Source organism: Lissotriton helveticus, chromosome 3_1 (assembly GCF_964261635.1).
Source record: "Lissotriton helveticus chromosome 3_1, aLisHel1.1, whole genome shotgun sequence".
In the NCBI taxonomy this organism is placed as follows: Eukaryota; Metazoa; Chordata; class Amphibia; order Caudata; family Salamandridae; genus Lissotriton; species Lissotriton helveticus.
The window spans coordinates 487,212,863-487,284,951 of record NC_136061.1 but is presented as its reverse complement, the minus strand read 5'-3'; positions in this window follow the sequence as shown (position 1 = coordinate 487,284,951).

Here is a 72,089-nt window from a genome sequence, read left to right as displayed (position 1 = left end):
CAAAACCCCCGACCTCAAGACCCACTAGAACAGAAGCAGCCATGTCCGACAACAAAGCAGCCATTCTAGCTTCTTTGTACGACCCCCCCCCCTTTGAATTCCCCCAAATCCAAAATTCAAGTGATCACAGGCTTCCGGAAAGGCCTTCCCTGCACGAAACCCCCAAGACCGCCCGTCCTTACCGCCATACCTAGGACGCCCAATGAAAAGACCGCCAACAACAAAGAGCTTTTCGCCAACTGCTTACTGATCAACTGGAGGTTGGCCTCACTACATGCAACTGAACTAGCAGAGTCTATCCTCTTGAATTACATCGACATTGTGTTCCTCACAGAGACCTGGCTCAATGAGATATCCCCACCATGCTTAGACATGCTTGTACCCCCGGGCCTTTACCTCATAAATAAAGACAGGAAAGACCAGAGAGGAGGAGGGGTTGCTATTATTCATAAGGACAACATGGTCTTCACGGAAACTAACTCTTATGATTACAATGCATTTGAATGTCTCTCATCCAACATCAAGACCAAAGATAGTGGTTCTCTACTTTGTCACCTGCTCCATCACACCCCAGGTAAAAACGCCGCATTTGGAGAACAACTATCCGACCTAATAGCTCAGGGTGCACTCGGTGATACTAATAATCTCTTTCTTGGCGACCTGAACCTATGGTGGAATGAGACCAACAACCCTCTAATCCAATCGCTAGCCAGTCTCCTCAGTGATAACAATTTAATCCAGTACTGCACAGAGGAGACGCACTACATAGGTGCCACATTGGATGCCATCATTGTTCAAAGAAACACAATCATTATCAACCACATACTCCCCGTTGACTGGTCAGACCACCACATGATCCTATTTCATATCAACCAACCCACTCTCTCCCAATCACCTGCACAAGACTCCCCCAAAATGGCTGAGAAACTTCTCTCAAGTTCCCTTGGGAATCCTGCAAGAACAGATAAGCTCACTTCTCCCCGACCCCAATGACCACCTCTCCACTAACGACCTCACCGATTGTTACAATGCTAAGCTAATGTCCTTGGTTGACAAAATAGCTACTTTAAAGCTCAAAAAGAGCAGAGCCATCCCATCCAGATCATGGTTCAACTCTGACCTCAACTCCGAAAGGAGGAATCTAAGAGCCAAAAAAAGAAAGTGGAGAAACAACTCTACCTCTCTGTGATCAACTCAAATCAGCCTGTAGGAAATACAACAACCACATCAAAAACAAAGAAATCAAGCTCCTTCCACGCGGCACTGGATAGTGCCAAAAACATACCTAAGGAGCTCTATAGCATCATTAGACAACAAACCTCCAAGCCCGTGTCCTCATCGGTACAGGCGTCCAAAGAACTCTGTGACAACTTCACCCATTTCTTCAACGAAAAGATCTCAAAAATCAAACTATCATTGGACATCAACAGCTCGCCCCTCACGAATAGTCTCACGGCTAGGCCGCATAATCTTTCTCCTGGCTCCTCTCCCAATTCCTGGTTCAGCGTCCATCCAGTTCAAGAAAATGAGATAATCATGCTGATCTCCACCTTCAAACGCGCTGCTCATGTCCTAAACCCCATTGAACAAAAAAATTAAGCACGCCTTTGCACCACACTGGAGCACAATCATAAATAGCTCCCTAAAAAATAGAGTGGTTCCTGACTGCCTTAAAATGGGGCAAGTCACCCCCCTGTTGAAAAAACCCGGCCTAGATTTGACAGATGTCAAAATGTTTAGACCTTTGTCAAACCTCCCCTTGCTCTCAAAAACACTAGAAAGATGCATACTACATCAACTAACACACAATGCTGGCTCCTCATTCTCCTTGACCTCTCGGTAGCATTTGATACTGTTGATCACAAACTTCTCATAAGGGCTCTCCAAGAACGAGCTGGTCTTGGTGAGGTAGTCCTCAAATGGTTCTCCTCCTTTATTCACACTCGCATGCAAAAAATAAAAATCAAAAACTTCACTTCCGAACTTCAGCAAGTCAACAAGGGCATCCCTCAAGGCTCGGTGCTCTCACAGCAACTCTTTAACATCCACATGGAACCTCTCTCCAAATTACTCAGAAAAGTCTACATTCGCTTCCACCTCTATCCTGATGATACTCAGATCTATCTGGAAACTACCTCTCTCAAAGACATTCAAAGACTAAATGATGACCTGAGAGATGTCCAACACTGGTTGACGAGCAACCAATTGAAACTAAATCCTGACAAGACTGAGACACTCCTCATCTCGAACAAGGAAGATAACCCCCAAATCACCAAACGGTTAAAGGCTATCGATGCGCTCAATGGGAATCTCACTCTAGCAGACTCTGTCAAATCTCTAGGCATCACCCTAGACCCAAAACTGAACATGATGAGACACATTAAGAATTTGGCTAAAAGTGCATTCCTTAACCTCAGACTACTGAACAAAATAAAAACCCTACATTCCAACCAATGATCTCAAACAGGCCACCCAATCTCTGGTACTGTCAAGACTGGACTATGGGAGCGCAGTCCTAACAGGAATTCAAAAATCAAATTTGGCTCCCATCATAACAATCTTACATGCGGCCGCCAGAATGATCACCGGCATCAAGAAATTTGATCATAACTCCCCTGCACTCAAGGAACTCAAATGGCTTCCAGTCGAAATGCGAATTAGCTTCAAAGCCTGCCTAACCCATAAAGCCCTTCACACCAGCAAACCAGAGTACCTGGCGAAAAAAACTCACAAAAGCCAGCCAATCCAGGAACCTGAGAAGCTCAAACTCCCTCCTACTCATCCCACCCAAAACCAGAAGGAAAAGAACTGCGGACCGATCTTTCAGTGGAAGCACCCCAAAATTTGGAATTTCATTACCCCGCACATTAGAACCATAACCTCCTTTGCAGAATTCGAAAGACAACTCAAAACCCTGTTCCTCAACCGCTCCCTAGGAAGTCGATAGCTTGGGACAGACAGCAAACATCGAGCTCTGCTCCAACCTGAAGAATCTCGAAGCCAAAAAATGTCCTGCACTACAATGTGTTGCTCTTTATTTTTGATGCTCGTTGGTTTATATGTCACTTCTCTATCTCATATCTGATGATTATATGCTATGCACCTACTGTAAAATGCTCCGATACCCCTGGGTCTGGACAGCGCTATAGAAAACTTCTTAAATAAATAAATCTGTAATGTATGCAACACCTTCAAATTATTGTAATGAATGAATGAATAAACAACCTTTATTAAGTTAATTAAAACAATAAAATGGTCCTAGGAGACCAATTGTAGACCTCCGAGACAGTAGTGCCAAACATACAAGAGCAGATGGCAGCAATACAATAAAGTTACAATCTCGGAATAAGAATCACCCTGAAAATGACTGTTAAAATGCTCTCTAGTATTGGTTTATACTTCAGTATAGCAATAAAGCCTCTGTATTCATTCTCAGATCAGCAGCAGCTCCTCGGCTATGACAGAGGAGCACCGCCGCCCTGCTGAGAGAAATGGGAAAAATAAAATTATAATAAATTGGTTTTAATAACATTTTATTTTTCCTGTTTCTCTCTAGAGCCAGCCACGTCTGTGAGGGGCAGGGCTTGTGGTCATCACAGCCATCAGGGAAGGAGTAGTGCATACTGTAAGTGCACATGACGGGTTGGCCAGTCGTCTTCGGCCGACCAAAGTGTCATGCATACTTAGGTTTCTCCAAACCAGCTGTGTGGCACAGCACAGACTACCAGTCACTGTCCGAGCGAGAAAACAGAGTCACTCAGACCAATCCCGGTGCTGCTCTCATGCTATTGAGAGCAGCGCCAGAATTGGGTGGGGAGCCTCTTCTGGTGTCCCAGGGACTGCTGGGACACCAGCATGAGAGAAGAGGAGCACTGAGCCAGGCAGCAGGCTGGAACAGGTAATTTAAAACTAAATGATAACTATTTCCCTTATCGCCTGTCCCGTCCCCACTCCCCAGGCCGCCACATGAGTTTTGCAGCAGCCACCACTGCCTCAGATAGTAATTGATTTATGACTGGGCTAACTGTCCAATGGCTAGCCGCTAACCAACTAAAACTCAATGCAAAGAAAACCGAATTCCTCCTGACCTCCCCCTCTAAAACCAACTCGGAGATCGAGACTTGGATCAAAGCCATCACAGCCTTAAACTGCCCACCGACCATCGTGAACTCTGCCAAATTCTTGGGCATACTCCTCGACAGTAACTTGAACATGCGTGACCACAGTAACTCAATGGCTAAATCAGCCAGATTCCATCTGAGCTACTTGTGGAAGCTAAACCCTTCATCGATGCTCCAGACTTAGAAATGGCAGTCCAAGCACTAGTCCTATCGATACTGAAATATGGGTGTTCCACCCTCACTGGTTTACCCAAAATTTCTCTGGCACCTCTTAAAACCTGCCTCAATGCGGCCGCGAGATTACTCACAGGCACAAGGAAATTTGACCACATCTCTCCACATTTGAAACCACTAAACTGGCTCTCTATGGAGGCTAGAATACAGCTGATAATTGCATGCATTACTCACAAGGCCCTCTACACAAACTCCCCTGCCTATCTGGCGCAGAAACTGGTGATGTCTGGAGGAACTAGGAACTCCCGGTCCGCTAGAAACCTCTTACTCCAACCTGCTCGCTTTCAGAAAAATAGAACCTACAATAGGGCATTCTCCGTAGCAGCACCAATAATTTGGAACTCTCTCCCTCCTGACATCCGAAAAATCCCTTCTCTAATACCCTTCAAGAGACCAAAACTTTCCTCATGGGTAAATTCCTAGGCTAATGACATGCTTGCATCTACCACAGTGTGTCTGTCGAAACCATAACTATTGCCTCTTATGCAGTTTACCAACTTGCCCTGATAAGTAATCGTGGGGCTTCTGTTCTGTTTTTACTGGTCCCACTATGACTGTATTCATTTATTTGTGCCCTCTTTTTCTCTATGCTCCTCAGCTACCCTACCCCTCCCCAAACTTTGTATATTTCTGCACTTGAGACTATTTTGCTTGTTTACCGTGTAACTGTGTAAAGCGCTCTGATACCCTCACGGGTCAAGTTTGTGTTCTAAAAAACATTAAAATAAAATAAAATAAAATAAAATAAACTAAGTGTGGAAACTTTCTGCTGAAAGGATGAGGCTCTAGTTTGAGTAGGAACTGGTTGTAATTCATTTTCTTCCTCCTTTGCAGTTACCAGCTTGATTGCCTGATGCATGAATTTAACTAGGGCATATGATATTTGCAAGTTATCCCCATTTAGGGCATACTGCACTGCCTCTCCCTCCGGCAGCCACCTTTAAAGAAGCCCCGTCTCAACCATTTTATTCTTTCATCTAGCAATTGGGGAGGTAGACATACAAGGTGTGGTGCGTAAAAGACTCTGGGGTATATTCACAAGAACGTGTGCTAAACATCACCAGAAAACGCAAATGCACCTTTACACATCACAGCCCATCAAGAGAAAACAACTCTGTGTTGATGTAGAATTCACAACACAGCGATACCATGCGATAGACCGCCGAAACCGAGGCCAATGTCAGCGATACAAACACAGCGACGGAGATAACAAAACAAACCCCAATGCGGAAAAAGATGTGACGTGCCCAAACGCGATAAGAAAACAGTGACGACCAGCGCGAGGCCAGCAATCCCCACGCGTAATGCCGGGAAAAAGCACAAGAACGGCAGATGGAAATTGCCACCAAAAAGGACATCGCCTGCGTAGTACCATAGATGCACCCTGAGCCACTGCAGAGGACAACATGTACCTCCCAATCCCCACGGATGAACACCCAAGAATACACCGACCAGGGAGTGGGTGGACGGGGAAGACAGGCACAATGGCACACACACAAACACCAAGTAGTCCCACGTACCCCATGTGCCCAAAGGGGCACCCACACAACACATCAACAAGCACACAACCAACGCATGCACATGTGCAAAACACAGCAAACATGCACATACGTCAGCCACACTGACAATGCAAGAGATACAACATGACCAGTAGCATGGCTGCAGTGCAATCACCATGACAACGTACACAGCACGACACTGAGGTGGCTGAGTGCAGACCACAACTGGAAAGGAGCAGGTCACACTAAGACAGAACCACCTGCACAAACAACCCCTGACGTCATCGGCACATCTGTGGACCGACAATGCCCAAGAGGCACAACCCGACAAAGAGCACAAGTCACCCAAGTCTGCAACATCTCATTACCGTGGAAGCACAGAACTGACGGGCACACCGCCTGAAAGGGACCAGTGGCAAACAAATCAGAGTCGCACGAGCAAATCAACCACCGTGCAGAATATGCACATAAGTAGAAGTGCACCTCGACATTGACAACATCCCGATACAAACAGCAACACCTCCACAACAGAACACAGGACACAACTGCCGCCGTAAATGTTCACGACATGGTAAATCACATCTGGCACAGCAGGAAACTGTGAAATGACAATGTACAAGTACAACCTGCAACTTGCAAATATGGTTTAATCACACATGCTGTGTGAGTGGGCAACTCGTACTGTCCCATGATTGCCAGGGACTGCCACAATGTCACGGGCTAATGAGTAGTACTTGTCAATGATGGTGTTCCTATGGGCCATTCCTGCCGCAGCTGCAGTGGGATGTGGGCCACCTGCCCCATCTCCCCCACCATGGGGCCTTGGTGCGTACACAGATGTTGTGCAATACACAACATGCAACGATCATCTTGCACACGATGTCCGGGTTGTACAGGAGCTTTCCACCTGTGCCGTTCAGGCACCTGAAACGTCACTTCAACACACCAAATGTGCATTCAATGATGCCCCTGGTGAGTATGTAGGCCGCATTGTACTGCCTCTTGGCGGGTGTGTTCAGGTCTCAGAGGGGTGTCATCATCCAAGGGCAGAGTTCATATCCTTGATCACCTGTGACAATGCAGGGAGAAAATAGTCAATACTTGGTTCGGCAGGATGTGATGGCAGGACCAATAATCCAGTGACGCCTGTGCTGGCTGTGTGTGGGGTGAATGTGAGCCAGCCCTCAGGGAGTAGCTGGTGCTGGCAACAACTCCAACAGTCATCAGGCATTCAGAATTGCAATTTCAGAACAACAAGGGGGGATGACTTGAGTCGCACAGGGTTAGTGGCTGCACAGTGACCCACACGGGCCCACCGCCATGGGAAGCTGACTTGCGGGAGACTGGGGTAGGGTCACGAGTAAAGAGCAGGTTTCCGTAGATGTAAAAGGAGCTTGTCACAGAGTGTCTCGGCGGACAGTGGAAGGTGTACCCCCAGGGCATGATGCAGAGGGCACATGCCAGCTGTGTCCGGCAACATGAAGGATATGAATGACACAGACTCATGCCAGACACCAAGTCCGTACTTACACATTGCTGATGACAACCCCCAGGCCACCGGCTCAGACACCACTAATTTTCCACCGGAGGCTGACGGTCACTCATGGCGCACAGGGTTAGTGGCACCACGTGTTGCCGGACTGCCATATGGAAATATGCCACACTGAGGTTTGGCTCTGTGCCCGCCACCACGTACAAGGGATTACTGCCATTCAGGACTCAAGACACAGTTCCACATGTGGGACCTACTGTGATGAAGGTGACGCCGGTGGAGTATGTCAATGAGGAAGGAGTAATGTGGGGCAGCGACGTGGGGGTCAACGATGGTCTGCGTAGGCTTCAGAGATTGCGGGACTGGGTCTTGGCGCTAGACCCGGCATGTGGTGGGCCCTCTTTGACACACAACGGTGTCGGCAGGTGAGCAGATCGGCCTTGGGGCGCTTGGGCGAGCAGGCCTGGTCTGGGTGTCAGCGTCCTGGGCCGCAGCAGGCTCACAGGGTCGCAGGCCCACTGCTCACAGCGTCGGCCTCGTGGTGGACTGTGAGGCGCCGCCCTGTCAGTGACGTTGGCCTTTCCAGAAGACAACCGCGCTCTGCCCCACTGGGTTTTTGTCCACACCCCTGCACAGCCCTGGCATCGTCAGGGACCACCCACTACGCTCAAGCACACAGGGGGGGAACCAGCAAGCGACATTTTCGCTATCGGGCCATGGCCTGGTGTGACATGGTTACGTCAACTGTTCACTACTCTCCGGTCACCTGCAGTTGTGGCATGCATGGACATATTTGTGGTTTGCCTACCCATGTCTGTCCTGCACAACCACGCCTCACTTGTTGTTGTGTACATTCCCATTCACGGGTCACTTGCATCCTTCGCACATGGCTGCACTCTGCATCTACACACGTTCAGCTGTTGGGTGGCTGTGGTGCCATGATATAGCTGTATGGTGTGCAGGGGTAGGTCAGGATCACCATGGAGTATTGTTGTCATGTGTGATAGGTGGGCATGTTGATTGACATGTTGTATGTGGTTTGGTCACGTGTGCATTCCCACAGTTGTGGCTTGTGAAATGGTGGCTTTGAGGTGTGTGGTGTGTTGATTTGGCACTTACCAACAAGCAGTCCAGTTCCATATGTGCCATTCTGGAAGCGCTGGTTTATGATGGACTGTCGGAAGATGTAGGAATCATGCACACTTCTTGGGTAGTTTGGGACGACATTGGTGAAGAGTCCCCTAGTGGTCCCCTAAGCCTCTGCTTTCTGTTGTGGTAGTGGTGTGCAGTATCCACAAGGGGCACAAGTGGGACATGTGTGCAGTCTATTGCCCCCAACACGGACAGGAATCCAGCTATAGCGTAGAAGCCTTGCTTGGACTCCTGCTGTTCCTGCGCAGTGTGGGAGAAATGAAGGCACTGGGCTATGAAGCTGAGGATGGCATCCAGGACAGGTGTGATGAACTTTGATGAACTTTGATAGGGTTGGCTGTGAGACCCCACCGACTCTGGCAGTTGTTGGTTGGAAGGTACCAGAGGCCAACAGGTGCAGCACAACCAGCCGCTTTGTCTGCTGAGGGATGTTGGTTCTCCGCTGTGTTGGGACTGTCAACCTGTGGGAGATGTGGGTCATGATGCGGTTGATGGTTGCTCTTTTGAGGCTGTAGTGGACAATGACTTCCTCGGGCTTTAGGTCTGTGAGACTGGTGCGTTTTCGGTAGGTCCGCTGTCTTACTCTGCGCTGCCTCTGTGGTAGTCCGGGAGGGCAGGGGGGCGGGTCCGGGTCCTGGGGATGTAAATGTAAATGTAAATGTAAATGTAGTTGAGCTTATATAGCGCACAGCTACCCGCAGTGGGTTTCCCGGCGCTTGCTTAGGGAACCCTTCCTGATATTCCCCTGTGAGATAGCAGGGTATCCACAAGGTGAAAGTCAGGCATCCCGCCGCGAGGGGCCGTTGTGGAGATTAAGCAAGCTGTTGCCCAGAGTCGCAGAGTGTGAACCCGTGAGTCGAGGAGGCACCGGGGCGAGAATTATCGAGTCCGTGGAATTTTTAGCCCAAGACCCGCCGGGGCGGGGAATTGAACCCTGGTCCAGGACCGATCTCAGATTCCGGGTCTGCCACCTCTAACCCCTGAGCCACACTTCTCCATGGTGGCGGTTGGTGTTGTGGCCCTGTTGGGGCTCCGAGCTTCATGATGGTTTGCTCCATGGCGTCTTTTGTTCTTCGGTTGTGGCTGTCTGCGGGGCTCCGTTGCCTGCTGCAGGTAGCCGTCCGGCTTCAGACCTGCTGGAGGCAGGTGTTTAATACCTGCTGCTACCGCGGCTTATTGCGTAGTTTTGACTCGCATTGCGGATCTGGTATTTTGTAGTGAAAGTGGTGTTGTGTTTTTTTTGTGTGTTTTTGCACAGGAACGCCTACTCTGAATCTCGTTAGGGTTAGTTGGTGGTGTCCACCGTGGAGGTAAATTTTGGGGCCATTATCGCAGGAATACTGGTGATGTCCGCAGTTTGCACCAGCTTGTGAATGGGGTGTTAAATCTATCTCTGCTTTTGATGCGGTAAGGTGGGGATAAATCGGAGAGACGTCCTTGTGAATAATCCCCCCGACTTATATCTGCAGAGGCATCAGCTAATGTTGGAATGAATGTATGTAGAACACGCTTGAAGGAATCTAATAACATTGCAGACCAAATTGCAGTCTTCAACGAGGGAACTCTACAGGTTTGCAGCTTGGGACAGGTAACAAGAAATGGTGCCATTAGAGTTATTGATGGCTGTGTTTGGTTAAATTCTAGCCTGATGTGGCAGGGGTTGGTAGAACTAACTCAGTCCTGTATTAAGTAGGATCTTTGTTAATATGAATATCGATGCGTTTATCAATAAAAATGAACTATTGTCCTTATTATTAGCATCACCTGTTCTGAACCCCAAATCTACCTCGACATGCAACTATGTAGTCAGACAGGCCCTGCAACCTAGGCCCAGGATTACTGATTGAAGGGTCACAGGAGGAAGGGTGCATAGCTGACAGGCAAACATGCGAGCAAGAAACTCTTTATCAATGCCACAGATAGACACAGCAACATCACAATGGTTAAGGGGGATTGCCCTGATAAAGCACACATGGGGGTGCACGCTTTTAAAAACACAATAAAGTTGAATGTCACACAGGTTAGGAACACATAGCCGATCAGGACCTAGCACATGTAATGTTCACACGCTCCCCATGCCATACATCTGGACACATTTGCCACTTAGCACACTGTGTCCACTCAAGGTCGTGACCCACCTGTAGTAACTATTTAACCATTAATGTAAGACTCTAAGGCAGCAACCAACATTCCTCACTATATACGGTATGCTGGAAACATTTATTGCTTGATGTAATATTGTATATAAGACTAACGCGAGCCCAATGTAAACTGAGACAGTCCTCAGATCTCGTGCCTGTAACTGTTCTTCGGTTAGGTTGTTTAATTAAACAAACTGTTCCTGTTTTACCAAACACCTCTTGTCTTCTGTTCTTAATAAGGAAATCGAACCCGAGCAATACCTTTGCCACGGGGGCTATGGCTAATCAGGTATGCAGCAGTAGAAGGCTCTTCGGGGACAAGATTTGGTGCAGAAGGCTTACTTACAAGAGGTTTCTTAACATTAGACTGAGGTTTGGAAGTGTTCGTTTAGGACGCAGAGTTTTTATTAATTACCCATTTCAGTTAATCAAGTAGTGAGCAACATGTTGGGCGTAAGAAACTCCAAACTATTTTATGACCTTGCCTCTGTAGCCATTGTGCCTCAAAGGTATACGGTAACAATAAAAACTGAAAAAGTAATGCCCTAACTGGCAATGAAGAAAGCTGAGACAGTACTAGTACCAGCCAAGGTAGTTTTTTCTGCTAATTGAATTCATAAACTGTCACTGAGACGCCAAATGGGGATCCACCAAGTTCATGTGAAGTCTCCGTAGCAGATACACTGGTATGACATCACTGGTGTTTCCGGAAGACTTCGGGTCATGGCCTGTATAGGCTGATATCAGAGGGGTAGCACAGAGGAATGTGCAGAACGATAGTGAAGACGAAAATTCAATGATTTGGATAGTCTGAATTTCTTCCTAGAGTTTTTACTGATACTTGTATGTCCTGAGACTCAGAGCTGCTGATAGGGGTATTATGAAAGAGAAAATTCCTGATGTTGGTAGTACTGGATGTTATTTTGATATTTTTTTGGGGTGGTATCAATAAAGTGGCTGCTGAAAATGGCATATCTGAAGCCTCCAAGATGATCTTTTGGGGTTCCACAGGTCCCTAGCTCAAGTTGTTTTGGCTTTCAGGCTTTTTCAATCAGCATGGCAGAAGATCTGTTTGGTAAAGGTGTTCTGGATACGGTGCAAACACAAGGAGATGATGGACGGAGCACTGAAACTTTTAAGAAGCTCATCCCCAGTCACAGATCTGTGTTGAATCCATCATCGTTCTTTAGCTCACTTCGTCACCTCAGTTCAGACCCAGCTATGTGCAAATCAGTCTTGACCCTGTGCCTCATTCGAATAGTACAGCCCAAATTACCAAGCTAGGTCTTATCTAAACCGGAAACAAGCATCCTGGGACCCGTTTCGGGGTAGAACCCTCATCAGCCAGGCTAGCTTGATTCCAGTGGCAAAGTGAGCAAAGGACCCATGTCTGGGCATACCCTGCCAACTTAGGGTGAACAAAGCAAACACAGGGAGATGGTGGACGGAGTGCTGAAACGTTTCAGACACTCACCCCGTCACAGATCTTGGTTGAACCCATTATCATTCTTTAGCTCACTTTGCCACCTCAGTTCAGACCCAGCTATATGCAAATCAGTCTTGACCCTGTGCCTCATGGGAACAGTCCAGCCCGAATTGCCAAGCCAGGTTTTCCCTGAACCGGAAACAAGCATCCTTGGCCAGTTTCGGCGGAACACACCTCCTCAGCCAGGCTAGCTTGAATCCAGTGGCAACCTGAGCAAGGGCCCCTCGTCTGGGCAAACCCTTCCAAATTCGGGCGAACAAAGCAAACACGAGGAGACAATGAACGGAGCACTGAAACTTTTCAGACACTCACCCCCAGTCAGAGATCTGGGTTGAATCCATCATCAAGCCTGAGTAAAATGGACAAGATAGACACATTTAAAAAAACGGTTAGATGGGTAGATAGAACAGTGAAGGAGGAGGGTTAGATTGTAAGGGGGAAAAAGGTTGGAATGGTAGTAGAACCAACGCTGGATGGATGGAAGGTGAAAGGATATATTGATAGGTGAAAAAAGGTTGAAAATGAAACAGTGGCAGAGTGAATGGAAAAGTAAGAGTGTGAAAAGATGGATGGGTTAAAGTCTCAATGATGATTAGATGTTTTCATTGATGGATGGTTATGTCAAAGGGTGGATGGATGTTTGCATGGAAGCATGCATAGATGATGGATGTGTGAACAGATGGTTGTATGGAATTGCCCAGTTATTGATGGAATGGTAAACAATGAAATGATGGTTGAAAGAATGAATGAATGACAAAACAGAAAGGTGAAAAGGTGGGTATTGTTAGCTCAATGAACAGGTGAAAGGATTAATGGTTAGATGCTTGGATTGCAGAGTCAAGGGAACTCGTTTAGGGAAATACCAGTTCACTAGCTTTGCTTGCATGGTGGCAACAGTATTTTTATTCAAAGTGGGGGAATATTTAAATTTTCTGGCTACTCCTTTGCTCGTAGGCAAAGGATCAGGTGATTTTCCCAGAATCACATAATAATGAGCCAAGCCTGGGATTAAAACCTGATGCCCCATTTCATAAATCAGCATCTTTAGCCATTAGGCCACATCTCCTCCCCCATGAGTCTTTGCACAAGTCAAACAAGTGCAGACTTCAGATAATCACTTATGCACATACGGGAGAAGGAATTTTGTGGTGGTACATCCGTGCTCTTCATATTGGCTAACCAAGTGACTTTTATTTACAATTGTAATTTAATGCTAGAATTTCAAAGTATAGTATTTGTAATATACCTTTTTCCACACAACATCACTTACTGGCATTCTTTTGTGCTATTTATGAGTCTTGGCTGTACTCTGCAAATAGTTTAGCAATTATGCAATATATGATAGATCAATTCATTTGCCCTACCTGTATATTTCCTATAGTAATTAGACAATCATGTTTACCTATGAATCAACTCTAAATAACATTGGGGTTACTGCCTGTATCCTGCGATGGTCGTCACTCTTTACAATAACCACTTGACTGTTAGGGTTTGCCCCCAAACCCCTGGTGCGAAGGACTTTTTTAATGTTTGGGGTAGTTTTTTTAACACATTTTTTTTTCCACAGCCAAACATCTGGAATGCTGCATAGTCAGATCACATCACCATTCAGCATCAGTATTTTGGGCCATAACCATTACATCACCATTACATTGAGTAATCTCTCATGCCAGACTGCCCAATCCTTAGTCTATAGTAAATTCCCATATGTTGCATCAACCATAGCATCTAACCCTGTTGCTAACTATTGGTTGCAACAAGGTGTTGATGAGCATTTTGAGATCCGATGAGCTGCACGTAAAGCAAAAACAAATTACTATTTTTCTGTGGCCAATGGGCCAAGGTTCACGCCCTCGCTACTTCAGTCTTTCTAATCCCACACTGCACCTTTTGATGGAGGGAGGCACTCTCACATTGGATGTTTGGGGAAGTTCATGCCTAAACCTTCATAACGTTTTCACACGAAAGGTAACCACTTCAAATGTTCACCGTTTTTCCCCAGCACCCTCTCGATTCTAAAGGTTTCCAGGATTTGTGGATTCCCTAGAGCAAAATGAGAAAATGGCCAAAATGTAGCTAATGTTAGAGTGTTTTGGGGAAAATTGGATAAAAGAGCTGTGCAACAAAGCGTATGTTTTTTCCTCCTAGCAATGGCATCAAGGAAAGGATTGCCATACTAGAATCCCATCTTCCTAACTATCAGGTACAAACGAAGTTGTATCAAAAAACTTTTTTTACCACAGTTTTTACGTTTTCTATGAAGTAGTCTATTGTTTCTAATGTTTGTGGTTTCAACTACTTGCAGTTTGTGGTAGGAAAAGATGCAAAACCAATGGGTGATCCTGGAAGGCAGTATATTTCTAAAACATGGACACAATTCTAAACTCAACAAAGAGATATTTGTATAGACCCTTCAATGTTTACTTAAAGGAACTCATCATTGACATATAAAAATAATGAAAATAAGTAGTAAAAAATAGCCACATGTGACAACTTTTTCATCTGTAGTTTTTTTTCACATTGACCATTTACAAAACCAATATGCATAGGGTTTGTAGGTTCTCAAAAACACACAATACCCAGAGCAAAAAACTGAGCTTCAGATAATAATGATTTTTCTTTGTGTATTGACCATGCAGCAATTCATATGGTAAAATATATTTCATGAAATATGGGAATGAAGGAAAGCAATGTAATTATGAAATATGCACAAGATACTGACAGTGGTTATTTGTACATCTGTGAATTAGGGGTTATCTGAATCTGCCATCTGATTCAGAGAGCATTTTGCAAACTGTGTTCTTTCTTGCACACTGGCTTACATTTTGAAACCAAACATGTAGCAAAATACAATAGGTAAACCTCCCAATCTGCCTATCTGGTGGGGCAGAAAGACTGTATTGCCTCTTTTGGGCTGGGGGCATGGCCCTAAGCCTGGGTAGGCAACCTTAACCCTTTTTTTAACTAGAAGCTGTGCCTGATTCTCCCCTCTATGCCTTTACCGACTCCCAGTCATGTGCTGCCCTTCCCTCTCTAATTCAGTGCCATTGAGCCATTTAACGAGTGGGTTGTAGAAAAAGGACTCGGAAGGCATGGAAGTCGTTGCGAAATGGATGAAAAACAGCTGCCTACAACTAAACACCAACAAAACAGAAGTACTCATCATGGGCCCAAACCCCGACTCATGGACTGACACCTGGTGGCCCCCTGCCCTCGGAAGCCTGCCCACCCCCATGGACCACGCCCGCAACCTGGGAATCATCCTGGACTCCGAGCTCAAACTGGACCGCTAGATCAACTCCGTCTCATCCTCCTGCTTCCACATCCTCTGCCTCCTACATAAGAACTTCAAATGGATCACACTCGAACACAGAAAGACCGTCACTCATGCCCTGGTCACCAGCAGACCCGACTACGGCAACGCTGGAATAAACAAAAACCTCACCCGCAAGGTACAGAACATCCAGTACGCTGCTCCAAGACTGGTCCTCAACCTGCCAAGACACTGCCACATCTCCCAGCACCTGCGCACACTCCCCTGGCTCCCCATCGAAGCTAGAGTCACCGTCAAGATGCTCACCTACGCCCACAAGGCCCTAAATGACACCGGACCAGCATACCTGAACAGCCGACTCAAATTCCACGCAGCCCAGAGGACCCTACGATCTGCCCAGCTCTCCTACGCTGTGGTCCCCCGCACCATAAAGACCAGATCATGAGGCCGCTCCTTCTTCCTCGCAGCCCGAACCTGGAACGCCTGCCGCTCCACCTCAGACAGACATCGCTCCCCATCTTCGCAAGAAACCTCAAAACCTGGCTCTTCGACAGACTCCCCCTTGATGGACTAGAACCTGCTAACTGCCCCCCCCCTGCCCCTCCAGCGCCTTGAGACCCTTATGGGTGAGTAGTCGCGCTTAACAAACGCCTCATTGATTGATTTGAATAGTATTGGTTTTCTTATTTTAAGAGTAAATAAAATGTAATTTGTCTTTTCTTCTATCACTACTTTGTTGCCGAGGTGTTAACTGCTTGGGTGAGCATTTCACCTTACTATATGGTCTTCTAATGTGAGAGCCTAATGTGTTTACCTAGCATCTGCACTGCACCGGGAACCTCGGGCTACAGCTTTGGGGTCACTTCAGCTCCACTTACTGCACGCTGTTTGAAATACAGAAATGTTTCAATCCTGCCAAGCTTTAGTCTTGCCTCTGATTAAACTTGTGTTTCCATCATTAAAGCCACATTGTGATATGTTGCTTGTTATTTTCAGGGCAACCTCAGGAAGCTTATCCTAAAACTGTTTCCTGGAACAAGTGTAAGTGCACTTAGGAGTTCCTTCTGGGATGCCTAAGAAATTGAATTATAGGTAAAGGCGGGTTCAGTGAGAAGCAGTGTTCTTTCAGAAGCATGGCTACCTTTATATATTTCACTCAACATGAGCAGAGTTTGAAAAGCATGCAAGAGTACATTTGTGAAACAACAGCCACTATGTTCCTATGTGTGTGTCTGCATGTCTGCATGTACCACACAAATGTCAAACCCTGGGCTTTGTCAATGCCTGTGCTTCTTGTTTCTGCAAGCTAGCTATGAACACAGTTCTGGTGTTGCTAAGGAGGTGGGTTGATATATGTAAAAGAAATTTGTAATGTATACAAATTCTTAGAGAAGTGATTAGTTTTCGCCAGTGGTTTTCGGTGCTCGGCACCAGCACTTCCTTAATTCTCAACACCGTTACTAACGACAGTCCACCACATAGTGTGCTGTCCGTCTAATTTTGATATGAGCACAAGAACAGTTTTCAATAAGTGAATATACATTATAATGAATAATACCTGCGACCTACGCCATTCTTATAGCTTTGGGCTTCCCGGAAAAGTCTGAATTGTTACACTTGAGGGAGTAGAATGGTTAGTAGCCGTGCTGTCCTGTGTTGGGTGGAGCTGGCAGGGCCAATAGGTGGAGCAGGCTGCAGTGGCCACCCAAGAAAGGCCTTGCATTGTCCAAATTAGGGGTATACACAGCTGATATAAAGTGGTGACATGGATGGTTCTGTGCTTTCAGAAATCCTGAAAGTGCAATTTGTCCCTCTTCTTGATGCAAATAGATGATGAAGTGAAACCGATGTTGCAGTCTTCTGTCTGGATATGTACGTAATATTAGGTGGCCACAAACCCTACTCAGCAAAAACATATCAGCAGGCCTTCAGAGGCTGAAAACAAGAGGAGAGCAATGAATCCAGCAATGCTCGCAGTTCCATAAAATGATGACTCCGCTCCTATTTCTGTTTTCCTTGCATCCGATTTGACGAAATATACAAAACAGCTTTCCTCGGCTTTTAGGCATTATTTTTTGATCCGACGAGTTACACCTGAGCCCTGAAAGGGAGGAACTCCTGCGATTCGCAGAATGACTAAAAAACCTTAATCTGTGGAAACATTGTTGCTTCTAATTGGGGTGTTATGACATCACCATTTTACTAGGTCCTTACTAACAAACACTACAGAAATGCAAATAATTTTACTAAAGAACTATCAGAATACGGTTTATTGTGTGGCTGAGTGGGGGGGGGTGATGTGCGGGTGGTTTGGTGCTCGGTAGCGAGAAGAAAGGAGAGGTAGAAAAGGACGGGAGAGGAAAAGGGGGGCTGGTAAGTGAGGGGTTAAGGAGGGAGAAAAAGGAGGAACGGAAGTGAACGGAAGAGAAAATGAATGAGGAGGCAGACGCGTGTCTCAGACAGGCCTTCTACCTGACCCGGCCTCCAAGTGATGCGCAGTCTCCAGCAGGACCAGCTACCATGGATGTACACCAGAGTTGTAAGCTGGCCGCATCATGGCTATTCACAGCCACTTTTGTCAGAGATCAGGCATAGGCAAAGGTCTGCTCCCTTTCATAGGAGCCCTTCATCCCTGGCACCAGACCTGCAGTCCTCAACTTCACCCCAAATTACAGGAGAAGTAAGGGGGAACTAATAAATAGCCATCAGAACCAGAAAGGACCCGTGCAACTTTTAAGAGAAGCCTAGATCCTGTTTCCTCGCTTCAATGGATGGTTATCCCCCCTTCTGTCTCAGGAATGTCAGCAATACACTTCTGCCAACTGAGGCGAGCAACCCCACCTCCGTCTTGTACACATGCCCAGTCCAGGGGCTTTCAAAATGGAACCCACTGGCCTGTATCACTCCGGCTCAATCAGAGACGCATATAATACGTACTAGCACATGCCCATGCTCAGTGCTCAGGCTCTTCCAGCTCAGATTCCGAGTAAACTATGAGCAGCGGAACTTTCAGACCAATGGGCCGGTAGGCTGACGTTCACACGACTCACCTAAAGAAGGCCTGGTCACTATAATCACTTAGAAAACACAGCACGCTGCATGAACCCCATGACAGAAACAATAGTTCTTGGTCACTATGCTTTGCTTACTCTTGCACGGTTAGGACAAGTCTAGACAGTAGCGTCTGCTACCGAATGGGGTGGTGGGGCAGGGAGGGGAAAATAAAAAAAATAAAAAATACTTACCTGAATACCGCCAGCCTCCGCCTCTCCTCCACCTCCACACCGCCTCACAGAATCCCCTGCCCAATCATAATGTTGCCTTACAGCTGCCTTGTTATTAGTCTGAGTGCCTTGGTAAGGTGCTCTGCGAGGGACTGGGAGGCTGGGCATGTTCTCCACCCAGGCTGTACAATACAGACTATGGAGAACATGGAAAGTGTGCATGATGGATTGGCCGGCCCCAGACAGCCGGCCAAACCGCCATGTGCACTTAAAGTGCAGCCACCACTCCTCCTCCCTGTGACGCGGGGAGCCAGGGCCCACCCGCCTTAATAACCTGGCTTCAACTGCAAGCTCAATCCAAAAAATAATAACGGAAAGTTATTATCATTTTATTTTTTTGTATTCAGCTTGCAGTTGAAGCAGTGGGGTGACACTCCTCCACCTTAGCCACTGCTGATGTCTAGAACCAGTGGTAATCAATGACAGGCGTAGGTTTTCAAACACAGGCTAGATTACTGCGTGACAAGTCCAAAATCCCACATCACAGGTTCTTACAGTTTGAGAATGCAATACAGGCGACATAGCTGCACATCATGCAGGAGGCCCTTGCCCTCCAGCAAGAGCATTTAAAGGTGAATAAGAAGGTGTGTGAAGGAAAAAAGTGAGAGGGGCTACAAGGGAGGAGAGCACATAGGGATGCAGAAAGGGGGCCGGAAAATAAAAATATGCGTCAGGCAGAACGTACACTGTCCTAGTAGGTGAAGAACAGGGAAGAGGAAAGGGGAATGAGGGGTGGAGTAAGATACAGTAAGTTGTGCTGCGATGCGTTCTAGTGTGATGTGTTTTGGGGGTCCGCAGACTGTTACATGGGTCCCTGCTCTATGTCTTCACGTCCTATATGTGTACCATCTTTACAATGATGAATTTCATGGTACAGCCCATGGTCAGTGCTAGGAAACATGGCTGCTGGGATAGACTCGCAGGGCAGGGTTTCGCACAACCTGCGCTAAGATTGCATCTCTAAACTGTGGGGGCAATAAGAGGGCAGAGGTGAAGGATTTCATGTTGTGGGCCTATCAGGGTCCCAGGAGTATTAATCAGAAGTAGCTTAGGCGGTTGTCCTCATCTTGTTTAGTCTTTTGCAAGGAACCGATGGCTTGCCTTCTGTGGTGAGGATGGTTTTAAATTGACGATTTGTCAAAATATGAAAAAGGTCACATGATCTTGTCTTAACGTGACTGAGCTAATTTGGCACACACACACACACTCTCTCTCTCTCTCTCTCTCTCTTTATCTCTCTCTCTCAGACTGCCTCCGACAATAACAGACAGCAAGCCACCTCCGTACCTTAGCGGGACTCCCAGGAAAATACTTACAATGGACAAAACATGGAGAACAAACAAAGGAGGGGAGAATAATTAAGAGGAAGACAGCGGGAAGGGGCACGACTAGGTTCCTATTTAAAGACCACAATATAGCGAAATGTGCTTTGCTATAACTTCAAAATGTAACATCTGAAGCAAAAACTAGCCACAAACCACCAGGATAAATGGAGGCCGTTTCACCAATATTTTATCTTATCTATTGACTATCGAGATTTTACCTTGGATTATTTGTTCTATTAAATGTACTGCTTGTTTAATTTGTTATTCATTGTAACCCCCAGCACTTCCTTCAGCGTACGTTTCAAGCTTGGCTTATACCACCCAAGGATGTGACACAAATACTTTCTTTGTATAAACTCTGTGGAACCTTCTGTCCTTGTTGTTAGTGATGTTCAACTAGAGAATATGTCTAGGTACCAAGGTGGACATCCATTTTCCCTTCCATGGCTTGATATACACGATCACCCGACCACCAACAAAGTGCACATGAAGAAAATCCGCTGCCTTCAATACACGCAGGCAGATAGTCCTACAAGAAAGGGTACACCGTACATGAGGAGTGAGACTGAGAGGGGACAGACAACAGCAAGATCAGGATTTGGAGTGGAGTATAAAGGAGGAATAAAGGGATGGAAAAGAGGGGCATACCATTTCGGCTAAGGACCTGACTCACAAACCTTTTTTGCCCCTAGAGGCAACTCAGGTGTGCCAACAAAAACATTTGTGATAGCAAATTCTTCATCCTGGTCCACAAAATCAAGATTGGTGAAATGTCAACTGTTACAATGCTAAATTGTACTAACAGCAGTGGAAACTCTGCCAATAGGACAGGAGGATGTTATGAGGTGGAGAGACCCTTAAACACACTGTAAACTTTGTGAGTATCCACAAACGTTTTGCAGGTAAGTTCACCATCTGACAATACACACAAATGTACCCCTCTGAAAGTCGGAAGTATGTGCCACTTCACAGTGGGAAGGGAACGGCTACACATTTAATGGAGGTGTAATGTAGTGGTCTTCACCATATGGGAACTCCTGACCAATAGGTACACTTTGCACAGTTAGAATACATATGAATAGGTATGGTTGTCACAGATTTACAGAACTAGTCCAATATTCTTTGGGAATTTGTGAAAAATTGGAAACTTTCTCAAGGTGGAGGAAACTTACTGTAGTAGATTTCTGACTTTCTATAGCCTAGCTTTGTGAACTAGATCAAAAGAGACAGACTTATGAGTATAAGAAATCTGAAAGTACAGGGATGGATAAGTGAAAAGAGAGAGAAGTGTGAATGGGTTGTAATAAATGCGACAAGATAGGTAACAGAGACACAAGACATACATGAAACAAATGGGAAATTAGGAGAGAGGCTACGATTTAAGAAGAGAAAGGAAAGATAAATTAAAGTTAATAGAGTGAAAAAGTGTGGGACAACAAAGTGATGTGAGGCATGTACGCAGCCATGCAAGATCTTCTTACAGCTATCTGGCCCTTTAAATGCAAATATCCCTCGTTGGGGCAGAGGGCCTTATTTCGAGTTTATTTTGATGAGTAGCCTGTCTGCCAAACTCTAAATAAGGCCTAACGTTGGGAAACTTTACTTCATGGTTATTCTTCAGCATCGTATGTTAGTCTAACACGTGGTCTGCACAACTAAGAGACATGTCATTCAGCACTTAAGAGATACTCAAAACACTGGTCTGCAGTTAGATCCTCTGTAGCAATTTGTCTGGAGTTAGTAAGATGTTGCAACAGTTGTTTTTGTTATTTTTTATTGCAAGCATAAGCCATAAAATGGAAAAAAAGACTAAATGAAGCAGCTATGTGTAGCTTCAATAACAAATATTTATCTATATATTTAAAAGAAATATAGCCATTATATATATTTTAATAGCACAGTACAACTACTTCTAAGCAGGCAGGTGAACTTAGAACAGTCATTGAAACCCTTTTTAGTTGTAATGGAATTTACAGGAAAATGTGATTCTTAATGCCCCACAGAAAATGCACTATTGGATTTGAATAAATGCCACCAGAAGACTTGGTTTAAACATACTGATAGAGCGCGCGGGTCACCCGACCAATAATTTTGCCACTTCTGGCTTCGGGCCCATATATTTCAAATCACCATATACATTGATCAGATGACCTCACGCTCTGCTATCAGATATTAGTGAGTTCCCTTCGTTATTCTTCAGCGTACCCGACTTACCATCCACCGACACGGGTACCTATGACCACCATGGATCAGGGAGCTAGCTGTAAAAGGAAAGGCAGCAAAATACAAACCCAATAAATAATATTCAATACCTTTTGTAAATGACCACGGACAACTGGAAGTTTTAAAGTCTTTATCTAATTTAGTAAATTTCAGAAATAATCAAATTCACAGTAATTAAGCAATCGATAATCAGAATAACAGAAAGTACATTGCTGAATAGCAAATAAGTCAGAGCAACCATTTATAGACTAATGGAATCCGGACACACTTAAATGAAGGATCAGGAATTAGAACGTTTCAGATGAATTACTAAAGATGGGATAGGCTTTGATTAGGACTGGTATTCTAGATTTATTTCAAGGGAATAAGACAGGAGTTCGGGACATTTACATCTATAGGAGAGTCTATGAAGAGAGACACGCTATGCTTTAAGGCAAAAGTTCTTTAGACAGTTTAAGTAAGGAGGTTCTAGACCATATCAGGAAATGACAAACTGCAATGCAAAATATAATTTCTAACAGGTAAGGCAACATAGGAACACGTTTTGAAATAAAATGCAAATGACTTTATGATTCAATGGTTGCGGGAAAAGCATGGAAATTTAACATATGCAAAGGTATGTCTTTATTAAAGCAAAAAGACAGAAACATAGAAAGGTGCAAGATTCAGAGTGATATTTACCTAGACTGGTGTGAAAACCAAACCCTGGCCACGGGTCAGTTAAGGACAGGAAACCCTCAAGGAAGGATACCCCTCAATGGACAGCAGGTGCAGAATGGACACCCAGGACAGGACAGGAAACCCTCAGATTAGGAATCAGGACAGGACCTCTCGGACAGGACCCTCAGGACAGGACCAGCACCCGCAGTTCGGAAGCAACGCCTGCGCTCCACCCTCACTGCAGCTATCGATCAAGACCCCGATTGGGTCAGCGAACTCCCAGCAAAGTGCTCCGCCAGCACTTTAAGGTTTAGTAAAACCTTAGTCTATGGTCAATTTCGGACAGAGTGCTCCGCAGTACTCTGTATCTTCAGTCACCTATTGAGTGCGTTGGGTCAGTGACAGGTCAGCTAAACCAGACAAGTCGGACAACTTCCCTAGGTGAACCCAGGGTAGTTATACTGTTTGGGGACGGTGTACCACCCCCCAATGTTGCAAAGTGTCAGAATCCCTCAATTTGGATTGGTCCTAAGGTAGGCTTTGGGTAACACACCAATCAGAATAGACTATTTGGAGGCCTAATTTACATCTCTGGGTACCGCCTAGCAAGATTGGGGTTCCCATGAGAAACTGCACGGCAAATAGTAGCGCAACACACAATGTATCATATAAGGAACAACTTTCTCCGTTCTCGTAGGGCAGAGGTGGCTTTCCCATGAGCATCTTGACGGTGGCTGCCAGCTGGCTGAGTTCCACTGTCCAATGTTGCCACCTTTCAGTGCACCACGAGTCTGCGCAGAAGAGACCCTCAATATGGCTCCCAACCGGTTCGGACCCCCATTTCCCGCAGTACATGAAAAGTAAGCGAGAACAAATTAATACATAGAAATAAATGTATGTAAACACATCATTGGTCTTGTACTTCAAACTTATCATTATAAAAATATACTATGCAGTTTAAATGTTAGCAACATATACACACTCACAAGAGCATTACCACGTTATTCACGAAAGCTGTGTATTACGCATGCGCACCCTTTCCCTCCAAAACTTATAACTACGTCAGGTCACGTGAGTGTGACTGACGCATGCGCAGAAGCACTTTTCAAGCGGCGGCCATGTTTTTAAAGACATGGATTAGTTGTATTAGAAATACACGTATGCAAGCTTCCTCTACCTTGTTCGAATATGAAAATAAAAGATTAGTAAGACGAACAATTTATTAATTGATTACACACGGCCGAGGTTCTTGACTCGAGCAAGTCGCGATGCGATGCTTGCTCTATCAATCCTCTCTTTGATGATATTTACTATCATCACAAAAATAATGGAACCAGATGCCAACTTCTTCACACTTTATACAGCTCTATCTCTTCCAACAAACGATCCAGCTTCTCTTTTTCATTTTTAGTAGGGTGAGAATTTTTCACCTTTTTGTATATCTGATTATTCATTTCCTCTAATTCAAGCTCATCCACACTTCGTTTCACTCCTCTGGCATTCACTTGATGCTTTCCGGTGTGTTTACGACACTTGCAACAGACAAATATGAAAAATAGGAAAAGACCTATAATTCCAATTGGCATCAGTACCTTGAACAATAAGCTTTTACCTAAGCTAGCAAACCAATGACCTACATTTGAGAGACCATCTACCAGTCTCTTCCAGGCACTGTCAACCTCGAGTGGTTTGAGTTCCCTTTCCAAATTAGTAATGTTTTTCACGTATCTTTTGAGCTGCACACTTTTGTCCGGAATATAAGTGCAACAATGTTGCGCCTTCAACATCCGGCAGACTCCGCCCTCTTTTGCTAATAAGGTATCAAGAGCAAGTCTGTTCTGCAAACCCATCGATCTGATCGCAACCATTTCGGTATTGACCAGCAGAAATCCATGAGCTGTGTCAGTAGACAACACATCCACTATAGTGGACAATTTGCAAATTCTGTGAGTGTTCAGAACCACTCCCACTCCAGGTATCAGTGCACTGAAAATACTACCCATTATTTCACCTATGCTTTCTCTTTTACTACGCACTAAGCCATTAGTATTTTCACTGCTTCCAGCAACTTTGTTCCCATGGTATATTTTCGGGAAGACAATGCCAAAGTAGCAGCTTCCATACCAGTGATCCGGCAATTTGAAATAAGCCTTGTCTCCACATATATAATAGATTCCAGGAAACACAGGCTCTGACCCATTTTTGAAACCCCAACCTCCAATTACCTTATAATTATGTTCACATTCACTGGAACCAATGAAAATGTTATTATAGTAGCTAGTCTTCTCGCGGTGAAGACATAGCTTTCCTTTCTTTTCAAAATCCAGCAACAGAGCAGGACCCGCTCCACCATTTGAGGTGCCTTCCATGTTCTCAGCCCATTTTGGCCTTTTCTGTGTTTCGTCATCTGCCTTTCTTTTTATTTTTATTCTCCTCTTCTCTGCCATGTTCAGGAACATCTTTTCCTGCTCACGCAAAGAACAGGTCAAGTTATCTCTGTGTGCGTCACCTATGTCTATATTACCTATAGTCAGAAAGTATTCGCCCATATAGCGAGTAACGTCACTTTTAGTATGTACAGGATTCAAGTTCCCACGCATAGGAAGTTCAGAAAAGATCACGTCATTGTTAGAGTAATAGTACTGTAACGGTCCTCTTTTGTAAAATAAGCTTGCTAAAATGCTACAGGATATTCCATAGGTCAGGGGCAGGTGATGGTATGTCACACCTTCAGCCACAGAGGTAGGTAGCTTCATGCAGACATAGCAATCTTCAATTTCCATAGTCTCTACATAGTGTATTAACAAGTTTGCGAAAACATTTAAATGCGTTTTATTCTTAACTCCATGATAATGTAGTCCTCCCTCATCTGATGCTTCTAGGTGTTGTTTTGTTTGTCTGAGTGCTCTCTCATGTCTTGCTACACTCTGTGTTGTCAGTTCTTCATTGTCAGTATTTACAATCTCAGTAGGGTCAACATTAGTATTTTTGCTCACCGCAAAAGGAATGAACACTGTTAGTCCTATCCAGAGTAATATCACTATTACTATACTACATACACATACCTTGCAGCATGTTTTGCAACGACTGCAACTAGGTCTACCATTCACGTTTGAATAAGACATTTTGGCTCAGAAGAAGTTTCTCGACCCCTCTTTGTGTCTTTACACCAGTAGCTTACTTTGTGCAAATTCACGGTGGCTCGTCTTCTTCTTCGGCAGAGTACTCAGCGACTGGTTCTCCGTCGCTCTCGTCAGTTATATCAAGGTCCTCAAATTCCTCCAAAACGAGCGTCCATTCAGGAGACTTGTACTTTTTGTTTTGTCTTTTTATTCGATCACTCCTTCTTTTGGAAGTGTCTTCTGGTTGTCCTGCTATGCGAGCACTTCTCCTTTCTTCTGCACGTTTTTCTTCTACTGTTTTTATTCTCAGTCTCAATTTCTTTATGTATCCAGGCTCAATGTGCTTTCTTTTCTTAAGTCTTTTAGTTGGCACTGAGACCTCGTTCTCTTCTCTTGCCCTTTTATTTTCATTAGTTTGTGGCAATTCTGCTTCTTCTATTTCCCTTCCTGTCTCACTAGTTCCAGGACTTGCATCTTTTTCTTCTGCCTGGTTACTAATCTGGCCTTGTTCAGTAGAATTTTGTTTTTGCTTTTCAAATGTCTCTGTTTCTGTTTCCTGAACACTTTCTCCTAATCCTATCTGATCCTGTTCGAGCACTTCGTTCTCTTGAGTTTCTTCCGCTCGAATGTCTTTACTAGGTCTAATCTGTCCCTTTTCGATATCAGGAGTCAGTGGAGGAGTATCGATCACTTGTTCTGTCCCTGTCTGACCTTCTCCTTCCTCAGTTTTGATGTGAATCTCAATACCCTGAGGTTCTTCGCCTGTGCCTTGCTTTTCCTCTCTATTCCACTCTCTACCTTTCCAAATTCGTTCGCTTGTTCTGATGGGGTCTTCGGTAAGGTCAATCAATGGTATCCACTCGTCTGGCCATATGCTTGACAGCTCGTCATCAGCTACTTCTGGACCAACCTTTGGGAACCCTTCAGCAGGCTGGACTCTTGGTAGCTCGTCATCAACTACTCCTGGACCAACGTCTGCGGACCCCTCAGCTTGACTGGTACTGGGCTGTACGTCGTCAGTTACTTCTGGTCTTGCTTCTGCAGGCCCCTCTGCTGGACCGTCTTCTTCTCCAGGCTCTTTGTCGGGTTGTACCTTCTGAGTGTGGCTGGCGTGGATCCAATGGGGAACACCGGCACACTTTACTGCTGTGGTCGTTACCAGGATCACTTGTCGCTTCTCTCCCCACCTCGGTTCCAGGCAGCTCGACTGAGTATGCTTCTTTATTTTGACCCAGTCTCCGGGAACCAGTTGGTGGAGAGGAGTCGTTGGATTGGCGACGGCGTCTACTCCGATCTGGCGAGAGATATAACGCACTTGGTCACCTAATCTCTTGCAGTATTCAAGCACCAAATCATCAGTAATACTCAACAGTTTGCTTCCTGGTACCCATGCTTGTCTCATTACTCTTCCCATCAAGATTTCATGAGGGCTCAGGCCTGTCTTTCGGTCTGGAATACTTCGGAGTCCCATCAGAACCAGAGGCAGGGTCTTTACCCAGGTCATGCCAGATGCATCACACAATTTCGCTAGTCTTGTTTTGATAGTCCCGTTTATTTGTTCCACCACTCTAGAAGCCTCTGGATGATATGCACAGTGGAGTTTTTGCGAGATCCCAAATGCCTTACAGAGTTGGTCGATCACATCATTCTGAAAATGTCGGCCTCTATCTGATTCAATAGTGACTGGAACCCCGAACCTAGGTATCAGTTCTTTCAGTAAACACTTTGCTACTGTCAGTGCGTCACTTTGGGGAGTAGGGTAAGCTTCCACCCACGTTGAAAATAGGCAGACAATGACAAGGACATAACGCTTCCCTTCACAACGTGGCATGGTGATGAAATCAACTTGTACTCTCACAAAGGGACCCGCTGACCTCCCAATTTTCCCTAGTTCCACTATTGTTCTCTTGCCTGGGTTCATCTTTTGACATGACAGGCACCTCTGGCAGAGGGACTCTGCTACTTTCCTGAACTTCCTGCTATACCAAGTCTGTTGGAATACCAGAATCATGGCATCCCTACCAATGTGTGATCCCTCATGTATCAATCTCGCCATTGCGCCAAGCAAGTGTCTGGGTAACACAGGCATACCATTTGGGCCCAAGATGACACCATCCTCTCGTCTTGGTCTACACCCTTCTTCCTTCCACTTCTCTCTCTCTTGCCAGGGTGCCGCCTGCTGCCATTCTCTCACTTCATCCCATGAAGGCACTTCTTCAAACACTCGAAGTTGGCAGCTGGTTCCGGGCCCCCCCCGTTTTGGATTTATGATATATCGATCTCTGGCGCATAATTTTGCCACTCGATCCGCGAAATCATTTCCCAAAGATACAGGGTCAAAGTCCTTCTTATGGGCAGCACATTTGACCACTGCCAGTTCCTTTGGTAACTGGATTGCCTCTAAAAGGTCTTGAACAACTTTTCCATTTCGAATAGGGGTACCTGATGAGGTCAGGAACTCCCTCTGTAGCCATAATTGGCCAAAGTCATGCACAACCCCAAAACAGTACTGACTGTCAGTATACACTGTTAGCCGTACGTTTTTCCCCAATTTGCAAGCCTTTATCATCGCGATCAATTCGGCTATTTGTGCAGACTTTACTTCAAATAAATAACCTGCCTCTTCAATTTTGGTTAAGGAGACTACCGCATAGGCAGCACTCCTTAGGCATGAACCATCCACAAAAAATTCCAAGTCACGTTTAGGCAAAGGTGTTTCTTTAATGTCTGGGCGTGGTTTTGTGCAAAATTCTGTTAAATCAATGCAGTTATGCTCATCTTCCTCCCCATCTTCCATATCCATTGAATTGGGAAGCAGAGTAGCGGGGTTCAGAATGTTGCACCTGACAATTGTTATATTTGCAGCACCCACGAGAATCCTCTCGTATTTAGTCAGCCGACTAGGGGTGAGATACTGAGTTTTCGTTCTTGTTAACAAAATTACCACTCCATGTGGAACATACACAGTTACAGGATGTCCCATGACAATGGATTCACTCTGCTCTAAACTTGTGCAAGTAGCAGCTACTGCTTTCAGACATCCTGGTAATCCAGCAGCCACTGGATCCAGGGTGGCAGAGAAATATGCCACAGGCCTTCTGGTTGTGCCATGTTCTTGGGTTAGGACTGCCAATGCGCAATTATCACGAGTGTCACAGAACAGGGCAAAATCCTTGGAATAGTCTGGCATTCCCAACACAGGGGCTGTACACAGACAATCTCGCAATTTTGTGAAGGCTGTTAAGCTTTCATCATCCCATTCTACGATATCCGGTGTTCCTCTCTTGGTCATTTTTATCAAAGGCCTAGCCAGGACCGCAAATCCCACCATCCATTGCCTGCAGTATCCTATCACTCCAAGGAACATTCTGATTTCTTTCTGAGTACGGGGTAACTGCATCTTTTGAATTATCCTCACTCTTTCTGATGTTACTTTCCTGATGCCTTTCTCTATCTGGTGCCCCAGATATTTCACTGATTTTGCACAGAACTGTAATTTTTCAGGGGCCACTTTATGTCCCTTTTCACTCAGGTGATTCAGTAGGGCAATGGTGTCAATCACACAGTCCCTATGACTTTTGGACGCCACCAAGAGGTCGTCAATGTATTGCACCAAGACAGAATTTCCAGGTAAGACCAAAGTTTCCAAGCATTTTTTCAAGATCTGATTAAAGATAGAGGGGCTCTCTGTGTACCCTTGGGGGACCCTGTTCCAAACATACACGTGACTGTTGAGGGCAAATGAGAAAAGAAATTTGCTGTCTGGATGCAAGGGAATGGAAAAGAATGCATGACATAGGTCTATCACAGTGAACCACTCAGCATCCCAGGGGATCTGGTACAGAATCACTGCTGGGTTCGGGACAATTGGGCAGCAAGGAATCACTATCTTGTTTACCTTTCTTAGATCCTGCACTACTCTGTACTTGCCACTAGGCTTTTTGATACCCATAATCGGTGAGTTGCATGGGCTACTCATTACTTCCTGTATGATGTTTCCCTCTAGCAATTTCTGTATTTCCAGGGCAACCCCTGCTCTCACTTCTGCATTCATTCTGTAGGGTTTAGTATTAGGATATACTGCATTGTCCTTGATGGCTATCTGAATGGGGTCTACGTTTTTCATTAATCCTACATCTTTTCCGGTAAAGTCCCATACCTCTGTCTTCACTGTTTCTTGGAGTTCTTTGGGCAAATCCTGCATAGTCATTCGTTTAATTTCTGAGTCCGGTCTGATTAACATTAATTTATAAATGCCATCTTCATCTGGGGTCTGAATTTCAACACCCTTTGGTGTGCAAAAGATGGTACAGTTCATTTTGCACAGCAAATCACGTCCCAGTAAGTTCACTGGACTGGTGTCACAAACGACAAATCTATGCATTTCTTTAAAGTTTCCAATTGAGATCTCCATGGGCTCGGTAACAGGAGTACTAATCAATTGATTAGATACACCCACTACTTGGATGGCTTCTCCCGAGAGGGGTAGGTTTGGAACGTCCACTGTTCTCACAGTAGAACGGGTAGCGCCAGTGTCCAACAGAAAAGTGACATCATTTCCGTCAACCTTTCCTTCAATGTATGGTCCGGACTGGTCTACCGGCAAGGAGGCGCCAAGTACGCACTCCTCGTCCTCCCCTCTCAGGCCCCGTCAGTACTGGTCATCACAAAGGAAGGTATCGTTTAGTAAATACTGCGAAGTTGCTGTATTTCTGTTCTCATTGCTTTCCCAGACTTCTACGTCATCACCCTGCGTGGATTTTCCCTTAAATACTTGCTTTGGTGCTCGAGGCAACTGAATCATTTTTACCTGTGGTTGAGTCTTTCTTGGTCTTTCTTTCTGCGTCTGTGGAGTTAAATCAGGTGTTTGGGCGTTATCATCCTGCAGATAAGGACACTCGTTTCGCCAGTGTCCAATTTCCCCGCACTGGTGGCAGGGAAATTTCTTCTTTGCCTCCTCCCTGCTCATTTTGGGCCGGGGCTTTCCTCCACCCCCTTCCCCAAGACTTTTGTTCTCATTAGTTTTGGCCATTTTATTCAATTGTTTTTCCTGCTGTTCTGCGAGCTTCACTTGAGCCCACATAACCTTCTCCTTGAGAGCCTTTTTCTTTTCTGCCATCTCGTCCTCACAGTACTTTGCGTACCGTAGGACCTCATCCATCTTTTTAGTATGCCAACAGATTTTGTTATCTTTTATCCACTGACAAATTTCGGGTCTTAAACCATTTACAAACCTGTAAATAAAATGTGTCATATCCTTCATCTCGATGTTGTCTATACCGCTGTATGTTTTGAACACCTGCAACAGCCTTTCATAAAAGGAGTGCACTGTCTCGTCTCTTTCCTGTGTTGTTCTATCTATCTTGGTCCAATCAGTTTCCTTTGCTGGCACTTTTACTTTCAAATGCTGTATTACTTGTTCATATTTTTTCATCACTTCTTTCGATGGTTCCCCTGTGTTGCCATCTCTCGGGTATTCTTCACTAGGCCAAGCTATGGCTATTTTACACTCGGTCCACAGATCTACCGGGACCACAATGTCGAAAAACCCATCCAGGTCTTTCCACAGGCATTTTTGTACCTTTACGAACCTTTCCACCTGCCGGTACCAGTCTACTGGTTTTTCGCGCAATTTTGGGAAATCGTTAGTAAAGGACACAATATCCTGTCTGGACCATGGAACGTGCACATACTTCCCACCTGGTACTTCGCGCATAGGGCATAACTGCTCTGGTTTTTCAGCTTCTTTTAGCAAAAATTCGGGAGTTGCCTGCCTAGACCTGGCCTCATCCTTTTTCTTGACCCATCTAGCTTTCCACCTTTCCACATCTCCCCATTTTTGCAATACTGACAATAGTTCCTTGACCTGTGCTTTCTTTCCTGAAGCATTCAAGTTTTCCAAATCTTTGTCTGAGAAATCTGCTCTATATGGTTTTTGCAGCGGTTTCGATCTTGAAATATCTATACCCATGCTAGCAGCAGTGTCTGTCAGTTTTTCATGAAGTACTCGGGTATTTCGGGTGAGACTTTTGCAGATAAACAGCATTTCGTCTTCGGAGTAGGTATTTAATCTGTCTAATCCTACGTTTCCTGCCATCAATTCCTCTATTTCTATTCTCAGCTTGTAAAGATCTAAAGGTTTCGTTGGGGACGTTTGCTTTTCCAATTCCTGACTCCATCTTTCGATTTCTTCAGGAGTCACCAATGTGACACTCCTAGTACCCGAGGTCGATTCCATCTGAATTGCCCTCGTACTAAACGTGTGCGGCTTCGGGATCCTTTTCCCAGTCTTTCTAATGGGCAGATCTAGCAGCGAGACCTCCGACTCGCACTCACTGGTCTGATCATCTATAATTAAGGGTTCTGGTCTGGTCGGTGCAATGACAGGGGTAATTACGGGAGTTTTTGGAGTCCCTTGACGGTCCCCGTACAGCGGAACCACCGGTCCGATTGTTACTGGAATCATCAAGGCTTCAGGACTTGCATTTAGCTGTGACATTTTCCGTATTATTTCAGCTCGCTGATTCCCCAGCGCTTCTCGCTCTTTCTCTTCTAATAACCTGTCCAAGGAGTTTCCATGTAACACCTGTGGGGTCAGAATGGGAGCATAACTCGGGGCAGTGGGATGAGTCTCACTCGGCCCTCCGCCATAGTTAGGCTTCGGAAACAGACTTCCTGTGCCTAGGATTCTTGGATCTTCCTCATTCTGGGGCTGTAATAACGGCATTCCTGAACCTACGGACCTCACCTCTCCTCCATAAGGGGGACGAGGGAAAAACTCTCCTTCACGTGAATATCCTGTCTCTCCACCTACGGGTCTCCTGGGGTAAATACTTCGGGGTTCTATGGGTCCTAAATTCTCAGTATAAGGAGGAATTATATAATCCCCTCCTACACTTGCGGACCTGACCTCTTCCCTTTGTAGGGATCTCCGGGGAATATCTCCTGCACTCGAAGGTCGGTGTCCCTCATTATAAGGAGGCGGACTTCTCATGCACATGTCATCTAACAATTCATCATCTGACTCTCCCAGGGGCCCCCAATGTTTAGTCTTTTCTGTTCTTTCCCCCCCCCCAGGAGGATCTTCTGCTGGCATCATGGGAAACAGTCCTTCAACAATCATGCTCTGTCTCCATTGTTTCATCTTTTTATCTCGGGATTCTTGCCTCAGTTTTGGGTAATACTTTGTCAGCCCTTTGTCCATTCGGGGCTTCTCTCTTTGGAAAGCCTCAATCTCCCATTCCTCTAATGCCTCATACTGCGTTAGTCTCGGTCTGGGATGTAATTCATTCATTCGGGTTCTTAAATTGAATAGGATTCTACCATTAAAGGTACCTTCTAACGGAAAGGCCATTATTCCGTCGTCTTCTGTGTACTTCACCCAATTTTCTAACCACACACACGTATTGTACCCTCTGTCAAACATCATGAAAGAGGCGGGAGTATTTGGTGGTGGAATAACAATGCCCTCTCTAGTTTTAATCGGCTTGTCCTTTTTAAAGTAATTCTTTACCTTCTTTACAAGGGACATTTTTCTCTTAGTTCCGTACATAATATCGTATCTATTAGCTTTCCACTGATCCCTTTCAAACCCTTGGTTTCTTGGATCAGGTCTAGTTTCTGGAGAATACGAGTGCCACATACGATTTATACGCTTAACTTTGTTTACAAATTACCTCCAATCAGAATGCGTCTTGCAATTCCGTGCGACCAATGGGTGCACGCGTTCAAATATTTTCGGGCAATGGGTGCGCGGCCTTTTCGCGAGACAGTTCTCACGCTTCGGCGCTCACCCCTCCTTCACAATTCCGGCCCCGCTACCCGCCCGCTGTTTTCTACCAATCCCAGCGCGGCACAGAGTGACGTCAGAGACGCTTCGCGACTGACTCCCTCCCTTCACAAGGTAACGGAAACTTTCTTTCTTTCTAAAGTGCTAGTGCTTGGTATATTTAACAACGAATACACATTCGCCACAGTGCTCAAGTGTCTAGACAGGAAAGATTTCTTTTACTGCAAGTAAACTACTTCCATTTACTTTTTCACACGCTGCGGGTAGATCTCTTCCGCCTACCCTTCACTCTAGCATCAGTGAACCTGTTACTTCCCTAGACCCATCCACTCTTTCCGGGATATATCCGAGTCTAGGGTTTCCCAGCGGACCCCTTTGCTTTCACTCAAGCTCCGATGAACCTGCTACTCTTCCGATGTGACCCTCGCTAGGTTACGCCACTCTTGGAATTTTGCCAATGAACCTCGTTACTAACATTTATTCACACATGTATTCAGAAAAACCCTAGTTAGTGCTTCTGGTTTTCTACTTAACCTGCACCTAACTTTCCTTGAGCCTGCGACCTCAAGGCAATGGATTCTATTCACCACTTGCCTATTCAATTCCCCGGGGAGTTCTGACAACACTTAACTATACGTTTTACATACGCTTGGATTAATACATATAACAATATAAGAACAAGAATAACAATTTTAAAACAATTCATAAATTTCAAAAGCAACACATTTCAAGAGAGTGATCAGTTCCTCGAAACGGCCGCTCTTATAGCAGCATCAATATACTAGCAGCTACCGACTTGACTTAGCTTAACTAGTCCTACCTAACCTTTAACTATTCCCTAACCATCCTCTGCTTACCAGAAAATACTGATAGAGCGCGCGGGTCACCCGACCAATAATTTTGCCACTTCTGGCTTCGGGCCCATATATTTCAAATCACCATATACATTGATCAGATGACCTCACGCTCTGCTATCAGATATTAGTGAGTTCTCTTCGTTATTCTTCAGCGTACCCGACTTACCATCCACCGACACGGGTACCTATGACCACCATGGATCAGGGAGCTAGCTGTAAAAGGAAAGGCAGCAAAATACAAACCCAACAAATAATATTCAATACCTTTTGTAAATGACCACGGACAACTGGAAGTTTTAAAGTCTTTATCTAATTTAGTAAATTTCAGAAATAATCAAATTCACAGTAATTAAGCAATCGATAATCAGAATAACAGAAAGTACATAGCTGAATAGCAAATAAGTCAGAGCAACCATTTATAGACTAATGGAATCCGGACACACTTAAATGAAGGATCAGGAATTAGAACGTTTCAGATGAATTACTAAAGATGGGATAGGCTTTGATTAGGACTGGTATTCTAGATTTATTTCAAGGGAATAAGACAGGAGTTCGGGACATTTACATCTATAGGAGAGTCTATGAAGAGAGACACGCTATGCTTTAAGGCAAAAGTTCTTTAGACAGTTTAAGTAAGGAGGTTCTAGACCATATCAGGAAATGACAAACTGCAATGCAAAATATAATTTCTAACAGGTAAGGCAACATAGGAACACGTTTTGAAATAAAATGCAAATGACTTTATGATTCAATGGTTGCGGGAAAAGCATGGAAATTTAACATATGCAAAGGTATGTCTTTATTAAAGCAAAAAGACAGAAACATAGAAAGGTGCAAGATTCAGAGTGATATTTACCTAGACTGGTGTGAAAACCAAACCCTGGCCACGGGTCAGTTAAGGACAGGAAACCCTCAAGGAAGGATACCCCTCAATGGACAGCAGGTGCAGAATGGACACCCAGGACAGGACAGGAAACCCTCAGATTAGGAATCAGGACAGGACCTCTCGGACAGGACCCTCAGGACAGGACCAGCACCCGCAGTTCGGAAGCAACGCCTGCGCTCCACCCTCACTGCAGCTATCGATCAAGACCCCGATTGGGTCAGCGAACTCCCAGCAAAGTGCTCCGCCAGCACTTTAAGGTTTAGTAAAACCTTAGTCTATGGTCAATTTCGGACAGAGTGCTCCGCAGTACTCTGTATCTTCAGTCACCTATTGAGTGCGTTGGGTCAGTGACAGGTCAGCTAAACCAGACAAGTCGGACAACTTCCCTAGGTGAACCCAGGGTAGTTATACTGTTTGGGGACGGTGTACCACCCCCCAATGTTGCAAAGTGTCAGAATCCCTCAATTTGGATTGGTCCTAAGGTAGGCTTTGGGTAACACACCAATCAGAATAGACTATTTGGAGGCCTAATTTACATCTCTGGGTACCGCCTAGCAAGATTGGGGTTCCCATGAGAAACTGAACGGCAAATAGTAGCGCAACACACAATGTATCATATAAGGAACAACTTTCTCCGTTCTCGTAGGGCAGAGGTGGCTTTCCCATGAGCATCTTGACGGTGGCTGCCAGCTGGCTGAGTTCCACTGTCCAATGTTGCCACCTTTCAGTGCACCACGAGTCTGCGCAGAAGAGACCCTCAATATGGCTCCCAACCGGTTCGGACCCCCATTTCCCGCAGTACATGAAAAGTAAGCGAGAACAAATTAATACATAGAAATAAATGTATGTAAACACATCATTGGTCTTGTACTTCAAACTTATCATTATAAAAATATACTATGCAGTTTAAATGTTAGCAACATATACACACTCACAAGAGCATTACCACGTTATTCACGAAAGCTGTGTATTACGCATGCGCACCCTTTCCCTCCAAAACTTATAACTACATCAGGTCACGTGAGTGTGACTGACGCATGCGCAGAAGAACTTTTCAAGCGGCGGCCATGTTTTTAAAGACATGGATTAGTTGTATTAGAAATACACGTATGCAAGCTTCCTCTACCTTGTTCGAATATGAAAATAAAAGATTAGTAAGACGAACAATTTATGAATTGATTACACACGGCCGAGGTTCTTGACTCGAGCAAGTCGCGATGCGATGCTTGCTCTATCAATACAATGATGACTAAAAGAAATATAAGGTCGAGAATGGAAAGAAAAAAATAATTGGCAAAGTAAAGTATTGGCCCAACATCTGTGGCACTGAAATGTACTGATTAATAGGTGGCCATGAAGATGTGAGCATGAAAAATGCTGTCACTCAGAGTGGAGGAGAGCAAATAGCTGAAGTGGGCTTCCCATTCCCCCATGTAGAATGAAGTGGGTTTTGGAAGAAAAATGTGAATGTTAACTAAGCACACCAGCTCACACTGCTTCGAGCCAGCCCACTGAGTACAAGCTGAATTTAAAGCAGCCCCCCACCCACACCTTTCTATTTCATAATATTAACTGGCACTCCCTCCAAAAACACCAGGCTGGTGTATTTGACATACTTGTGGATTCTCAGCCGGATGCGATCTTTCTCACCGAGACATGGCTGAATGCTAGCTCGGGCCCAGATGTTGCTAGAGCCCTGCCATCTAACTATGCCATAGTCCGGAAGGATCGAGAAGACAGCATTGGTGGTGGCATTGCTATAATTTAAAAAAAATGTTTTAGTTGTAAGTTCGATGAGTTGCTCATTCCCGGTTGTGAGCAGCGTTTAAATTATGTCTGACAACCTCTTTCTCCTTCACTGGGATACTACTCTACCGCCCACCAGGGCCATCCGGCCCTTGGGCCATAAATCTACCTGATTTTATTGTTCCTTTCCTTCTCAACTCGGCCAATTTCACAATGTTAGGAGATTTTAATCTCCATCTGGAAAATTCGGACTGCAGAGTTAGTAGTAATTTCATCTCTGACTTGGCCGCTATGAATATTTTACTTCATAACTCGGGCCCTACCCATAAAGCTGGTCATCTTCTTGACCCTAATTTTTTCTAACATTTCCCGCCTCCTCTGCCCCGCTGCTACGCCACTGGGCTGGTCTGACCATTTCTTAGTGAGCCTGTCCCTTGCGGTCCCCTGTCCCTCACACAAAGGGAGCGCCAGCGCAAAAAAAAAACCACTAGAAATTGGAAAGATCTAGACATGGTTGCATTTAATCACTGTCTTTCTACTAACGCTCCTGTTCTTAAAAATATTCTTGCCCTTGATTTGGCTACCTTTCAATGCTGGATTCAATCAGCACTGGATACTTGTCTTCCAGTTTCATCGAGGAAGCGAAACATCCACCGCCCTTCCGCCCGCTGGTTCTCTGATGAACTAAAAAGGGGAAAAAACGAAATGCATAAACATGGAAAGACGATGGCGCAAACACTATTCACCTGATGCCAAAACTGCCTATTTGTCTTCAAAAAAGGCGTATCACTCGCACTGCAGGTCTGCACGTGCCAATTTTTTCTCTTCCACCATTACAGGGGCTAACAACTGCCCTAAAACTCTGTTCAAGATGGTCAAAGAGCTTGCGGGTACAGACACTGCGCAGGCCCCCCCCTTGTCTAAATACAAAGCAATGCGAGGACCTTGTTTAGTTTTTCCTTAATAAAGTGTAAACTATATACTCTGCATTAGCAGGCAACACCCCTCCACCTTATCCTTTGTCCGCTCGGAGTTCGGATCAATCCTGCCCCTTGCTTGACGGTCCTACTACCCTTGCCCCTGGCCGGGAAACTCTCTCAATACCTGGTCATTCCTCGACATGCCCATGCTTAAGTTACTTCTTAATAAGACCCACTCTGGATCCCCGCTCGATACCCTTCCTATTTCTGTACTACAACAGCTTGAACAGCCAGCCCTCCAATGTGCTCTGGAACTTCTTAATACATCTCTGGTGGAGTCTTCCGTCCCTGCTGACTGGAAGCATGCTATGGTGATTCCTCTATTGAAAAAAGCTAACACGGACCCGGCTCTTCCCTCTAACTATCGATCGATCTCTTTACTCCCCGACCTCTCTAAAGTCTTAGAGAGGCATATTAACACCCAGATATATCAGTACGTCGAAACCAATGAGTTTCTCCATCCCTCCCAATCCGGTTTTAGGACTGGCTATTCAACGGAGACTACACTTCTGGGAGTTACTGAACTGCTCGCAGGAACATTGATGCGGGCGAGACGGTGGCCTTGGTGTTATTGGACCTGAGTGCGGCCTTTGACACGATTTCCCATGCCGTACTAATACATTCTCTCCAATCCATAGGAGTTATGGGCGCCGCTTTAAACTGGCTGATCTCATTTCTCACGAACCGCACTTTCCAGGTTTTTTCATCTATTGCCAAGTCCAGGGTCCACTCATCACCCTATGGGGTCCCACAGGGTTCTATTCTTAGTCCCTTGTTATTTAACATTTATATTAGACCCCTTGCTACCATTGTTGAGGAATCTGGGTTGTCGATTTTTTCCTATGCTGACGACACCCAGATTGTCTTCTCTCTTTCAGCAGGGAAGACCTCAGAGCCCTCAGCTCTTAGGATAGGGCTTAATAAGGTTGCGTCCTGGATGAATGCAAACTTTCTAAAACTGAATGGGGGAAAAACAGAGGTGCTGGTCCTGGGCAAAGAGAAAGGACTCTGGGGCCCTCTACATTGGCCGACAGAAATGGGTCCTCTCCCTCGGCCCTCCCCGCAGGTCCGCAACCTTGGTTTTATCATGGACAAAACTCTATGCGTCAGCAGGTCACCAAGGTTGCGGCTACCTGCTTCACCATCTTGAGATGGCTGAGGAAGATTGTATGGATGTTACCGGCCCCCACCCGGAGAACTGTAGTCCAGTCCCTTGTCACCTCTAGGCTAGACTACGCTAATATCCTTTACCTGGGAGCTAATAAAGATGTCATGCGCAAGTTGCAGCGTGTGCAAAACACGGGCGCAAGATTACTGTGCCAGGCCCCCAGTCTTTTTCATACTTGGGCCCTGTATTATGGAACGCTCTTCCCGTTTCTCTGCGTTTGCACTCCGACCTCTTCCTGTTTCGAAAGTCACTGAAAACCTGGCTTTTCGGCCAGTAGGCTGTTTCTGACTCTGTTTTAATAGCGCCGGGAAACCCTTTGTGGGTAGCTGTTTGCACTCATACAAATTCAAGAAATAAATAAATAAATAGATAAATAAATAAGCAGACCAATGGATAATTTTGTTTTCTATTACATGGGGGTTCTGGGGCTGCGCCCCTCTGAAATTCCTGCACATTTACATATAAAATATTTAATAGATCGCTTTATTTAGCGATACGTTTCTATCTCTAAACAAATCAATGTATTAAGTCTGGGCCGTCTGTCCCAGGCTGCCTGCCCAACTTGCTCTGAAGCAGGAAACGGAAGCCAGGCAGTAAATTCACTTTCTGCACTGTTATGCACAACGCAGGGCCTACCTTTCTAAAGCCCTTTATTGTCATTGTAGTCTATGTAGTAATACAGATCAAAAAAATGGAGGGAGGAAGAAGCAGAGGTTAATTCAGCTTCCAAGAGGTACTGGTTAGCTATCAGAAAGGGGAACATGAACCACATAGTCTCAATACTAGAGTCTCAGAACTTTTTGTCTCAGAGACCATCAACCACACGTTCACAGACTGCGGTGTGTGTAATCTCTGCTTAGTGTGGTTTGCTGGATAGCATCATCATCATCAGTTCTTGTCACTTGAGTGTCCCATTCTACAAGTGACACCAAAACCTCCACCAAGAGGGAGACTGTCTGGTTGTTGATAGTGGTGAGGGCCTTAAAATTATCTCCTTCCCTTTAGGTGAATCTTTATTCAGGAAAAGAGTAGAATAGGGATGAGTCTAAAAAAAAGCAGTGTTTAGTGGATGAGTCACGACTTCACAACACCTAGAGGTCGGGTGAACATTTTTTCTCCTGGAAAAGCCCATATTGGTCTATGGCCTTCGTCAGAACCAAAGATATATATGGAGGCCTTATACTACAGGGCTTCCCGGATAGTGTGTTATTAGTCTTCGTCAGTGGGCATACTTTGCTCCAGATGGAACATGGTTATAGGTGTGGTCTCTAGGCCTATAACTGTGAGGGAAAAAAGGCAAATTAAATACACGATTGCAGCCACCAGATGTGGGTGCTTCCCAAACCTGGTTAGAGCATTTTCTTCCAAAGTAGATGCCGCATGCAAAGCAAGACACTTGACAAGCACACACTCTAAAGGGCCTAAATTTGTTGCGCTGTACAATTGCATTTTACAGTAACTGTTGAACATATTAGTGCAGTAAGATATATGGCAGTTTTTAATATGTTTAATATTTCGAGACTGCGTGTTCCCACTGCTTTATAAAACTTCCTTATCAATAAATTAATTTGCTTTAAAATGCACCATTTGCAAATCTTTTTTCATTTTTTTCCTTGGGCAGGGGACCCACCCCAGACCCCACGTATGTCCATTAAGCTTGCTCGCTTCTCTTGCTACATAAAATTCATAACCAACTTTTACACCCACCACTTTCAAAGGCCACCAGCCACCCCTCCTGGTGGGACAGCTATACTTGTCTCTATACCAGACCTAAACAAGTCAGTGGTCAAAGATTGGTGCATTATACAACCTCCATCACAACTTGATACAGCTCATTTATCTATAAATCTGGAACAATCCTGCCTATTGTTTCTCTGACATATCATTTATTGGTTTAGCTAACCTCAATTTGAAGCTTCAAGGTGATGATGTGGCTGCAATATTGAGTGAATAACAATTTAAAACATTGAAACTAAAGCTAAAATGTTTTTTGGTACATTCTTCGAAATTAGGTTGCCTATGTCTTCCTTTGTGTGTACTAGTGCAATGTCTCAAGGTACTCAGTTCATTGGTCTAATCCATGTGCATTTGGACACCTCACTTGTGTATATTTTATCAATGATGAAGTAAATCAGGATTTAAGTGCATACGATAAAACTGGGGCAATGTTCAATGGAGGACTATGGGAGTGGAAAGCCACAGGAATACGGCTCTGACTGCCAATACTTCAAGGCCATTGCATGTTTAGGAAATGGAGCAGCCAAAAAATAAACCAATATACCTTATTCATGCCCTTCGCAACTCTTGTACCAACTATTACAATATTCTATATATTCATGCTTTTCTAGTGATCATTTTCCCCAAAGCTTTGCAATCAATATATCCCTGTGGTAAGCTTTCGCGATTCAGATAGGTATGCAGTCGCTATTTCACTACACAAAAAGAAGGACTTTAGGATAAAATGGGAGTCTGTGAATATCGCGGCCTTCATGTCCCCATTGGTAGGGGATAACTGCACTCTGTTCAATATCTGTCTAGATGACAAGGTGGATCCTCACGATCTAGAGGCTTTTCCACCCTCTCCAAAGTCATCAAGCCAGAACTTAGTAGGACCTCCACCTCATCAACGGCGAAGCAGATGGGGTGGTTTGATAAATAGTGCTCACGCACCCATAAAGTATTCATGCACGCCCTCCGAAAAACCCACAGGGACTCATAAGAAGTGACACACTGTAGGAAAGCGTATTGTATGGCGTTAAAAGTTAGGAAAAACTCCTTAAAAGCAAAAGCTTGGGAGGAACTTGAAGAAGCTAGTTATAATAGAGACCACAAGGCATTTTGGGGTGTTGTGAACCAGCCCTTTTAAAGGCGGATGATGAGCCCACAATCAAAATTGCTATTCCAGGACAGAAATGGGATTCCTTTTTTGAGGCCGTTTATGTAGCTGAGCCTGGGAGGATAAGGAGAGTGAACACAAGGGGGCGGTTACTCTCCCACAATCAATGTGATGGTTTGTGGAGAACCCCCTCACCCCTATCACTTACCTGTGGAACGTGTTAAGAGGCGATCCTCCGTCATCCAGAAACACTAAGAACCCTGGAGAGGAAAAAGGGAAACAGACAGTCAGAAGGGGGGGGGGGCTTGAGGAGAGACACAAATAATGAGAAATCAAGTCCTTCCTCTGTCTCTTCCGGGAACGGGTGTGGCCACAGCTCCTAAAAGCCAATGGCAGGCACAGCAAGAGAGAGGAGAGGAGGACACAGAGAGATGTCCGAAGATCAAGGAGAGGGCCAGAGTATTGTGCAGACACTCCGGACAACAGGACCACTCAAGGACCACAGAGGAAGAATCAGGAGCTCGGAAGAGCAACACAGACCCCTGGAGGAGACTCCCAAGACCTAGTTGGAGGAGTTGGGGACACCGCGGCATACGAGCATTCATGAGCCACAACTCACTGCAATGAGTGATACGGCAAGGGGGGAAGTTGGATGTATGGAAAGTGTAGGCATTTATAGTTAAAAGTGCTCTCAAAGTGACTGTATGAGCTTTGCACACGCTAATAGAAAAGCACTCACAAATTGACCATATGATAGAACACGTTAATATGTTAATAGACAAGCATTCACAGATTTGCTGCATGAGAAGTGCACGTGCTAAAGTGAAAAGCGCTTACAGTTGGCGGTACAAGCAAGTACCTACGCCGGTGGTGAAAGCAACTGTTTAAGTTTATAGGAGGGAGGGGAGCACTTTTGATGTGAGTTTTTTCTATTTTACTTCTATTCCACCATATCCATCAATCCTGGGTTGTAGAACCTTGTGTTACCCTGTTCATTCAGCATTTATTTTTTACCTTAATTCTTGAAGGAGGGGAGAATGGCCCCACTATTTACTTTACTAAAGAGAGAAGAGCCACTGAGAAATTGTTGATCGCCAGTCTTCCTTTCAGGCAGTTACTGGGAACCCAGACCCTGATCTTAAAAAGCGAGGAAACACAACCATGACTCGTGTTTGGTGTTGGGTTAAGAATACATACAAGAGCCCATCTTACTTACTCCCCTTTTACTTTTTATGAGGGTTCTGGCGGTGACATCTTCATGGAGGGACCAAAAGAGAAGAAGAAACAAAGGCTATTTCCAATGTTGTTTTCCTACCATCTAAAAAAAACATCTACGGGTGATCCCCCCACTTTTGTTACTTTACCACTGTAATAAAAAAAAGCACGATTAGTAAATCCACCCAGCCTCTGCATCCATATATCAGCCCATTCCTCCTACATGGTCTAAAAGGTGAGTTCCAGCGAAAACATCTCCCCACTCTTAAGAAAGTGACTGAAGCCATTAGATCGAGCTCTAGTGGTAAAGCTCCCGGTCCGGTTGGGGTGAAATTGGATTTATTTAAGAGTCAGCCTGACTTATGGTGATTTATGGGCTCTCTTGGTAACAAATGTTTTACGGGTGGCAGGCCTTTCCTGGAAACTGCCCACTTGGTCAGAGTAGATCATTGTCCTCATATTTAAAAAGAAGGACCGGGGGGATGTGAGCAGTTACTGCCCGATCTCCCTCCTTGACTCAACAGTGAAGATCCTATGTTGAGTCCTACTGTCACATCTGATGGACTGGGCTGAGGAGCACAGAATCTAGTATGAGTTCAGGAGGAGGCTTGGCACGGAAGATCAGTGCCTCAATCTTTTCCTTTTTGCTCGACAAATGCACCATTGCCAAAAAGGTCTCCTTATTTGGGGGATTATGGACTTGTCCAGTGCTTTTGATTGTGTTTCCCATAGCAAACTGGGGTGTACCATGGAAGACCGCGGTGTGGACAGAGCCATTTTTAACCCTATCAGAGAAATGTATCATGATTCCAGTTTTTCAGTTAGGTTTGGTCTTGGCGGGGGGAATGCTCAGAGTTATTTGGTGTTAGCAGGAAAGTCAGGTAGGGCTGTGTACTGGCCCCCTTTCTCTTCACCCTCTACATTAACCAGTTGGTGACGGAGTCGGTGTCTATGTGCATAGACATACCCCAAAATGGACCCCTTCCCAAACCAGCTTTGCTGAATGTTTATGATGCCATCCTCAAGGCTCAAACCGCAAGAGTATTAGCGATCTTATTAGATCAGTTCTCAGCATTTATGGAAGGATTAGATCTGAAAGTTAATATAGGCAAAACTTATGTCATGTCGTGTAGCTACAAAAGTACAGACAACCAAAATTATATTTGTATTCCCATCCCTCCCACTGAGAGTATAGCCCTACTCATCCGGAAATAGCGCTGTGACCGTCCTGAGCCTCGGCGAAGCGGTCGCTCCCCTCGCTGCTCACCTCACATCAGCTGGTATCGTTTTGAGCACGCTCTGCACGCATTGCCTATACTTATTTAATTATAGCTGCCAGACATTGTAGCTCTGCACGCATTGCCTATACTTATTTAATTATAGCTGCTAGGCATTGTAGCTCTGCACGCATTGCTTATACTTATTTAATTAAAGGTGCTAGGCATTGTAGCTCTGCACGCATTGCTTGTACCTGCGTGTACTTATTTAATGAAAGCTGCTAGGCATTGTAGCGCCTATTACCTGTCTTGCTGCACTTTAGATTGATCTCAGATTGTAGCGCCGTACCCCATCTCGTCCTATAGCGCTCTTTGGCTCGCTGCCATTTTGATTGTTTGCTTGTCGTTGTTTTGCCTCGACTTCCCGCCCCGCACCCGCCTCCCAGCTGCTCCTCCCTCGCCCCTCCCCCCTCCACCATCCATATATGACAGATGCTCTTGCGCGCAGCGATCGCGCCCCATGCGCGCCGAAGGTGCGCCAAAGGTAAGCCCGTCTACGCCCGTCCGCGCCTGGACCGCGCCCAGCGCCAGACCCCCTGGTCCCCGCTTCACCAATCCTCCCCGCATTACATACGACGCCTCCTCCCTCTTTGCACTCAACCCCGGCCGACTCACTAACTGCGCCCAAGCAGCACCAGGACACACCCATGGACCCTTCACCTGCAACTCTTGCAAATTCACCTGCGTCAAGTCCCAAACCAAATCCACAAACACCAAACAGAGAGCCAACACCAACCACCTCAAATGCATCCTTCTCAACACCCGCTCGGTTCACAAACACGCCATCGACCTTTGGAATCTAGTCGACACCATTTCTCCGGACATCGCCTTCCTAACAGAAACCTGGATGAATGCCTCTTCAGCTCCAGACATCACCATAGCCATCCCGGACGGCTACAAGATCATCCGTAAGGACCGCCCCATCCAAACAGGAGGAGGCATCGCCATCGTCCACAAGAACACCATCCGCGTCTCAACCAGCTCAGATGACAACCTCGCTATCGCCGAACACCTTCACTTCCAGATCCACACCGACCCCAAGACAACACTTAGGGGCACCCTCCTTTACAGGCCACCAGGACCCCGTACAAAATTCAGCGAAGACATCACTGACTTTATCACCCCACACGCCCTCCCTTCGGAAGAATACATTCTACTTGGAGACCTCAATTTCCATCTGGAAAAGAGCAACGACAGTAACACCACCACCCTTCTGGACAACCTCGCCAATATCGGACTCAAACAACTTGTTAACACCCCCCACACACTATGCAGGACACACACTTGACCCTATCTTCACCTCCAGCAAGCATATCTCCTTCACTCATACCACACCCCTCCATTGGACGGACCACAGCTGCATCCACTTTATTTACAATAAGACCTCGATCCACAACCACCCTCAACCAACTCTGCGAAGAAATTGGAACAAAATCACCATCGACCAGATCTCAACATCGCTTCTTCAAAAAACCCCTGCCTATTCAACGAACCCCAACAAAGCCGCCATCAACCTCACACAATGGTTAACACAAACCGCCGACAAATTAGCACCCTTGAAAAAACATCAAATCAAGCAAGGAAGCAAGAACGCCCCCTGGTTCAACGATGAACTTAAGATATTCAAGAAGCTCTGTCGTTCCCTCGAGAAAACTTGGAAAGCAGACCCAAACACTATCACCCAAGCCGCCTTCAAAAACACCACCCGCAAACACCACCAACTAATCCGGACAGCCAAGAAATCTGCACTCAAAGACCGACTAGACAACAATGCCCACAACAGCAAGGAACTTTTCAACATCATCAAAGAATTCACCAACCCCACCGCCAGCTCTAACGACATCACCCCCTCTCAAGTATTCTGCGACTCCCTTGCCTCATTCTTTCATGACAAAATCGCCGACATCCATAACAGCTTCGACAACCAACCTGTAAACCAGTCCACCCCACTCACCTCCGAACCGTTACCTCCTCCGAATATCCTTTTCGAATGGAACCCAATGACCACAGAAGAGACCATTCGCCTGATGAACTCCATCCACTCAGGATCCCCTACAGACCCATGTCCCCATCACATCTTCAACAAAGCAGACACCATCATCGCACCCCATCTCCGAGATGTCATCAACTGCTCCCTTAACTCCGCCACATTCCCAGAAAGCTGGAAACACGCCGAACTCAGCGCCCTTCTGAAGAAACCCACAGCTGACCCCACCGAACTCAAAAACTACCGTCCCATCTCGCTCCTCCCATTCCCTGCCAAAGTCATTGAGAAAGCCATTAACAATCAGCTCGCCGCCTTCCTCGAAAAGAACAAATCACTCGACTCCTCACAGTCTGGCTTCCGAGCCAAACACAGCACCGAGACCGCCCTCATCGCAGCAACAGACGACATTCGAACACTACTGGACAACGGAGACACAGTCGCCCTTATCCTCCTTGACCTCTCCGCAGCCTTCGACACAGTCTGCCATAGCACCCTGATTCAACGCCTCAGAAATATCGGAATTCAAGGAAAAGCATTGGACTGGATCATTTCGTTCCTCGCTGGAAGAACTCAGAGAGTCCGCCTCCCCCTTTTAAGTCAGAGGCCACTGAAGTCATCTGCAGCGTCCCGCAACGATCATCTCTCAGCCCCACCCTCTTCAACGTCTACATGAGCCCCCTCGCAACGATTGCACCTCAACACAACCTCAATATCATCTCCTACGCTGATGACACTCAGCTGATCCTCTCACTCACCAAAGACCCAACAACCGCCAAAACCAACCTACAAGAAGGGATGAAAGAAGTAGCCGAGTGGATGAAGCACAGCCGTCTGAAACTGAACTCGGACAAAACGGAAGTCCTTATCTTAGGCTCATCCCCTTCCGCCTGGGACGACTCTTGGTGGCCAACGGCCCTAGGAAAAGCCCCCATACCGACGGACCATGCACGGAACCTGGGCATCATCCTGGACTCCTCACTCTCGATGACTAGACAAGCCAACGCCGTCTCATCTTCATGCTTCAATATCCTACGCATGCTCAAAAAAACATTTCACTGGATCCCCACCGAAACAAGAAAAACGGTCACCCACGCACTGGTTACAAGCCGTCTGGACTACGGAAACACCCTTTACGCCGGTACCACCGCGAAACTACAGAAAAAACTCCAACGCATCCAAAATGCTTCAGCCAGACTCATACTAGACATCCCCCGCACAGACCACATCTCCGCTCACCTGAAAGACCTTCACTGGCTCCCCGTCAACAAGAGAATAATGTTCCGTCTCCTCACCCACGCACACAAAGCCCTATACAAACTTGGACCTGATTGTCTCAACATGCGCCTTTCCTTTTACACCCCCACCCGCGAGCTGCATTCGTCCAACCAAGCCCTCGCCGCTGTTCCGCGCATCCACAAAGCCACCATGGGAGGAAGATCCTTCTCCTACTTAGCAGCCAAGACCTGGAATTCCCTTCCCATCCACCTCCGCCTTACTCAGGATCACCTAGCCTTCAGAAAACAACTTAAAACATGGATATTCGATAAGTAAACCTCCCCCCATTCCTCAAGCGCCTTGAGACCCCATGGGTATGTAGTGCGCTATATAAATTCTGACTTGACTTGACTTGATCCCATTCAAGATGCGACCACTCTTACCTACTTTGGTGTGACATTCAACAACAAAGGGTCTTGGCTCCCGCAGCAGGAGATCAGAAATAGTCAGCTTATATGAAGCATTATTTCCCTCATTTTATTTGAGTCAAAACTATGCAAAAGACCTGTTCTACAAATGTTAACAATTTAGTGGGCCAGAGACACTGAATGCTATTCCAATGTGAGGCTCATGACTAGTAATAAGCCACTTGCAATTTGCGACCCCATGGGGAATGGCTGGCCCTCCCAGGGATGGTGACCTGCTGGGCTCGGCAGACCTCAATGTCCGGAACTGTTTTTCAATAAAGCAGTTTTTTATTTAAAATGCAGCCCGTTTTCCTTAAAGGAAAACGGGCTGCATTTAAAAAAAAAAACTTTTTTATTTCATTTTTGAAGGACAGGTAGTGGTAAGGAAAAATAAAATAATAATATCACAATGATATTATCATTTTTTTTTTTCTTGTTGCTGCAGCTTAGCGGGGCGGGCTGCTCGGCTAACAGAGTTGGGGAGGAGTGTTTTTCACTCAGTAAGTGCCCATGAATGTTTGGCCGGCCATCTCGGGCCAGCCAAACTTTCATGCTCACTTAGCATGTTCCCCATAGCCAATCACAATGCTGCATTGCAGCATTGTGGTTGGCTTAGGGGAGCCTGGGTGCTTCCTGTTAAGGCCGGAGGGATTAGGAGGAGAGACATGAAGAGGAGGACGTGGTGAGGAGGTAAGTGAAATTACATTTTTTATATACCCCATTCCCCTCTCCTAACCCCGCACCCCCGATCCCTGTCAGCAGCTACTGTCTGAAGGTAAAAATTCAGAGCCATTCCCTCATGAGTCTTGAGCAACGAGGCACTGGCCCTAAACAGAGTGATTATTACTGATTGCCTTGCTCTGGACCATGGCCTTGAAATTTCTTGGCTGAAGGCAGTCAGTGATGCAGCATTTGTCTTTTCCAGATCTGATTTGTTAAAAAATCCCACAAATGTATTCTCCTTGATCAAAAGGACATTAGGGACTCATGTTACTTACTGTACAGAACAGAAAGGTGGGACAAAGTAAAAACCTTTCCATCTGTTATTTTTTATATTGTGTTGGCTCCTGCTGATGACCCCCAACCCATTTGTATACCTTAACGCTCAGCCCCACAAGAACTTTGTTCTACAAAGGTTTAAATTAAATTTGTTTCATAGTCTTGATGCCTTTCCTCATTATAAAATTTAGGAGCACATTTTAGACGCATGACCTTGTGACCAGGTGTCCACACAAAGCACTTTGCAGATGATGTTCCTCTGTAGGTTTTACTCCAAACCTAGGTCTTTCACAATGTATCCTCTTCTGAACAAATCCTCTATTAGACACTGCAAACAGGCACTCCACTTTCTCCAATGCCTAGCAACCAATGAAATTATAGCAACTTTCTATACTTACCTTAGACATGAACTGAAGATCCGAAAGACTCTTGAGCTTGATCACATTAATTAAAAGGACCCAGTTGCTCTTCCACTGAGACGGAGGAGTACTGCTTCACAAGAAAAATACAATTATAACAATACCAGGTTATTATCATTTAAGTTTTCCCTAGCGGATCTCCAAGTGCGGGGTGGGGCTGGGCTGCGTTGCCCAAAGAGCAGGGGAGGAGTGGTAGGCACTCCTTAAGTTCACATAACTGCTTGGCCGGCCGTCTCAGAGCTGGCCAAACAATCATGAGCACTGTGCATGTTCCTCACCAGGCTGCAATGCAAAGCCTGATGAGGAACATGGATAGACCCCCAAACCCAATCTGAGTGCCAATCCACTGCGCTCTGACAAATCACAACGCTTCTATTAGCATCATCGTGATTGGCTGGAGGACTCTGGTAGCCTGGGTGCTTCCTGTTTCTGCCGTCGTGGGAGAAGAATGGAGAAGATGCGGCTGCCAGCAAGGTACGTTTATTTATTTCATTTTTTGCTCCATTTTTCTTTTCTAACCTTTCCCACCCCCTCTCCACACCCCCTCTCCACGCCCACCTCACCACTGCTGCTTGGTAGCAGCCGCTACTGGAGGGACCACATTGCAGGACATTTTTTCTTGGAGGCTTGGAGGCTGCATATTGTGTATTAGCAGATAGGTTGTCGAGATTTTTGCTAAGGAGCAATTGGACTTTGAACCTGAATATTCACTTGTGAATTCTACGTTTGCTGTCCTGTCACACGTGATGCCTAGAGCCTATAACGTTTTTAATGTCTCTTTTTTAATACCCTTAACTTTGTTTGCATTACTTTATAACCTTACTGTCTATTGCATAGCACTATGAGCACTTTTAGCTATTTTCTGCTCCTGAATTAATGCCCCCTATGAGTTACTTGTTCTTACTAGGTGGCAACTAGGAGCATCTTTTTAGGTTTTGGTTCTGGGTGTTTGGAGCTCGATAGGCTAATGTGCCTCTGATTGATGAGCTATTGGACTTTGAAATAGAACATGCACTCTTTGTAATCTATTGTCTATCATGCAACAAACTGGATGTCAAGAACTCATAAAGTTTTTATTGCCTTTTTCTAATAGTATTATGCTTGAGTGCATCCTCTTAACCCTTTGCTATTTTTTGCATACCACTCTTAGCACTTTAGTCATTTTCTGCTCCCTCTTCAATCTATCTCATCAGATTTTTGTTGTTATTAAGGTGGCAATTGTGGATTCGTACATTTCTAAATCGTACCTCTTTATTGTATACTACGCTGATTTCGGGAGCGGTTCTGCATTATATTTCTGTATTTGTCTCAAATTTAACAATGTTTTGTTTTGTTTTATTTAACAATGTATGTGGGCATTGTATTGTATTTTATTGTACTTTTATGGTCTAGTATTTCGACCAAATAAAGTTCGTTTGATTGGTTGATTGATTGACTTCCTTCTTTTTGTTTTTTCAAGTTTGAGTTTATTAAACAATGAAGAAATAGAAGCAAAATAAAACATCATGTACAGAAAATATGATACATCTCATATAAGTATAAATATGGTACAGAGAAAAATTAGAATAAAAATACAATAATGATCAGAAAACATGCTGCGCAAAATAGGAAGTGACGGAAGGGATAGGAAGGGGAGAGGGAGGGAGGGAAGAAAAACAGGAAATTAAGAATATACCATAACTTTATAACATTAAAAGTAAAATAGCATATGGAAATATTTACTGTAAGCATTAGAAACAATTAAAGAAGATCTATCGTATTAAGATACAGAAAACGAAGTAAGGGATACTATTGATATGATATTTCAAAAGAAAAAAGACAACATGGTGGATTATGGTGGTTTCCGAACTTCATCCGAGGTGGTAATAGTGGAACAATAGATGATGCAACACATGTTAAATAGCTAGTCAGAGTAAGACACAAAAGATCTCTTTTAATAGATAATGATATGGGGGTAATGTGATTTGTGTCAAGCCTGTGATGATAGCATACAGCATTCCTCCAGGCTCTAAAGGTGACTTTATCTGCTTGTTTCCAGTTGGAAGTTATTAAATGTAAGCCTACTGCTAATAATAAATCTATTCATTTAAAGCTAGAAGGGGAAAGGGGCCACTGAGGTGATAAAAAACACAAAAAAATGTGAGAAAGGGAAAAGGGTATATCAGTTTTAAATATTTTAATAATTTGATTCCAAACTGAATGCCAAAAGTGAGAAATAGTGAGAAAATCAAAAGGCATATGTTTTAAGTCAGCAGGTTTATAGGGACAGGACCAACAAGTAGAGGAAACATTCGGAGGGAAGGACGCTAATTTTGCAGGAGTATATAAAAGACGTTTTTAACCAAAATAAAGGGTTTGCGTAGTATTAGCAGCTCTAGATGTTTTGTGAACCTTGAACCATATTTTATCCCATATGAGGGTCGACCAACACTGAGATAAGTTCTTTTCCCATGCCAACTCAGCCTTTGTTTTATTTCTGAGGAAAGAAATAAGAGTGTATATAAAGAGGAAGCAGAAGGAGAGGAAGTTAATAATGAAAAAGATTAAAACTTTTCATGGGTGGTTTAGGGGCAGATGATAGAGAGAGAAGATACTGAGTAAGAGCGGGAAGTAAAAGTGTATATTGTGATTTACAAGACGACGGCAATTAATATTTTGTTTGAAGTTCAGCGAAAGAGAGAGGGACGTCATTAGATAATAGTTGTGAAATCCAAAACAATCCTTTATGTCTCCAAAATTTCAAGTACGTGGTGAGATTCTTTATACAAAATAAGTTATTGTGCCAGACTGTTTTAAAGAGAAAGCATAATGATAAGATTTGAAATCAGGGAATTTAAGACCACCATTAGAGGTGTCTGTCTTTAAGGAGGATAGAGCTATCCGAGGGGATTTGCCTTTCCAGAGAAATTTTGTTAAGAGAGAGTCAATTTAAAAAAAAAAATCCAGGAATGTGTATAGGAATCATTGATAAAGTGTATAGAATCAGGAGAGAAAGCATCATCTTGATGGAATCTAATCGTCCCCACCAGGAGAGAGAGAGCGGAAGCCAACGTTCAATAGTATGATTTCGATTTTTGGTAATATGGTCAGAATTTAGTTTTAGTGTGTCTCAAATATTATAGGAGAACTATAGACTTAAATATTTTATTTTAGAAGGCTGCCAAGAGAAACCGGTATGTATAAAAGAATGTTTGAGGCAAGTCACATTGAGAGGCAGAACCTCGCCTTTATATCGATTAAGGCGGTATCCGGAGAGTTGAGAAAAGATATCAACCTGGTCAAGAAAAGAAGGGATGGAAGTTGTAGGGATAGAGCAGTATAAAAGAATATCATCTGCATATACAGACATTTTGACCTGGTAGGTATCGAGTTGAAAACCAGTAATCTAAGCATCTTGTATAATCTTAGGTAAAAAAGGTTCTAATGCTACTACAAATAATAAAGGTGATAAGGGACATCCGTGTCTGACTCCTCTGAAAAGAGGAAAATAATCTGAAATCTTACCATTAACGAAAATAGAAGCTTTGGGGCCTGAATATAATAAAGAGATTAAAGAAATTAATTTTGGAGGAAATCCTATGCATTTTAAGGCCTGAAACATAAAATCCCATCCAATCGTGTCAAAAGCTTTTTCTGCATCTAAAGCTATAGCTGCAATAGGATAATCAAGAGAGGAAGCTATGCTAAGGATGTTGAAAAGAACTCTGGAGTTATCTGATGATGTTGTACTCCTTATAACTTTATAGCGAGTGTAGGCTGCTCACTTTGATCGACTTTCAGTTTTAACGGAAGTGAGCCTTTTGATCCCTAAATAATACTAATAACTTTAAGTATGTCCTAAGAGTTATAAACCTTTTGGGCTTTATTCTTTTCCAAACTCCCAATTCAAGAGGATTGGACGCGCTTTTCTTGTTGGTTTATTCTGCAATTCAACACTGTGTCCTTCTTTGTATGGAACCATGTATAGCGGGGCGAATCCTACTAGACGTATCATATATCTTCTCTAGAACTCTTATTTGTGAAGAACCGGGTTATTTAAGACCCAGCGGCGCCAGGGGAAACGCCCTAGTCTCTGGGTCCACCTGTCTTAGAGTACAGAGACACGGGTGATTCTTGGTGACGTCAAAGATCAATTTTATTAGCTGCAGCCTGTAACAGAGATCCTAGAAGTACAACACGGTGTATGTTCTCAGGAGACTGCTCGCTCACAAGAACCAGTCATCCCTTTTTATACCAAATATTATGCTTCAGGCAAATATCCCTAATTTACAGTTGGCCACTCACATGTTTTCACAGAAAAAAAAAGGCAGGGTCATGATGACAAGTCCATTTTTCAGTTTGTCCAGCCCATAATCAACTATAGGTCAAACCCAACATTCTTGATCTGACAGGTCGATCGAACCCACCATAAAACCGGGCACATCCCCATCGTAAACGGATCATAAAGCAAAGAGTAGAGACAGGTGTGAGCAAGATAAGACATAGTTATGCGCAATAAAAGGGTTTGATGGTGTTTTGTGTCTCGATCCGTAATCTCGATCAGCTACCGGGGAAAGGACTGGTAAAACCAGTTCGGCTTCAGGCAAGAGGGTCGCTCGTTCAGGTCATTCAGAAGGCAGCTAAAGTGTACGTGTGTTTGGAGACTCGTTCGGCCACTGTCACCAGCCTATGTGAGGGCAACTACAAAATGGCTGCCGTACGCAAGATGGAACCCGAGGGTTCAGAACGGACTCCCTGATTTCATGGTGATCTCGTCACTCGAATAGGACGAAAGTGCTCACACATCTAGCACTCGCCATATTCGGTCTGCTGATACCAAATTCGTCATGATACGACGACCTTAACAACGAGGTTCAGAATTTCAATACCTCATTGGTAGGCCATTTACTCAAGTCTAGTAACGTTTTAGTGAGTGCAGGTTGCTCACTTGGAGTGATACTTATTTTTTAATGTAAGTGAGCCGTTTAATTTTTGCATATCCGAAGGCATTAATAATAATTTTAAATATGGTCTAAAAGTTAGATATGCTTTTGGGGCTCTTGTTTTCACATGCCCAAACACATTACTAAAAATTTTAAATAAGGTCTAAAAGTTATATATGCTGGTGTGGCATTTGTTCTCTTTATTCTCCATTTCTTTATGCCGCAATCCAATATTATGTCCATATTTTGGAGGTAGGTCTCACTATACGTCTTATATATACTTTACAGAATTTCACTCGTGGACAACTTATTCGAGTCTGATAACGAACAGGCAAGATAGCTATATCTATAGCTGTGGTTAACATTTTTGGTGAGTGCTTATTATTTTATATTACTCTATGCTAAAAGGAAAAAGAAATTCCAGTTGTATAGTCCACTTATGCTTCCTCGTTCCTTTGGTTCCTATTTTTCTATTTAGATTCCGGTACACTAATTTGGTGTGGCGGTTTCATCACAATTTGGACATTTTGTCTAACTAGCGATGTGGCAATATACTCCTTGAGCATATTCACTCCTCCTATTTATTGAGGGTGAGTATATCTTTAACCTTTCAGATGGTACTAGACACGCTGTAGACTGCATAGTCATTATACATATTGACCCCGTGTAGGGAGCAGCTTTTTACAGAGTATGACGATTTACTTAGTAGCCCATATTAGTTTGTCTTCTTGTCACCAGTGTTGGCTTGACTATTTGTATGTGTCTCTATTTGTCAGTCTCTGGATTTAGGGATCCTCTTATCTTTTCATACTTGTTCCATTTTGTTATGACACCATGTCTTTTTTATGACCTATATGTCCCCACAAGAAAGTGCACAACTACATTTTGTGCCTGGATGTCCCAATTTAAATTTTAAATAATTTTTTCTTCTCTTTATGTGTTTTTCATGCGTGTTATTTGCTCTATTTACATTAGATCTTAAATACTAGAGGTGCCTAATCCTAATTTCTACGTGATCAAATTATCTACGGCTCGCCGTCATTTTCTGTGGTTCCATTTATTAGCAGAGCAACAGGGAACGACCTACTTAATTTCTTTTTTTTTTTTTTTTATCTTTTTATTGAAAGTTTTTTTTACTGTTGCATACAGGACACGGCAATTTTTTTAACAAAATAGCTCACCTTGAGAGAAGAAGAAATAAAACGAAAAAACAAATAAAGCAGCAACAATAATAAAATAAAAATAGATGGCGCAACGCCCAGTACAAAAGTAATCAAAACTAGGAGATAACGGTCCAAATTTTAAAAATATAGCTCTAATCACGCACAGTTTCCATTCTATAATGTTTTTCATAGCTTCACTTATATACAATTATATCATAATCAGCTATCTCCATCCTTCCATCGTGCGATGGGATCCCATATTAACTTGCCCAACTTTCTTCCCCTTTTTCCCTTCCGTGCATAGATCTCTTTCTCCACATTGTATGTAGATATTAATTTGGCCAACCAATTGTGAAAAGTAGGTGGGATAGGATCCATCCATGCTGAGGCTATGCATAGTCTCATAACTGATAATGCCACAAATAAAAATTCCCTCCCGCTTAATAATTGTTCATCCTCCACATTTACTCCTAATAATATTGTTCCTGGGGTTAACACAATTTCAGTTCCTAAAATATTATTTATAAAGTCTTCAATATCTTTTTTAAGTGAATACAAATGAGGGCACGTTGCAAATACATGTTTTAAATCAGCTTCCAGGCTTCCACATCTATAGCACTTAATACCCACAGTACCTCCCCATTGTGCTATTTTTGCAGGGGTATAATATAAATGATACAATGTTTTATAATGTTGCGCCTGCAGTGGTGCCGAGCATAGCAAAGAATATCCCATTTCTAAAGAAATGCCAAAACTTTCACCGCTGATATTAAGATTATCTTTCCATTTCTCATTCCATTTTCCATAATCGTAAGAGAAATGATAGATCAGGGAGTATGTTACAAAGAGAAGTAGCTAAGAAACAGGAATGGGATAAGCCAGTTACATCTCAGAGTCTCCAAGATGGGACTAGTGGTACCGGCACCGGTCTGCAGGAGGTGAATGAATGGGAGCAGAGTCAGGTCCAACACCGACACCAGAGCATTACAGAGTCGAATACAGATAAATTCGATCTACTATTTTCTACACTGAAACAAATACAAGGCGAAGCTCGGTTGGAGAGTCAAAGAGCCAAGCGCGCTACTAAGAAAATACAGAGATCTCTCCACAAAGTAAATGAAATGTATACTGAAGTCACTGGTAGATTGACGGAGGTTGAACAGAGGACTGGCAAAATGGAAGATGAGATGGTAAAGCTGCAGGAATCTAGACAGGGGCAGGAGAAAACAGAGTCTGATATACTTTGGAAATTGGAAGACTTTGAAAATCGGCAAAGGAGAAACAATATAAGATTGCTGGGACTAGAGGAAGGAAAATAAGGGGGAGACATAAGAGCCTTTGTCGTGGAGTTGCTGAAAGGTGCCTTTCCAGAGATGGAGAACTGGGATTGGGATAAGGAAGTGCAACGGGCACATCGATTTCCCCTTACGCAGAAAAAGAGTAATGCGGGTTCAAGAGCAAGAGCTATTCTTGTGTATGTGGGAAATTACTTATTAAGAGAGGAAGTAATTATGAAGGCTAAACCAATGAAGAAAAGAACATACAAAGACATAACTTTTTTTGCGCGCCCAGATTTCTGCCACACAACAGTGGAGAGAAGATGGCAAATGAGGCAACTTATAACACCGTTTCAAAATGTAGGGTGTGAAGTGTATTTACTGTTTCCTTCTCGTCTTAAAGTAGGGTTTAATGGTCAGTTCAGAGTATTCTTTTCTGAAATTGTAGCGCAGGAATATTTGACCTATCTCCGAGAAGAGAGAATACATAGGGAGCGGAATACACAATCCGACCGGATTGAAGGCATAAGGCAAGTAGCAAGCATAACAAAGAAATAAAAGAGGGAGGGGGGGAAAAAATAAATTAAAAAAAATATATTTTTGTGGACAAGTTCTTTACACCTTGTAAGAAGGTTTTAAGAGATGGATCATGGGGGAGTGGTTGAGCGAAAATCCCCTGAGGGGGGGCTCGGCTGTCACACATAGGTCAGGATTGACCTATTTGCCAGTAAGGGAGGGGAGGGGAGGGGGGACAGGGAACTGGGGGGGAGTTAAGGGGGGTACAGGACACGGCAAGACATACAAGAGAGAGATGTAGTTTAGAAAGGGCAATAGTAGATACGGGAGAATGGACAGGGAGGCGGAAAAAATTTGAAGGAAGAGATATAAAAAACAATGTTTCCATAGAATTGACCAGATATTGTATAACAAGACGACTAGGGTGCATACGAGACTGGAAGTGGGAAAAGTTATATGATAACTTAAGCTATGGGAGTTAGGTATGTATCGTGGAACATATATGGTTTAAATAATGCTCAAAAAAGATCAAAAATAGCAGTAGCTTTAAAACAAATGAATGTGGATTTTGTATGTATCCAAAAAACACATGTTATGGCTACACAAGCATATTTCCTTAGTCACTTAGGATTTTTTTTATTAGTCGACTCAAGTCAAGGGGTTAAAAAAAGAGGGGTAGCTATTTTAGCTAGAAATAAAAACATCTTGACTAGGAAGAAAGCACAGGATAAATGGGGCAGATGGGCCATGGTTGAGTGTTACATAGATGGGGAGTGGACAACACTTGTAACCGTATATGGTTCAACGGAGGATGACCCTGAAATCTTTCAATTTTTAGATGTGGAGCTGGCTACTTGGGCACCGAAAATTATTTTGGCTGGCGATCTTAATATAAATGGAGCAGATGGATTAGGATTGGGCTCTTTTGGGAAATATAAAGGACGGAAAAGGAGAGTTAATCAGGCACTTTATAGTTTAGTATTAAATAATGCTCTCTCAGATGTATGGGGGAAAAAGAGATTGGATAATAAAGGATATACATATTACTCAGCCCCACATCGAACGTGTGCAAGATTGGATTATTTTTTTGTTTCAAGTACTATCATCTCGAATACAAAAATTGAAAGGTTACCACGGATCCATAGTGACCATAATCCCTTTGTGCTTACAATAGTAACAAAAACAAATGCTAGACAATATACAAATTGTACTTTTGAAAGAGGATTGTTAAAAGAGGATAAATATATATAGAACATATGAATAAATGGATTAGTGATTTTTTCTTCTTTAACAGGGATACCGCAGAATTGGGTGTGGTCTGGGACACTTTTAAAACAGGGGTACGAGGGGAAACGAAGAGCTATAATTCCTATAAACGGAAACAGATGCACCTGAGGAATATAGAGCTGTCTGAGAAGGTACTTAATGCAGAGGAGAATTTAGAAAAATGCGTTCTGATCGGGAGTCAAGTGGATAATGCCTTGATAGAATTAGTGAAAGCAAAAGGTGAGGCTGAAAGCGACATAGCTAGTAAGGCAGCGAAAATATACACTACTAAAAGGGAAAAGTGCTATGAACTGAGTGAGTCAGTAGGGAGAATCCTGGCTACCCGGACAAGGCAACAAGAAGCGGTGGGAATAGTGAGAGAAATTAGGGATACATCAGGGAGGGAGTATACAGAGTCTAATAAAATAAGAGAAGTATTTAGGACATTTTATGAGAAGTTATACGACGACGAATTAGTGGGGCGAGAAACTCAGAGAGATAAAGAGGATATGAAAGAGTATCTTCAGGAGATTCCGGTGGATATATTGGAGGAGGATGACGCAGATGGTTTAGATGTGGTCTTGCAGACAGAAGAAATTAAGGAGGCAGTATGGAAACTTCCCTCAGGTAAGGCAGCGGGCCCTGATCAAATACCTATAGAGTTTTATAAAGTGTTCTGGGATATTTTGGAAGAAGAGTTAGTAAAGATCATGCAACAGGCACAGTTGGGTAAATCAGCACCCAAATCATGGGGGAGTGCAGAGGTGATAGTAATACTAAAAAAAGGGAAAAATTCGAAGGAACCAGGATCTTATAGACCAATTACTCTAATGAATGCAGATGTGAAAGTGTTTTCTAAGGTATTAGCATCAAGACTGGCCAAAGTAATCCATAAAATAGTTAGTAGTACTCAACATGGTTTTATACCAGGAAGCGGAACCACACACCACATACGTAAATTAATAACTTTATTTGATGTTACATCAGTCACAGGAGACCCGATGGCAGTAATGTTACTCGATGCAGAAAAAGCATTTGACCGGGTCTCCTGGGATTATCTTTGGTATGCTTTAGAAAGAATAGGTATTAAACAGGGATATCTTAAAGCAATACAGATGCTATATTTAAATCCGATAGCAACGTTACGAGTGAATGCCGGTAATACGGGGCAATTTCAAATAAAAAGGGGTACAAGACAGGGGCGCCCCTGTTCACCACTTTTGTTTGCTATATACATCGACCCACTAATTTGTAGAATAGATTCGTCTGAGATGATTAGACCTCTAACAACACTTATCGGGCACTGTAAAACCTTAGCCTATGCAGACGATATCGCTGTAATTACTCCTAATCCCACTGAATCTATAGAATATCTGGAGACTGAGGCGATGAAATTTGGAAAAATATCGGGTTACAAATTAAATACATCTAAAACACAGATAATCAAAAACTCTTACACTATCTGTACAGATAACCGAGTGACACAGGCAGGCATATACCTAGGGATAATAATTTTGGCAGATGTGGATTCCTTAGTAGAGAAAAATACTACCCCCTTAATTAAGAAAGTGGAGAAAGACTTGGACAGGTGGGATAACTTGCACATGTCAATTGTGGGGCGGACGAATATTATAAAAATGCTGGTGCTCCCAAAATTTCTATATTTATGCAGAGCTATACCCTTGTTATTTGATGTCAAATTTTTCATAAAATTGGAGTATATAATCAATAGATTTATTTGGGCAAAGGGGAAAACTAGAAGAGCCCTCAGATTCATGACACTTCCGAGAGAGAGGGGAGGCTGGGGAGTACCAGATTTAAAGCTTTATTATTGGTCGGCAGCTCTTCAAAATATGATTGGCTTGTTGGGAGGGGCAGAATCAGAAGGTTGGAGCGAATTTGGAACACTGGCAATTTATGGGCTAACCTTGGGAAGAGAAGTGGAGAATATGTTCTTGAAGTTCACAGAGGCTAGTTACTATAAAAGGACAAAGTTTAAGACGCTTATAGCAGCATGTACAATTTGGAAGAGTTTTGTTAAAAGAATGGGATTGGGGAAATATAATGTATATACCAGACTTTTAGATAACCCAAATCTTCCACAAGAGATTTTCTCGGGCTCTACACTTATCGAATGGGGAAACAAGGGAATAAGAAGTATAGGGGATATAAGGGGGGAACAGGGGGTTTTTCAATTCTCAGAATTACAGGCTAGATTTAAGTTAAACACCAGGCAATTTTTTAAATACTTACAAATCAGGAGTTTTCTGTTGAATAAAAAGGGGGGTGCTTTGGGTTTTAGGCGTGATTCCATTATGGAAGTGGTTCTACTAGGGGAAGATTGTACTATTAAGAGGTTTTATGCTGAACTGATAAAATCAAAGCAGGATGATTATGGAAAATGGAATGAGAAATGGAAAGATAATCTTAACGACCTACTTAATTTCTGATGGGTTATTTTAATTGTAAATATAGATCTAGATTTGACTTGTAAATACACCCATACCTTGTCACTTCCTTTATATTGTTTAATTAATTTGATTTTGATATAGGGTGCAGATTAAGTCTGATATTCTATTATTGTAAATATTTTCTCACTGTGTTTTGTTTTTTTGTGGGTAGATTAAATCATGTTTTTATTATTATTCTAGGGATTTGTATCTATTATATTGTGACTTTATACTTGTGGTAGAGTATTTTATTGCAATATGCTTATTTTGTACTTTGTATTGTACTTTGTATATATCATGTGTAAAAATGAGAAATAGAAATTCTGAGTTGTAATTTTACTTTGTATTGTTTAACATTTCCAGCCTTGATGAAGTCTCTGTGCGAGACGAAACACATGTTGGCGATTTATGTGCTGGGAGATCTTTTTAAGAAATTATGAACACTAATAAAGACTGACCTGATGAAATCTGAAGAGGACTCTCCCTAGAATTATTGTGGATTGTTCTGATCTCTGTTCACCTATTATCTATACTATTTTTTATTTATGCTGTGTAGAGTAGTGAAACTTGTCTACTGATGGTATATTATTCTAGCCAAGACTAAAATATTTTGACTGCAAGGTGTGCTGTAATTAGAACCTCATCCCCAATTTTCACAGTTATCTGATGATAGTCGACCTTTTACAAAACCCGATTGTTCGGGCTGATAAGTTTAGGTAATATAGGATCAATACAGAGAGCAAGAATTTTTGCAAATATTTTATAATCAGTGTTTACTAAAGAAATGGGCCGATAATTTAAAGAGAAGGGTCTTTATTGTCTTTAGGAATTAAACATATCATGGCTTCTTGAAATGTTCCACAAAAAGAACCAGTTGTAACAAAAGAGTTGAATAAAGATAATAGATTAGGGAGAAGAAGGTTAGCAAAAAGCGCATAAAATTCAATAGTAAAACCGTCAGGTCCGGGGGCTTTCCCTCTCCTTAACACCGAGACAGCATGCATCATTTCTGTTAAAGTGATATCATTTTCCAAAGAGATAAAATTAATTTTATGAGGTGAGGGGGGATCAACAGACTGAAAATAAGAGGAAAGATCTAATGATGATGGTTGTTGTTCAGGGGTGTATACATTTTTGGAAAAGGAGACAAACTCATTTAAAATATCGCTGTCCTTAAATAATGAACATCTCCAGGAGTGAAAACCACATCAACATAATAAATATGTGGGGGTGGTTCATAAAACTCATCATCACTGCTCTTGGCGTACTATGGTTTAAAAAAGTCAACCCACGCATGTTGGGCCACATTATTCTGAGGGAGATCCGGGCAGCCTCCTCTATCCCACTTGTATATGTCCCAAAACTGCTTGGAGCTCTTAGCCACACAAGCATCTTTAAGTTCCCTCCATTTCTCCTCATCCCATCGCTTCTTAGCCTCCAACTGGGTTTTCCTATAGCAGACCCGAGCTGCCCTTACTTTGGATATGTCTCTCCATTTTAGGGCTCTGCCAAGACTAACCTGAGCTTGTCGACATGCTGCATTGTACCATCCCTCAGATCTCTTGCCCTTTTAATCTTCCCTGAGCAGGGCTTACAAAAATGGTTTTTTAAACGCTCAAACAATTTAGTATGGACTTCAGTTACAAAGGAACAAGAATCCATACTAACAGTGTTGGTCCCCAGCACAGCCAGTGCGTTGGTTACTTCTTCGTGAATTTTAGCTATGATTTCAGGATGTTCAACAATTCTACTCCATTTTAAGTGGCGCATGTCGTTAGCTAAAACAAGATCAGGCACTATTACGTCCTGGACGGGTGTTGTACCCGCAACTAAGGAGAGGCTGAGAATAGCGCTAAGTGGATTATGGTCACTCTCTATACGGTTAGATACCACCATATCTATAAGGTAGGGCCACAAACTTATGTGGACGAGGAGATAGTCAATACGACTAGACCTATAGCCGTTATTGTAGGTACTAGTTCCTGATCTATCTGATGGAGTACGTCCATTGGCTGCCCTCAGGTGATTACCAACACACAATCCTTTCAGCTGAATAGCCGCCTCTGTCCATTTTTTTATGGGATCCATCTCAAGAGAGGGGATACCCCACTTAGAGTCCTCCTCTTCAGTAAAATATTGATCATCATGCCAGAGGGGCTCAAAGGTAGTGTCAAAATCCCCCACTACAAGAGGCAGAACATTCGTGGGTGTAGTGACAAGTAACTCTTCTAATACAGATACAACCTCAGATTGTATCCCCCCTGGAAGGCCTCGAGCATAGACGTTAAAAATATCTAGACAGGTTCCTGAGGGGATAACAAATCTTACTACAAGAATGTCACTGTTATCTACTAAACATTGGTGAGTGGTACATCCTAAGTCCTGCCTAACCCATATAATAAGTCCACCAACTGGGCGACCCCTATCTTTCTTAATTGCGGGGACATGAAAGTTAAGATAACCTACACGAAACACAGGGTCTACTAACCATGTCTCCCTAAAAAGGCAAATGTCGAATTTTTCAATAAAATCCAACCACTCTGGTGAAACTAGTTTTGGGCCCATGCCTGCTATGTTCCAAGAGATCATTGACGTAGTCCCCCTTACGTGAGCCGAACCCCCAACAGGGTCCATCCGAAAGAGCACTCAGCCCATCCAATTTATCAAAAACAAGTGGAAGATTCTGGTCTGATAATTCCCCACTAGGTAAACTTGGGGGTATCTCAACACTTGATAAAACTGAGCTGCTATTTCTTGGAATTGTTTCCATGATAGGAGAATTAACTTCTAATATTTCAACATCACCCGTATCACTTTCTGCAAATGAATCACTTCCCCTACATACATTTCCATTAATGAGTACTAGGTGGCATGCCCCACCTCTGGGCGGGATAGATTGTCAATCACAGTCTTCCAACCCAGACACCCTATCAGAGCCATTATACAGCCTTGTACCTTCTCCCAACGCTCTACACCCCTTACTAGCGACATAATTCTGGAGAGCTGCTGTAGAGCTCGGTAGAAGTAAGTGAGGGGTAGGGAACATATTGTAGTTGCTAGACTTGCCACGGGCCAATCACAGATGTGGTCTGCAGCCATCCTGTCTCTAAAATTAATAATAATGCAATCTCCTTCTATGACCTTTTTTTGGGGACCCACCCAGTCAACACACCTGGCAAATAGAATTTCAGCTGATACCCCCGATGGCAAAGGGTATTGGTGATTGAGCCAGTATATACACTTATTCGTAAGGTCCCTGTACTCCTCCCTTTTATCCTGGCTTAGGGGGGGGAACCCCCGCGAGTACCACCACATAAGGGATGGATTCTGGCGGGAGATCTATACATGGCAATCTCTTACCCAGTGGTGCACGAGGAGTATTCAAATTTGCTTGAGCGGTGTGTGATACCTCGCTTACAGCTTCCCTCCTCCCAGCCCCTCCATTCAGCGCCATTTGATTAGAAACCTCACCATTCAAAACCATTTGTTTAGACACAAACCCAACTCCCATAGATGGAGTGTGCAATGGAACAACAACATCTGTAACAGCCCCAGGTTTGTTACTGGTCACCTGGCCGACCCGAAGGCTAGTTTCAGTTATATTCCCAGGCTGTGTAGGAACAATGGCGTTAGGACCTCTATCCCGTGGTACAGACCGTGCCTGAGCCGTAGCAAATGATAATTTAAGGCATGCCAACCTGTTTTCAATTATATCAAGCCTGTCATAAATTGGAAGACACGCTTTTTTTGAAGATAGATTCCAGTTTAGTCCAAAAAAACGGTCCCAGGTCAGCAGGTGCTTCTTCAGTAGAAGTTGAGGGCAGGGATATCACTTTGTTGGTAAGATGGCCTCCATCCGAACTCAAAGGCACTGGTGAAGTGGCGTTCCTATTGTCAGTATTGATTTTCCGATTTTTGGCACTCCTTCCTTTATCATTTACAGCCCCACGTTTCCTTTTGTTTGGCTAACTGGTAGGGCAGGCGATCCCTTCTTTAGGCTGCATGCAGACCGAGTCTTGACACAAGAGGCCGCTATCTCAGTAGGATTCACTACATTCCAACCTCGCAAACTTGTGTTGTCAGTTACGAGGGCATGAGACTTTCTGCCTGTGGCGATGCACTAATTTCTTCCACCACATTATCACAGCTTCTCTCGCTAGAAACTACAGCCATGGATTGCAATGGTGATTTTGCTTGTGCTAATAAACCCAGTGAGGAGCGCCTTTCCAGAGCTAAATCCATGGATAATCTTTTTTCTGTCTGGATGATTTCATGAGCTAAAATCGAGGATGCTCTAATCAAAAACTGGTCCAGAGTTCCCACTATAGAGCCCCCAGTAATGGATTTTCTACTTTTCCTCCCAGCAGGTGAAGCCATTATAGAGTTCTGGGCAAGTGGCAAAATAGAGTCAAAACCTTTATGGAAGACCAGTTGGTAAAATACAGTAACTGATCCATCAGGTTACAATTATTATTTGGCTTCACACTAACCTTCCAACGAAGATGTTAGGGAGGGGCCCCGTCCCGTCCTCAACCGTTCTCTAACGGCCTCAAACGGTCCCGCCCTTGGACCGGGCTTCGACCGGCGCGTGTCTGCGCAGCGGAAGCGGAATCTTCCCCAAATACTTCCGGACCGCTGCAGAGAGGCCCCCGCGGCTCTCTGGTCGGCGTAATCCTGACGGTAGCGGCAACAGGTAGGGCAATGGCGCAGCATCTCCCGCGAAGCGGGAGACGCAAGAAGTTATATAGGCCCGGTGCAGAGAGGAGGGGCGGGGCGGTCTCCATGCAGCCCCCGCGGCTCTCTGGTCGGCGTAGTCCTGGGGTAGCGGCAACAGGTAGGGAAATGGCACAGCATCTCCCGCAAAGCAGGAGACGCAAGAATTTATATGGGCCCGGTGCAGAGAGGAGGGGTGGGGCGGTCTCTAGGCAGCCCCCCGGGGCTCTCTGGTCGGCGTAGTCCTGGCATTAGCGGCAACAGGTAGGGCAATGGCGCAGCGTCTGTATATCAATCACAAAGCACAGAAAAGGGAGAGGGAGACCAAGTCAAGGTGGTAGGGTTGTTATTTGCATATAGAAGCATAAAATACAACTAAATTGTAGTAACCATAACAACCAACTGTGCACTGGCAGTATAGCAGTGAGTAAACGGTTCAGTGACACATGTGATTAAGAAACAAAGTGAGGCAGCGAGAAAACAAAGATCAGTGGGGGTCAAACGAAAGTATTTACAATCACAAACATAATTTCATTATTTGTGGATGACCCTTTGTTTGCCGCCAATGGCGTTGTAAAGTTGACGGCGTTTCGACCTCTTTAATTCGAGGTCATCATCAGTACGATGGCTACACAATTCAAAAGTGCTCTGGATACACTTGGAGGGGAGAGGGAATGAAGAATTCAGAGCATGAGTTCCGCTCGTCTGGAGCCGTAGTAAAACGTCACTTGGGGTGAGGCAGCGTTACAATAACTGGGTTGAGATCATGTGAGGAAGGTCCAACGTCAATGGAAGGAGCGTGAATGGCTGGGCTGCGCTCTGAGAAATGAAATCTACTCGCTGCGGGGGAATAGAGCGTTGAATCCGGCGGTGTATCGCGACCAGCTAATTCTTGGTCCAGAGAGCCGGGAGTAGTCCGTGGAGGGGCGGTTAGGGGGACGAGTGAAGCCTCGCACGTTCTCTTATTAAAAAGTGTATACTTCCACTGTTTTTATTTATTTTTCCAATATTTTGATTAAAGTCCCCAAAACCTTCAATGACTCTGCTGACAGGGTAATTAGACACTGTTTATGGCAAGGGAAAAAGTACAGATGATAAATGGAAGCCCCTCAGTTGGATTCTGAAGAAGGGGGTTCAGCCTTGCCAAATATAAAAATGTATTATCAGGCGTCGCTACTTGATTGGCTTTCTAAATCCTCCTTCATAGGAAGCCAACTTTTATTTACAACACCTGGTCAAGGAGTCAGAGTTAGAGTTATCCCCTTTTTAAAGGTTCCCAAGCTACCCACAAAATCTAGATAGAAGAATCCCTGTACTATTTTAGAATGTTTCCATAAAATATGGGAAAAATACACGATTTTTTGGTTTCACCCCAACTGAAATTGGTAGGAAGTATCCTTTTACTTCTACATATATTGTTTGGGACATGTTCTCGGTCATGTAGACTGGCAGATTTCTTCTACAACAGAAAATGTGTGCAATGGCAGAGATTGGTAAATTTAAAAGCCAATCTCGGCGTTTCTCTTTTTTTCAACTATGTTCTGATAAAAAAAAATGTGTTCAGGGTATTGGGAAATAAAACTCTGACGGATATGTTGGGAACAGCTTATTTCATCATAAAACTACACGGGGTGGGGAATTGGTATAGAGTACTGCACCCGAAAAAATAGCAGCTCCTTAGTGACAGACCTTTTTCAATCAATAGGCGCTTCTACTGGTTGTCGTTTAGAGTTTGTCCAGTGTGTGTTTTATAATCAAGTGAGCTATAAAGCTGCAAACCTGAGAAGAATGGCGTTCTTTTAGCAAATGGATGCTTTTCTACACTGCAGCAAAGCTCCATAAGATGTATCCAGGTGTAGAAGCTAGTTGTTTCAGGTGTATGCAAGCTAATGGGGACTGGCTGCATATTTCATTTACATGTCCTCTTTTGTTTAATTTCTGGAAAGATATATTTACTGAAATTAGCCAGAAGCTGCAGTGTAATCTTCTCCCCAACTCCTATGCCTCTCTGTTTGGTATCACGAAATGACTATTGGGCAGCGTAAGATGGTTTTATTTCCACTTTGGTGACAAGGTCATTGATGTTGTCTAGTTGGAAATCTGACATTTTCGCAATGGCTTTTTAAAGATGCAAACAGTTTATGTCTGAGACGTTTTATATGCAAAAAGAGTGGGCTCTACTACTAAAGTAGCCAGGATATGGATAAATTAGTAATTTGGGGCCAGATGTAGGAGCCCTAACGGACCGGTATTAGGGTTTTCTGATGTAGGGGGCCTATATTTTACCGATTCTGTAAATTTACTGAATCGGTAAATTTACAGAATCGGTAAAATACCGAATCGGTATATTTACCGATTTGGTAAATCCATATGTAGATGACTCCCCTGAGAGTGCCACAGGCCCTTAAGAGTCGGTATTTTACCACACAATCCTATTGTGTGGTAAAATACTGAATTCAGGTGTGCATGCACATCTGTGCATGCACACTGTGCAATGTGACACACAGACATGCCCTTAGGGCATGTATGTGTGCCACATGTCACACATGCCTGAACTTGGGGTGCTAGAGAGTGTCAAAGTGACACCCCCTGCACCCTTGCAGCATTCGGTATTTACCGAATCGGTAGATACCGATTCGGTATTGCCCATTGCTTCCTATGGGCTTCAAGGCCCATAGGAATCAATGGGCAATACCGAATCGGTATTTACCGATTCGGTAAATACCGAATATTACCGATTCGGTAAATCAAAAATAAATTTTACCTACATCTCCCTCCTTCAAATTTACCGATTCATAAATACCGAATCGGTAAAGTTCGGTATTTATGAGTTGGTAAATTGAAGTTACCTACATCTGGCCCCTAATGAGTAATCATGGAAAAGATTGGTGCGAATATAATGTTTGGGAATGTTAAGGATGATTTAAGTAATTGTAATTGCTAGATGCTATTTAATTCACTTGTACTGTACATGCAATTTTGTCATGGGAGCGGGATTTAAATGGAAAGATCTGAGAACTGAAAGGGGGAAGGAGGGATAATTGTTATTGCTCTTTTCTTCATTAGGTTGACCTATCGTATTATAATAATAAATTCTCTATTTTTGGATATGCAATGATGAATTACAATTTACGTTGAAATATAAGCTGTAATCTATCTGTGCTGTGCATGGGTGCACAAATGTTTTAATAATTTTAACGAAGAGTTTCCAAATCACCTTGTATAGCCATTGAGTCGCATCATGGGCTGAGCAGATCAAAGCAATGTGACAGAAGTGAAATAGTTGCTGGTTCGGTACTTAATTTGAAAAAGAATGAGTTCCAGTGCCAAAAGCTGTGCTCTGAAGTCCGGCTGGCGCTATTAAATATTGGTGTGTTGAATACCAAGGTTTCATAGTCTTGAATTCACCTGCAGCCTTTTAACCCACTACCAGACACTCCCTTCCCCTTTATCTCACTCCAGCCAGTCGCTGCATTCTCCCTTTGTGCTATATTTTCCGTCTCTTCTTCCTCCTTCTTTCCTGTATTTCTGTTTTTCTCTTGTTCTTGGTCAATATCTGATGAGGAAAAATAAGTGCCAGTCCTCCAAAATTAGTGCCAGTGGACCCCACCGGCAATCACTGGTTTAAATTAAGCAGTGCTGGTGCTGTACTTTGATGACCACAAACCGTCGGAAATTATTTATACAAGGCAGGGGTGGAGCGCATGCAGTAGCGGACTATGGTAGGAGTATCAAACCAATTGCTTGCTGACTGCCTGCACCCTGATGTATGCTGCAGCCTCCCTGCTGATGCTGCATTTTTTTATAACTCTGTGCACCAGCCTTGTGAGGAACGGCAAAGTGACAGGAAAGGCACACAACAACCTCTACTTAAACAAACATTTGCATGCTACTGCCTGGCAAGACGACTGATCATAAATAACTTTCTCAAATAACTGTGCACTGTTTGAAAGCTTTTTCCCTGAAACATATTACCGCAATGTACTTCTGTTACATTAAGCTCACTGTAAAATATTTGGAGGGTTATTATGCTACACCCAAAAATGCATTTTTCAGAGCTGCACTACAATTGTTTCTTTCCTTCCTCACTCCTTTCTGTATTTCCAGTTTTCTTCTTTTCCTACCTTTTCTCTTTCTATAATTTTTCTCTTCTTCCCCTCTTTTTCACTCATATTTTCCTCTATCTGCTCTGTTTCTTCTTTTCATTTCTCCTTTCACCGTTTCTCGGCTCTTTTCTTCTTTTGCTCATGCTTTCTCTCACTTCTTTTTAATTTCTTTCTGTCATTAGCTCCTCCTTTCTCCTTTTCTCTCTTACTTTCTTTCTTTGTTTCTTCATTTCATAACATTCACTCTTCCTTTCTGTTTTCTTTTTATTATTTATTTCTTCCTTTATCTCCTTATTTCTTGTTTCCTTTTTTCCATTCTTGCCTCTGTAATGCCTTAATTTCTTTCTTCTTTTCTTCCTTGCTCTTCACCTTTCTTTTCCCCCTCAATTTTTTCCCTTTCTTCTACTTTCTCTTTTTTCGTGCATCTTGTTTGTCTCTTCTCCCCTCTTTTCTTGATCTCTTTGTTACCACTCATTTTCATGTTCGCTGTCCTCTTTCTCACCTTCAAATCATGTCTTCCTTTGTTTCATTTCCTTCTCTCTTGCATTCTTTCATTCCTTTCTTTCTCACTTTCTGCCCTGTCCTTTTAATGCCTCCATATCACTTTTGATCTTTCTCTTCTTTATTCCTTCTTGCCTTACCTCCTCTTCTTCTTCTCTCCTCTTTTTCTTTCCTTCTACTCTCCTTTGTTCCATGTGCCAATTTATTTTTTCCTCCTTTATTCATTCTGTTCTTCTTCCCTTTGGTTCTTCTTTCCATCACATCTCTTCATTAATCTTTGTGCCTTTGTTTTTTTCTTTCTCTACTCCTGTTTCCAAGAGCACATACGTTACTATTAGACAGTAGCCCAGGATGAATTTAATTGATCAGAAGTGGTTGAGACCCCTGCTCTATGGTGCCTACAAGAGATTAAGGGCCAGATGTAGGTGGCCAATTACCGGTCGGTAACGGCCGAATTCGGCCGTTACCGACCGGTATTTGGCTACCGAGATGTAGGGGGACTGTAACGCTGCAAATCGGTAATTTTACCGGTCGGTAAATATACCGGTCGGTAAATTTACCGACCGGTATATTTACCGACCGATAAAATTGATATGTAGGTGGGACTCTTCTGAGTCCCACAAGGCCTACAAAATCGGTATTTTACCATCAAATTGTATTTGATGTTAAAATACCGATTCAGGTGTGCATGCACATGTGTGCATGCACACCTGTGCCATATGACAGGCAGACCTGCCCTTAGGGCAGGTATGCCTGCCATATGGCCCCCGAACCTTTTTTGGGGGTGCCAGAGGGTGTCAAAGTGACACCCCCTGCACCCTTGTCAAAATCGGTATTTACCGATCGGTAAATACCGACCGGTAATGCCCCATTCATTCCTATGGGCTTCAAAGCCCATAGGAATGAATGGAGCATTACCGGTCGGTATTTACCGATTCGGTAAATACAGATATTTACCGATCGGTAAATTGGAACATCTGGATGTTCCTACATACCCCCCCTTCTTATTTACCGATTCTTATTTACCGAATCGGTAAAATTCGGTAAATAAGAATCGGTAAATAAGTTTTACCTACATCTGGGCCTAAAAATCGCTTTCCAATACCCTTCCATAATCCCTTTAGGTAAACCCTTCAGTGACAACTCTTGAATCCCTATTAGATGTCTTGATTCCAAACTGTCCCTCAGCATCCTTTGATAATGTTGTGATTGCTTTCTGTGTTAAGGAGAGATTACAGAATACACTCACTAGATGGCATATCAACTGAACACATTATCACCCATAGATTTCAGTCAAACCTACCTAATATATAAATTATAA